Source organism: Malania oleifera, chromosome 4, assembly GCF_029873635.1.
Source record: "Malania oleifera isolate guangnan ecotype guangnan chromosome 4, ASM2987363v1, whole genome shotgun sequence".
Taxonomy (NCBI): domain Eukaryota; kingdom Viridiplantae; phylum Streptophyta; class Magnoliopsida; order Santalales; family Ximeniaceae; genus Malania; species Malania oleifera.
The window spans coordinates 26,371,259-26,443,347 of NC_080420.1; the positions used below are offsets into that span (position 1 = coordinate 26,371,259).

At 35.6% G+C, this 72,089-nt stretch overlaps 1 protein-coding gene and 1 non-coding gene across 2 annotated transcripts; one reads left to right on the forward strand and one right to left on the reverse strand.

The window, feature by feature from the left end:
- The first annotated feature begins 54 nt into the window (after window positions 1-54).
- On the forward strand, window positions 55-160 carry LOC131154667 (small nucleolar RNA R71). Its single transcript, XR_009136583.1, has one exon. It is a non-coding gene; the product is annotated as a small nucleolar RNA R71 (small nucleolar RNA).
- A 31,453-nt stretch (window positions 161-31,613) lies between these two features.
- Window positions 31,614-33,276, reverse strand: LOC131154136 (AP2/ERF and B3 domain-containing transcription factor RAV1-like). The gene has a single exon (XM_058106677.1). It carries the CDS (start codon window positions 33,005-33,007, stop codon window positions 31,898-31,900), a length of 1,110 nt encoding a protein of 369 aa, XP_057962660.1. The 5' UTR covers window positions 33,008-33,276; the 3' UTR covers window positions 31,614-31,897.
- Between the last annotated feature and the right edge of the window lie 38,813 nt (window positions 33,277-72,089).

A 72,089-nucleotide genomic window follows, 5' to 3' on the forward strand; every position in this document is an offset into this window, starting at 1 on the left:
CTATCTTTTTCAACTAATCCTTCATAAAAGGTTTGTACTAATTGCCACTTGGGGACCTGATGATGAGAACATTTACGAAGAAGGTACCTAAAACGCTCCCAGGTCTCAAAGAAAAGTTCCCTATCCATCTATGTGAAACTTGTGATTGCCCTTCGCAGCTGGTTAGTCTTTCCAATTGGGAAGTACTTTTTCAAGAATTCATACTACATGATGGCCCAGTTGTTCACTGAGTTCGGCTCTAAGAACGTTAGTCAATATTTGGCCATATGCTTCAGAGAGAATGGAAAAATCCTAAGGCGAAGGGCGTCGTCACTAAAATTAGGTATGCGGATGGCGAAGCAAATCTCCAAGAACTCATCCAGATACTAATAAGGATTTTCAATGGAGTTCCCATTAAAGGTAGGCAACATCAAGATGATTAAAATCTTAATCTTGAATTATGCTACCTGAATATCCGGGAACCAGATGCAAGACGGCGAGGTTTATGCATTAGGTATAAAGTAGTCCCTAAAACGATAAAGGGGTTTCTCTCTGGTAGGCTCGCCAAGGCTTGGGTCCTTAACTACCAATAAAAATATTTATAAAACCTAACTATCCCAAGTTCAGTAGAAAGTGGGTAAGTCGGGTATCAATCCACAGAGACTTAAAGCGTAGTTATCAAACCACTCCAAAATTAATTTATTATAGCCTTGTTATGAAAAAGAAGTAAAAGGTGGTATTTTTCATTAAGTGAAATCTAACCAACTACTGGAAAGCAATTAATTGAGAGCAAGTAAGTCTATATTAAATCTACTCCTACAAAGCATTGTTTAGACATGAGTATAGTTTAGGATGTTGTTTTGCTTACTCCAAGTTCAGTGAGTTTACCGTATTAAACTAATTAGAACTCGGCTAAACAATCCAAGGAGTCATTCGATGGCATAGAGTAGCAAGGGTGCACCAGCCGTCTGGAGCACGATCGGGAACCAGGGTATACTCTATCACAACGATCACGAGAATCTCTATGGGAGACTATAACCTAATACGTGTACTTGACTGAAGCAATAAAGGTGCTAATCTTGTCACTAAACATCATCACAATCTAAACCATAAATGAAAGCAGTAAAGGAAAGCTGTAAATGAAAGCATGTAAAAAGATCATCCCTTTGCATTCATCACGTTTTTCACTAATGCCAAGAAATACAAAATAAGGCCACGTAATATACACTGGAAGACACATGAACATTGCCGGTTGTCACAGGCTGTCAGGCACTTCATGCACAGCCTAGAAATCTACACTACTCCTAATCTAACTTGGCTCTCAATGACATCCTAGGTCTATCACTTACCTAAGAGAAGCCAAAGAGGAACTCAGAGCTTGTGCTCATAGCGAATACTTATAGGCTCTAGGGTTTACAAGGTTTTTTTTACAATTTAGAAAAGTTTGCAGCAAATCGCGTGTAGAAGATCATCGCTGTCGACCAAGTCGCCCCTCTGTCATTCTTGTGCACAACCTATTCGAGACTCACAGGAAGTTAGGGATTTGAATCTTCAATGTCTTTGACTTCATCGCGCCTTAAGGTTTTTCTGGTCGAATTGATGGTCGAGACTTGCAGGATCTCGATCTTCAGGAAATCTCAGGAACTCGACGTGGTCACCTTTTAAGGTCTCTTCGTCAAACATTTCATCAAGACTCTTGGTATTTCTGCTCTCAGTTCTATCTCAGTATCTCGACGTGGTCGGTCTAGAGAGTCACTTGGTTGAACCTTACAACATTTTGATCTCGATCTGAACCTTGGAGTCTGCAGTGGAAGACTAAGTCGCCCCTGTGTGTTGCTAGTCACACCACATAGTCGAGCGTCATCTTCTTGTTGTCTAATGATCTAAAGCTTCCAGAGCTTGGTTGAGGATCTGATTTTGAGCTTTAATTCTTCCAAATCCTCCTTGGCTTCTCGTAATACCTAACTCCATGGTTTTAACATGTTTTTCCTGAAAAGACAAACAAACCTTGCATAGCTCTAAAAAATGATAACTCTAGGCAAATACATAATAAAATGAGGATAAACAAAGATAAATGAGGGTCTAAAATAATGTATTTTAGGGACTCATCACAACCCCCAACTTACACTTTTCTAGCACTCGAGCAAAGCAAAATCTAAGAAAACTACCAAATCCTACCTACATCCTTTTTTAGGGGAAATATGGTTGCATATACTGTATGCAACAAGGCTTTAAACCCCTAGCTTGATCCTAGTGGACGAGTTCTAGTCTCGTGAGGGTTTCCAAAGCGATATCCATAAGCACCAATTTAGTAAACAATATATAAGAACACATGTAGCATAATCATACCATTTTACATACAGAGATATAACCTTATTTCATATACATTCCTTCATACATGACTTCATTATACACACACTCTGCAGCATTGCAATCATGAAAAGCTCAACACAACACAACCATCTCAAGACACAACTCTTAGAGAATCAACCCATGATTATAATTCACAGTTAATATTAGTATGTAAATCCAAGCATGAATAGACCACTTCACAAGGCATATGTAAGGTATATGATTTGTCTCACTCAAAATGCTCTAAGACACCTACAGAACAATCTTCTTGACTCAACCTCATTGGTTTATTCCCTTAAAATTCACTCAAGAGTATGGGTTCACTCTCATATGTGAGGAAGAGTGTCGTGATCAAACGTCCCACATATTTGAAGAACTAACACTAGAAGTGTGGAGTGCACTAGTCTTATAGGAAAGGAATCCAACCCTTACTGAGGTGTCAGGTCCTTCACCCTAGCATCTTCTCACTTACTCACCACATTCAATCAAGACCACCCTATATGAACTTATTCCCAGACTAAGCGTGAATTCACCAGATGCATTGGTTAGCAGAAGATCCTTCATACGTGCAGAATTGTAGTGTCGTGTCCTTAGCTTGACCTCTTTATCTTTGCTCGGAGCAGGTGTATATTTTTGTTGTTTTCATTTTTCTTTGCTCAGATTTTTCTTCCTTTTTCATTTTATTCCTTTGTATGGTCAACTAAGACAATCCTCACATTCTTATATTGTCTTCATGTTTCCAATGGGAGTGTAACTCGAACAAGAGTCCATGGAAAAAGTCGATCTATAAGGGTGGCTTAACCTTCATGTCTTAAGTAAGCTACAAAACTTAGATTTATTTCTCCCCACTTGATGTCACCTCTAAGCTAGCAAGTGCAAGGACAAAGACTAGTTGACAAAGGAAGTCCAGCAAAAGAAGAAAGGTTGAGTTATATAAACTCAGAGTTTGACGTCAAAAACTCGAGAAATGAATGAACGGCTCAACAGTACCTCACAAGGTGTCATAGTTGCTATGGTTGTTCTCTTAGTACTCTTAAAGAAACCTAAGTGCTACAAATCACGTGTAAGTGTGTTTTTAGCCCCATGAAGTACCATGTAAATATAATAGTTTACACCACAGTATTAACCCAAACAAACCACTAGTCAATTACCTAGAGTAATATCAAGTTATCGGTCATGTTATGCAAATTTCACACAATTAATTCACTACATTGTTAGTAAGCATAATGAAATCATGTAGCTGAGAAGCCTATGCATGTAACACTAGATTATATAGGTGTATGTAGAGGATATAAGATATATGTTAGCATGGTTCATGTGAGATTTTTCAAAAATTTTAAAATGTGTCATTTATGTGCATGAAATGTGCCATGCAGTGTGCCACCCCTACCCCCAACTTAGAACTTCAGTGTCCTAATTGAAGTATAGAAAGAAAAATAGAACCTGGGCATAGGATAGGACAGTGCACGGTGCTAGTAATAAAAAATAGTGTACCTACAAAATATAATATCTAGAAATAGCATGCCAGCAAGAATACACTGTAGCACAAAAGACATGTAGTAGCCAAAAACATCATGTAGCTTCATTCATATTCTAGACAAAACAATGTAGAAAGGAACATTACAAGTATTGAGACCACTACAGAAACATGGTGAACTAGGGCAAGAAAGAAAGAAAAAACTATACCGCGGAGGCACAATACAGAACCCAATAGTGAATGACACAGCTATGTTCATTTTAGACAAAATTAGAGTAAAAATACGAATCAAATGAAAACATTAGTGGTTTGGCTAATGTTGCATCACAAGTTGGTGTCGTTTTCCATAGATAATGAAGTCACCGGGAAAAAGTGAAGGTCGAGTCTATCGTGGCTATAGAGCCTGGAGTGGCCTCAGCTGATCAGGCATGGTACTTGGCGGGAGGGACTGATATGATGGAAAGGGATATAACAAAGGTTGTAGGTTAGGCTTGGGAGCTAGAAGCTCTGTGGTGGGATAATTGGTCACCTCCGATGGTGGAATATACAGCATGGTAGGCCGAAATTGTTGGAATCGCAATAGGTGAGGAAACTGGACCTCATGAAGACCGATGGAGGGCTGTTCCACGAATGACGACATTATAGAGTGTGGGGGGTGCATCTGCAAGTCCTCATTGGGTGCCCATGGCATCCCTATGGTTTGTGTCGATCCTCCTGGTCGTCGGGCCAAACTTCATCATGGTATCCGTCATAGACGTCTACAAGGTGCTTGTACCATGTACATAGCCTCCTCTTGTGCTCCTCAACTCTGACAGTCCCTCGATGAATAGCCCTATCATAGCAAGGCTTGAATTCATCGCCGCTTAGCAGTGGGTTGAGATGATGCGTGGGAAGATGCTGGAGATGAATCGGAAGGAGAAGACATTTCAAGGAAGTCCAATGTGGCCACGGCTTGCTTCGGTGGCACGAGCGAGAATTGGGTGACTATGATTGACCAAGCTGTAATGAGAAGGAGGGAGATGAAGAGTTGGGGTCAAGCAAGTGGCAATCTTGAAGGTACAGAATTTCTCAGAGTTGGTGGATAAAGCCACCGTAGCAGAGATGAGCTTGCAGAGAGGTGCAGAGATGTAATATTAGAGGAAGAGACACATGCCTCCCAATTTCCATGCGGATGCCAGACGGGGTTCATGGAGGAAAGATGGCAATACTGTGGGCTAGAGCTCAAATAGGGATGATCGAGGCTACCAGGATAATTCATCACGCCCTTACTGTGCTAGATGTAATAAAGGAATTAGGGAGAATGTCGGGGTAGGGGTATTGTGTGCTATCGGTGTAGCAAGTACGGCTATATAGCCCAAGATTGTTGTGGACTGCCGAACAATGCATCCACTCTTAATCAGAACCAGGGGAACAATCAAGCATCTTGCAGTGGCCAGGCGCGTGTTTATACTTACCCCGACAGCAAGTAACGTATTTATGTTTTGAGGCAAGCAATAGTTTTATTTGATACTGGGATAATGTAGTTATTTGTATATATAAAGTATGCTGAAAATTATGGTATAAGGTTAGTTGTGTAATACTAGAGTTATGTAAAATTATCGGTTAACAAATTTTGAGGACAATTTTTATAAGAGGGGAGATTGTAGGGACCCGAACCCAGGAAATAAAGGAAAATAAATAAATAAAAAGGAAGAGAAAAATAATGGAGATGGTTTGGTTCAGCACCAAATTGATGACAATTTGAGGTCATCTCAGAAAACCATTGACGGTTACAACAACCGAGAGCATTTTAAGTGCCAAACAATCGATGGTTTCATCAAGTTTAGGAAAACCGTCGATGGTTTCCTGTGAGCCAACTTCCCTATAAATAGAAGTGAACTTATTTTTTTAGGAAAAATACACTTCCTCTCTCTTTCTCTCTCTAAGCTAGGGCTCCGACTCTCTCTTTCTCTCTCACCCCTCACGTTACTCTCTCTCTCCCCCTCCCTGAGCTCACTTAAAGCCGCTCTCGCTCTATGATCATATCTCTCTCCTCTCTTGGGTTGTCGGGTCACTTCTCGTGGCAAGTTAAGGAAGCCAGGGTTTCGTATTCCTGAGCGTCTTAGGCATTGTAGACACCCTATTTTGCCCAGCCAAATAAAACAAGGGGTCCCCTCCTATTTTCTTATTATTATTATTATTATTATTATTATTATTATTATTATTATTATTATTATTATTATTTTTCATTAGTATTATTATTATTACTTTTATTTTTATTTTTACTTCTATTTATATTGTCTATTATTATTATTATTATTATTATTATTATTATTATTATTATTATTTATTATTTTCATTATTATTTATATTATTTTTAATTTTTATTATTATTATTAGTATTTTTATCTTTAGGATTACTATTATTACTATTATTTTCTTTATTATTATTATTATTATTATTATTATTATTATTATTTTTCATTAGTATTATTCTTATTACTTTTATTTTTATTTTTACTTCTATTTATATTGTCTATTATTATTATTATTATTATTATTATTTATTATTTTCATTATTATTGACATTATTTTTAATTTTTATTATTATTATTAGTATTTTTATCTTTAGGATTACTATTATTACTATTATTTTATTTATTATTATTATTATTATTATTATTATTATTATTATTATTATTATTATTATTTTTCATTAGTATTATTATTTCCTTATCACCATAATAGTAGTATATACTATTTCCAAAAAAAAGAAAAATACCATAAACCAAAAAAGGAAACGTTTTTAGGGTTTTTTTTTTCAAAATTATTTTTATAAGAAGGGGGGGCGCACACACAGCAGGGCATAGACGGAAAAAGAAACAAAAAAATTTTTTATTTTCATCTTCTTCTCTCCCTCACGGCGCTCACACAGCCGGGGGCCGGGAGCTTCTCCTTCTTCTTCGCCCAACACCCAGCCATTACCTCTCTCCGATCCCTATCCCAGCACAACCACAGAGGAGCACACGGGCACACCAGTCATAGCAGCAATCCTTGTTGTGCTGGCCATCTTCTTTCATGATCAATCCTTCCACCATCAACAAAGTCATCCTCCGGTCTGCATGCCGCCTGCACGTCACACGACTGATAGCCCAACCTGGTTTTGCCATCTCTGTTCGTCACCAACCTCCAGCAACCAACCCCGTAGACATCATCGTCGTCGTCTCTTACCACTGCAGCATCTCAACCTCTCGGCCTCCATAGTTCACGAACCAGCAGATCCGGCCTCACACCAGACAGTCCAGCGGCTCTCTCCGGCCACTCCCGCAGCGCCAACACCAGCCACCAAACCGGCACTGACACCAGTTGGGGCCACAGCAACTCCACGACCTCCGAGGATCTGCTTTCGCGCCGCCAGAATCCCCACGCATGGCCACCAGCTGTCCCTGCAATCCCCTCTGAATGCAACGCCAACAACTCCGCAGCACTGCACCACCGGGGTTCCCCTGCTTCTCAGCCACAAGCTCTTGCTCCCGGCACCGCCTCTATAAGTACCCAGTGCTGTCCCTATTCCTTGCACACACACACACACTCACATGCACAGAATACACACAATACTGCCCCGAAGGTGAGATTTTGCTTTTGGTATTTTATTTATTTACTTATTAATATGGTTATATTTTTTTTTGTTATTATCTATGTGTGTATATATATATATATATATATATATATATATATATATATATACTAACTTTAATTTTTTTTTTTTGCAGGATTTTTATTTATTTATTTTTCATCTTGTGTAATAATATTTATGCAGGTTTTATATATATTTGATGTCCATTTGTTTATTTGTTAATTAATGAATTTATTTATTTCTCTGTTTCTTTTCTTATTTTGACTTGTTTGAATACTTAAAGCTTAAGACTTCATTGTATAGGTGTTTATATTAATATGTTATTTATCGTAGTATGTAAATATTCGCATTTAGGCTTTCTATTATATATATGATAAATTTTTCAATATTGTATTCACGATCGTATTTAATCGCGGTGATGTTTGTTTAAATTTTTTTTGTGATAATTATTATAAATATTACCCGGTTCGCTCTCATTATTGTTGTCCTATCATGTATATAGTTTATCATTTTAGTTCCTTATTGTTATTATGTATTTATGATATATAGTTTTGTCATTGTTACATATTTGTGGTATATTATATATTATGGTGGGTATATTATCATAGAATTTTTTTTTTATTTTTTATTATTGTTATATATATCTAAGGGGTTCGTATATCATGTTGTTGTGTAGATATTATTTAGGTTTTTGGTGTATTTAGGATATTTATCATGTTTATTTTTCATACGATATTTAGGGATTTTGTTTATTATTTAGGATTGTAATATTTATGCACATCTAGGATTCTTGATTATTTACATTATTTTCATAATACGACCATTTAGGGTTTTGGGCTATTGTTTTATTTTAGGGTTTTGGCTATTTCACGTTATTAGGGTTTTGAGTAGTGTTTTATTTAATTTACTTTATATTGTTATTGTGTATATATTTATGTTCATTATTGTTTATTATTTATTTATTTCTTGTATATGATTGTATTATTATTTTGTCGTGTTCATAATATTGTTGTGGAATTTTTAATGCTATAATATTTATTTGAATAAGTGATATTTATCTTTAGCAACTTAGGATTTATAAGTAACATCGTGCATATAATTTAGTATTTTAGGTAATTTTTAATATAGCATCTTGAGTAATACTATATATTTATTATTATTATGATACTTTTAGTATGTTAATTATTATGGTAAGTTTAATATTTTAGGTAATATTTTTGGTGTTTTGGTATCATGCTATTATATGGTATGTTTAGTATGTATAGTATTATAGTAATTTATTACGTATTATATTATTTGTGGATATTTATTATTGTTATCATCGTGTTTATGTTTATTATGGTATGTTTAAGTATTTTTGTTTATAACACACATGTAGTATTTTAATATTATGATATGCTCATTATCTTAGTCTATATTATATGTTTATATTCTACTATTATTGGTATGTTAGATATTTTAGCTTCTATTATATATGTTGATTAGTACATATTATGGTATCCTAATACTCTAGTTTATTATTATTTTATTTATTTATTTATTTATTTATTATGTTAAAATTATTATATCTATTATCCAAAACCTCCCAAACTAGTATTTTCATACTTAGGAAAACCCATAAAATTTCTAAAATTTGGGAGCATATTTTATAAAGTATTTTTAATTTTTAATCCCTATGATTTTATTGTGGGGGTATGAGCCTTCGGGCATCACGTACCCTAAGCTCTGAGGGAATATATATGTATATATTATCTTTATTTATTTATTTTATTTATTTATTTATTTATTTTTCACGTGTAATTATAAAGTCATAAAAAGGAGTAATTTAAAGAATTATTAGATTAACTTAGGGATAATTTCAAATTAATTAGGTACCGTTCGTAAGAACGGGCGCGTAGGGGGTGCTCGTACCTTCCCCTCGCGTAACCGAACTCCCGACCCCAACTCTGGTAATGTAGACCGATTCTACCCCTAACGGGGTAGTAATCATGTGTTCTAACCGCACTAAAGGTTAGTGGCGACTCCGATATTCCATGATTTTTTCTGAAAATATTAAAATGATTTTAATTCCGCCGCCCGGGGCACACGCGCTCCCGGGACGTCGCGACAGGCATATTTTCAGGAACAGGTAAGGGGAATAAATTATTCCAGCTTTTTATTAAATTTGAACTAATTAAACTAGAGTTTATGATACTAGAAACGTTATACTAGTTGTATTTCAAAACCTAACTGATTGAAGTTGAGTATGGGTATTGTTGGAATTGGTGTGATCCCAAGAGGGGGGGGTGAATTGGGTTTTAAAAACTTTTTTTCTAATTTAAACAATTCGCAGATTCATTATAGTATCATATCCCATTCAACATGTATACGTGTATGTAAAACGAGTTTAACAATAAAAGCAAACATACACATGTGCAGTATCTTATTTAAATCAAATACGTGCATGAGAATAATTTTGACATTAAATAAACATTCATACACATGCTGAAATTAAAGTGCGGGAATTTAAATAAAATAGAAAGAGCGACACCAGATTTGTTATCGAGGTTCGGCCAAACCAGCCTACATCCTCGCCTTGGGCTTACCCCCAAGGATTCCACTATACCTGCTCACTTAACCGGACGGAGCAAAAGCCTTTTACATCCTCTCCTTACAGGGTGAGGAAAGCCCTAGCTCAATTACTAGGCTGAGCCAAACTAGTCTCACTTGCGAGGCTGAGACTCCCCAGTTCAATTCCGGGCTGAACCAAACCGGTCTCACTTGTGGGGTTGAGACTCCCCAGTTCAATTAATGGGCTGAATCGAACCATTACAATAAAATCATTTTGTACATAAAATATGCTTCTGAAATACAAGCAGAGATGTACAACATTAAAATCTAATATGCATTCTCATATGATTTTGAAATGAAGGTCATGTAGAGTATGAGTTTTCTCTCAAAATATTTTTCAAGTAAAACTTGAGAGTTTGGAAAATGATTTTCTTTTCTAAAATGATTGACCTTTATAATATAGAAGGAGAAGCCTCTCAAGCAAGTATATATTAAATTGATATATGCTCAAGGCTCCCTCTTGTATAACCCAAAGAAATTCTCCAACAAATGTATTTCAAGATAAGAGTCGGAGAATATTAGAGTTTTCTTCAAAATGATTGACCTTAGTAAAATTAATCCCAAGAAGGCATTCAAGCAAAATATATGAGCGAAAATATTAGCCCAAGCCTTCAAGACATTTTTCACAATAAATTTCTCCAAAAAATATTTTTCCAATTAAAAGAATATGGGAGAAATTTAATCTTTGAAAAACCTGAAAAATAGAAAGGCCTTCAAGCAATATACATATGAAGAATGTTATATGCTCAAGCCTCTTCAAATATAACCCCAAAAATATTTTCCCCAAAAATGGTTTTCAAAGGAAGAGAATGGGAGACATTTTAATCTTTGAAAATATATCACAAATGAAAGAAGAATGCCATCAAGCAATATATATGTATATGATATATGCTCAAGCCTCTTCATATAAAACCCCCAAGAATATTTTCTCCCAAAATGATTTTCAAATAAAAGAAGAGTAGGAGAAAAATAAGAATTTAAAGAAAAAATGAGGTATAGAAGTGTGGGAGAATCAAAGAATGATAAACTAATTTAACAAAGGGATTCTCCAACAATTTTCAAGTGTTTTGGGGTTGTATTTATAGGCAAAAATCCGTTGTGACCGTTATATAGTCGTTGGGACCTTAAAATATATTTTTATTTTGAAAAGTAGCCATTTTTCGATAGTTCAGACACTTTCCCGAGAAGGTCGGTCGACCAAGCTCAAGGTACGGTCGACCGAGGCTTGAAATCAATGAGTTTCGGTCGACCGTAGTGAAGGTTTAGTCGACCGGCCTCTACTTTTCTGCGCAAACACTGTTCAGTTTTTCGATTATAACATTTCCTATACAACTCCAAATTGGATGTTTTTGATACCAATCGAAAGGTAACAGAAAATCCCACAACTTTCATGTTAAATATATTTTAAGATAATGATGTTTGGTTTGAGAAAAATGTCTATCAATGAGACAGAAGAAACATGAAGGGAGTTTTTCTTTTACGGATACGTTTCAGTGTTTTGGCCATAACTTTTTATGTGTAACTCCAATTTGGACGTTCTTGGTATCAAACTCAAGCTATGGGAAACTTTCACAATTTTCATGTTGAACATAGTTTTATATGAGATCGAATTGAGTGAGAAAATTGCTAATTTCTAACATTCGGTCGACTGGCCGGTTGACCGACCCCTTTGAAAAATTTAGTTTTTGCCTTCTTTTAACTTTAAAATCATTTAAAAACCTTTGTATAAGTTAGGCATTTTATGAAAAGAGTTTTCCATGTTATTTGGAGGTCCTGTGGTCAATCTAAGGTCAGGTAGAGCTTCAATTTTAAATCATGTAAGATGCATGCACATTCAACCCTAATTACTATTATAACCCAGAAAATAAATAAGTCTTCGTGTCTTCTGCTCCTCAATGCTCCATGGAGTATGCCGATTGGTGTTCTTCTTAGTGATCTTTACGACTTTCATTTTGCATTCATTACTTGTGCTTACAGAAATATAAACCTGTTGACACTCAGTTACACAAGTGAGTACTGTGGTTTGTCATTATCAAAACAGGGATTGGACTCAAAAAGTCAACAATCTCCCCCTTTTTTATGATGACAAACACATAAGCAAAATTGGGATTACTTGATAAGGCTCCCCCTTACAATGTGCATGAATTCAAAATGATATTCAAAAAGGCTCAATCATAAACATGAAGACTTCAAAAATTTTCAAGTTTACAGTTAAGCTCAGTGGTTCAATGTGCAGTTTATGTTTGAAGCTATTTTAACAAAATATTCAAGTTTGTGCATTTGTCATTTCCCATTTTGAATAACAAAAGGCAGAGAGATAAAAGGGGTTTATAATTTTGCTCAAGAAACATCTCCCCTTTTTTTCATCAACAAAAGGGCTAAACTGAGTAGAAAATAATTTTATCATTTAAAATATACTCAGCAAAGAGAACTCCCCCTTTTTTGAAGAAAAGAAAAGCTCTCCCCTTATGTGATATAACAATTTGGCATAAAAATTTTATAACTGTTTTAAAGATATATGGCAATTAAGCACAGAACAATTTTTATAACTGGTCATTAAGAAATTAAAAAGCATATGAAAAACAAGATCAGACCAGGATTATCTACAAACCATGACAAATTAAACATATCATAAGACTCGTGAAAGATTTGAGTTCAACACGCATGAAATATGATAGGAAATGTAGGTTTGAGCATAAGAGTGGTCTAACGAGTTCAAATGCATTTTATATATGATCCATGAACCAGTTATATAGCACCCTTTTGAAAAAGATTTCATGACACAAAATTTCAAGACAATACAAGCACAGTCATGAAGACGTTTCAGCATACAAGCAAGACATAAAATATATTATATATAAGTTCAATTCTTGCTTTTATAAATGTGTGTATATATATATATATATATATATATATATAGATAAATATATGTATAAAAATATATATGTATAAAAATATATCCCCTTAAAATTTTTAATAAATGCAGGGGGCTTATGCTTGCTGAAAAGGAAGCTTTAATTAAAAGCTCAAGCAAGCATCATTTTCTTGGTTAAGCATTTAAGCACGACACAAAGTATGACCAGAAAAATGCAACCATATAGATCCAAGGATGTTAAATAAATTTAAGAATGGGGATCATATGGAAAAACCTAAACCACTATGGCAAACAAAATATTTTCATTTATTATATTCAAGGAAGACATTAAAATTAATCACAAGCCACAATGAATTTAAAAGCCAAATCTAAGCAAGAAATGTTGTGAGCACAACAAGATAAAAAAAATAATTTCTAGGTGCTCCCCCTATCAATTTGAATGCGTGCTTAGATTCTTTTAACTACTTATACTGATATAATTTGTGAAAGTTCAAGCAGTATAAGTATTAATTTCATATTTTACTGGATATGTGTTAGACGAATAAATTTCACCAGTAAAATGTCCCTAAACACACATGTGCTAAATATCAAGTACTAAGTCATGCATGGTATTCATGTGTATCCGGAACAATTCATATCAAAGATATTCAGTAAAGACAAGATATGATGTTCAAGGTGCCTAGAAAAAACTTTGGACTTAAAAAGTAGAAACAATGAGAAATAATGAGAGTCCATGGGTCAATTGATTCTTATCCTTTTTCAAGGATGGGGTTTAACCTCCCTGGTATAGTCTCAAGCATACAAAAGTGCATTAACGTTCAAGGATGAATTTCATTTAAGCACACTCAACACATGTTCATCATTCTAAATATTACTTACCATGCAGGAGATTAAAGGCATTAATTTCATTTTCCTTAAAAGTGAGGCTTAAACTCCCCCATATATATTTGCATGCGTACATACTTGCATTAAGTTCAGGATGATAGTCATTTAAGAACATTCCTAAAAAAATTCATCATTTCAAAAGATTTTCAGCATACAGCAAATATAGACATTTTGCACATACTAGCATGACATATTGCATTTCAATTTAAATACACAATAGTCAATCAAGGTTATACTCAAGGGTAATACAATAGGGGTTCAATAAGGATGACACAACTCAAAATTCACAATGAGTGTGTGTGAAATGAAAAACTCCCCCTAAGTCATGCAAATTCCTTAGTCAATGAACCATCATCAAAATTTGGAACGTTCAATTTAAAACGGGTGATGCTCTACCATTTGGTTCCGGAGTGAAAGTACATAATCCAAAGAATTTGACCAAATGGTGTCCATGAACTAAGTTCATCCTAAAACACAACCTAAATGTGTACATGTCTTCAAAATACATAGCAGTTTGGATTTCACATGTACTATCCCATGTAATTACTATGCATCCTAGGAAGGGAAACGTGATGCTTATGCTAATCAAAAATTGATTTCACTAGGTATACCAGATAGTATAAGCGGTCCTTTTAATGCAGCTATACTGGTTATCTGTTAAGAGATTTTGTCATATGTTTAGTATAGTCTTCCTTATAAGCCATAGATGCATCCGAAAATATATATATAGAGGCATGCAATAATGTTCATGACCCAAGAACATTTCATATCAAATCATCAGATTTTAAACACTAGATATAATGTTTAGGGTATTCTCAAGAGCCTCGATATTCAATAAATGAAGATGATGCACATGAATCATTTTTGTGCTTCCTATAGGGATGGAGCTGGGCTCTCCTAGTTATTCGATGATTATGCAATGATGAATTTTAATTTTCTATTTGGTTTCACTCATCCTTTCAAAAATGTTTTAACATTAATTTTATCATAATCATCTTTAGCACAAGGTTTTTGTTTGGGAAAAATCCTATCAAAATTTCGGCAGCATGCCGTCTGTAAATCGACATTTCCCAATTTTACCATGTACCTAAAACAAGATAGATTCACGCAATCAACAAATAATAGTCCAGTTTAAGCATATGATAACCTATTTCAACTACCAGCATGCAATTCTCATCAACTGCATCCGCCATGTAGGAGGCATTCTAGACTAAGCATGCAATCAGGTAGTTCAATCAATATATCAAAAAAGAATATAAACTATCCATACGAAAATATGATCATTAGGCAAGTGATGGATAGTGGCATTCAGTACAAATAAGTTATCCATCAAATATAATTGAACTTAAATCAAAAGAGGGATATATGCATTTATTTAAAACAAATTATCCATTCATGAGAAAATATAGTCATTTAAATAAGAATGGATATAGGCATTTAGCTCACATCAGATCAAATTTAAAATAATATCCATCAATCATAGAGTATATTCATTTAGCACAAATGGATATTTGTATTCAGCTCACATAAAGCATCCAATGTATATGATAAGCACAATAAAAAAAAATGTATATTGGATGAATTTTCAAAACATGCTGCTCCCCCTCAATTATGTAGCCAAAGAATTATATGTTCAATTAATTGTATTTGGCATAACAAACATTTCCAAATATGAGGACAAGCTTAAGCTCAATTATGAGTTTAGGATTATACATTACATAGCATAAGATCAATTTCCTAAAACTCAATACTATGTGATGGACACAGATATGCTATATTTGAGACATTCATACTAAAGCATATATAGCATCAGAATTTTTACAACAATTAAAACATTTTGTCCATTTGAATGAGATTTATTTAAAAATGCTTATGAGGTTTAATTCAAAAGCTGATAATGACATAAGCATGCACTAGCCACAATATTATCATATATTAACCAATCATAATTATATGTATATATTAAGCTTAGATTGGATAAAGTCATTAAAACTCATATGTTGGCTAGATTTTCTTAGGGTTCTCAGTAGAATAATAGAGCATACTAAAATATAATCTTTTAAGCATGCAACTCTATTTAATCATTTAAAGCACTTTGATTCCTTATATATATATCCTAAAATCTTATGAGTATTAATAAGATATTCTTCTCAAGTGCACCTCATAAGACATCATGCTATTATCATAAAAGATTTATCATGATTTATACAAAGATTTAACACAAGATATATCATACAAATCATGACAAGAAATTAATATAAATGTCATATGATTCACGACGACAAATAAATCAAACATAAGATATATCATGTGAATCATACTATGAAATATTCAATATAGTATAAGGAGAAAAGATATACCTTTAAGTTTTACTCCTTTTTAATCGTTTAAGCTTGGAGTGGTGTCATCTCTCTTTCAGTTCCTTATACCTCTTATGATTCCCAAAGGACCTTAGTACTCAAAAGAATGAACTTACAAAGGCATTAGTGACTAAGGCACATAAAAAAAATTATGCATGGCACACATATGATATGCATTAAAACACATGTCATGCAAATTTAATTCATTTTCAAAATTTGGGAAATTTGAAATTTGAAAACATTTTCAATGGGATATGATAAGCATAACAAACAGGAATACTTTCCAAATCCACTAATCATTTGATTTTACAAAAATATTTTTAGATTTAACACAGTAAAATCTATGCCATAAAATAGTGGAGGATTTGCAGAGTGCTGACCCTCAAAATTGGGACACACCGAAAAGTTGAGTTGTTGCAATCTTTATGCATAAGCAGTTAAGCCTTTTGCAACGAGGCTCTGATACCAATTGTTGGAATTGGCGTGATCCCAAGAGGGGGGGTGAATTGGGTTTTAAAAACTATTTGGCTAATTTAAACAATTCACCAATTCATTACAGTATCATATCCCATTCAACATGTATGCGTGTATGTAAAGCAAGTTTAACAATAAAAGCAAACATACACATGTGCAGTATCTTATTTAAATCAAATGTGTGCATGAGAATAATTTTGACATTAAATAAACATTCATACACATGCTGAAATTAAAGTGCAGGAATTTAAATAAAATAGAAAGAGCGACACCAGATTTGTTATCGAGGTTCGGCCAAACCAGCTTACATCCCCGCCTTGGGCTTACCCCCAAGGATTCCACTATACCTGCTCACTTAACCAGGCGGAGCAAAAGCCTTTTACATCCTCTCCTTACGGGGCGAGGAAAGCCCTAGCTTAATTACTAGGCTGAGCCAAACTAGTCTCACTTGTGGGGCTAAGACTCCCTAGTTCAATTCCGGGCTGAACCAAATCGGTCTCACTTGCGGGGCTGAGACTCCCCAATTCAATTAATGGGCTGAACCGAACCGTTACAATAAAATCATTTTGTACATAAAATATGCTTCTGAAATACAAGTAGAGATGTACAACATTAAAATCTAATATGCATTCTCATATGATTTTGAAATGAAGGTCATGTAGAGTATGAGTTTTCTCTCAAAATATTTTTCAAGTAAAACTTGAGAGTTTGGAAAATGATTTTCTTTTCTAAAATGATTGACCTTTATAAAATAGAAGGAGAAGCATCTCGAGCAAGTATATATTAAATTGATATATGCTCAAGGTTCCCTCTTGTATAACCCAAAGAAATTCTCCAACAAATGTATTTCAAGATAAGAGTAAGAGAATATTAGAGTTTTCTTCAAAATGATTGACCTTAGTAAAATTAATCCCAAGAAAGCATTCAAGCAAAATATATGAACGAAAATATTAGCCCAAGCCTTCAAGACATTTTTCACAATAAATTTCTCCAAAAAATATTTTTCCAATTAAAAGAATATGGGAGAAATTTAATCTTTGAAAAACATGAAAAATAGAAAGGCCTTCAAGCAATATACATATGAAGAATGTAATTTGCTCAAGCCTCTTCAAATATAACCCCAAAAATATTTTCCCCAAAAATGGTTTTCAAAGGAAGAGAATGGGAGACATTTTAATCTTTGAAAATATATCACAAATGAAAGAAGAAGGCCATCAAGCAATATATATGTATATGATATATGCTCAAGCCTCTTCACATAAAACCCCCAAGAATATTTTCTCCCAAAATGATTTTCAAATAAAAGAAGAGTAGGAGAAAAATAAGAATTTAAAGAACAAATGGGGTATAGAAGTGTGGGAGAATCAAAGAATGATAAACTAATTTAACAAAGGGATTCTCCAACAATTTTCAAGTGTTTTGGGGTTGTATTTATAGGCAAAAATCCCTTGTGACCGTTATATAGTCGTTAGGAAATTAAAATATATTTTTATTTTGAAAAGTAGCCATTTTTCGGCAGTTGGGACACTTTTCCGAGAAGGTCGGTCAACCAAGCTCAAGGTATGGTCGACCGAGGCTTGAAATCAACGAGTTTCGGTCCACCGTAGTGAAGGTTTAGTCGACCGGCCTCTACTTTTCTACACAGACACTGTTCAGTTTTTCGATCATAACGTTTCCTATACAACTCCAAATTAGATTTTTTTGATACCAATAGAAAGGTAACAGAAAATCCCACAACTTTCATGTTAAATATATTTTAAGATAATGATGTTTGGTTTGATAAAAATGTCTATCAATGAGACAGAAGAAACATGAAGGGAGTTTTTCTCTTACGGATATGTTTCAGTGTTTTGGCCATAACTTTTTATGTGTAACTCCAATTTGGACGTTCTTGGTATCAAACTCAAGCTATGGGAAAATTTCACAATTTTCATGTTGAACATGGTTTTATATGAGATCGAATTGAGTGAGAAAATTGCTAATTTCTAACATTTAGTCGATTGGCCGGTTGACAAACCCTTTTGAAAAATTTAGTTTTTGCCTTCTTTTAACTTTAAAATCATTTAAAAACCTTTGTATAAGTTAGGAATTTTATGAAAAGAGTTTTCCATGTTATTTGGAGGTCCAGTGGTCAATCTAAGGTCAGGTAGAGCTTCAATTTTAAATCATGTAAGATGCATGCACATTCAACCCTAATTACTATTACAACCTAGAATCTGCTCCTCAATGCTCCATGGAGTATGCCGATTGGTGTTCTTCTTAATGCTCTTTACGACTTTCATTTTGCATTCATCACTTGTGCTTACAGAAATATAAACCTGTTCACACTCAGTTACACAAGTGGGATACTGTGGTTTGTCATTATCAAAACAGGGATTGGACTCAAAAAGTCAACAGGTATGGAGATTATATTATATCAATTTAATTTGGAAATGGAACCTTTTAAAATTGTGTATATGGATATAGGAACATCATATGGTATTTTCTAAATGTAATATACGTATGAAATCAATGGATTTGCTGGTTATACACATATTTTGGGAAAACTAAAGTGAGTAGGGTTCATCATCTTTGATTTCCTGCAAACTACATATTTTGAGTAATATTAAAATGGTAGAGGTGATCATACCCTGGGTTTCATTAAAGTATACAGAGTGTGTTGGAAATGGTGTGATGCCAAGAGAAGGGTGAATTGGGTTTTTAAAACTTTTTAGCTAATTTAAACATTTGCCGATTCACCACAGATCATATCTCATTTGATATTACAGCATGTATGTAAAATGATTAAGCTATTAGTGTAAACATATACGTGCAGCATATCTCATTTAAATAAAAGTGTGTATGCAAATAATTAGAACTATGAATAAGCAAACATATACATATGGAAATTTAAAGTGCAGTAATAAATGAGATAAAGAGAGAGACACACGAAATTTGTTATCAAGGTTCGGCCAAACCAGCCTACGTCCCCGCCTTGGACATACCACCCCAAGAATTACACTATCCCTGCTCACTTAAACGGATCCCAGCTCAATTACAAGGTTAAGCCCAACTTATCTCCCTTACGGGGCGGAGATTCCCCATTTCAATTTTCAGACTGAACCCAACGGGTCTCATTTACAAGACTAGGACTTCCTAGTTCAATTAATGGGCTGAACCCAACTGATTTAATTTACGGGGATGAGACTCCCCAGTTCAATTTACGGGCTAAATCCAACCTGTACAATAAACGTATTTTTGTACAAGATAATGCTTTTGAAAATACAAGCGAAAATGTACACGTTTAAGTTCTACAATGCACTCTCTAATATGATATGAAATATGCTCAGTAGAGTAAGGGTGTTTTTCCAAATAGTTAATGCACAAATAAAATATATGAAAATATCAAAATGATTATTATGTTCTCCAACAACTATTTTTGCTAATAAAAATGTTTGGAGAATTTGGAGTTCAAGCTTAAGAAAAATATTTGTGCAATAAAGGATTTCTTCCAAAACTGTTTATCAAGGAAAAACAACTAGAAGAAATCTTAAGGCTACTCTCAAAAAGGATTTTCAAGATAAAACCTATGTGAGAGTAAATGCATGTTAAATATAAGAATAAATGCCCAAAAATTAATATACTCTCTTCAAGAATAATTTTGAAACGAAAGAGTGGAAGAGAGTTGGAGAGTTTTGCTTATAAAAAATTTGCCCCAAAAGATTGATTTTAGCAATAAAAATTGGTTTGGGGGAATTTTGATTAAGAAATGACTAGAGAGAAATTTGGAGTTAATCAAAGTTACTAATTTGGAGTTATAAGGGGCTATTTATAGATTTTCAGGAAATTTGACCATTGAGGGACACGCTCGGTATTTGGGAAAGTTTAGTTAAAAAATTAATGATATTTTAGCTCTTAAAAAACTTCCAACCCAAGAGGTTCAATCGACTAAAGAAAAGGTTCGGTCAACCACTTTTTTAAGTTCGGTCGACCATGACAATTTTTAACTATGGATTTGGTCGACCATCTCAGGGCGATTCTGAACCCTTCGTGGGTTCGGTCAATCATGGCTTAGGTTCGGTTGACTGCTCATATAGTTCGGTTGACCAATGCTAACTTGAACTACATGGTTTGGTTGACCAAGCAGTTGGCATGTCAGACACTTTATGGTTCGGTCAACCGAGATGGTGCGTTCAAAATAGAATGGTTGACCGAGCAAAGTCAAATGTTGATTTCTGACCTGTTCAGTCGACCAAGCCAATTTGTGCATAGTGGGTTCGGTCGACCAAGGCTTCATAACACATAACTCACACAGCAGGTTCATTTGACCGAGTCATTTAGTACATAAGGGTTCGGTCAACCGAGGCTCCTTAACTAAGCCAAAAATCCAATTGTTTTCCTTACAAGACTTGAAATCTTGTTTTGATGATAACAAATCAGAGGAACTTAACATATTTGGTTAAGTGATGATGTGACAAGACTCAAGAAAGAGAATACAAGGTCAAGTGCTCACAAGGATCATTCAAAGCTTTTACTTCGAAGAAAGATGATCAAATGAAGCTTAAGGCATGGATTCAAAGATGATCTAATAAAGCTTGAAGTTTATGAGAGCATGAATGAGAACTTGCCAAAGTGTACTGAAGCTTGAAAACAAGTTGGAGTCAAAGAAAAAATATCATGGAAGACTTCAAAGCTTAGAGTTGTAGGCTTTAAGAAATATGATGTAAGTACTTCATATTTTAAATATGTTATGAAATATGTTGAAAGCTCTTTAGGGATAATTATGGATGTTGACCTTATAGGTCACACCCTGGTTTTGATAATGACAAATACAATTGTATTTAATAAATACCGAGTTCATGTGCAGGTTTATACTAGCATATATTCAAGGGCATGTGGAAGCTTGAAGACAATTTCTTATTTCAAATTGTAATATCTCTAAGTGAAATTTGTCGGTAATAGTAATTAGGCTGTCTGTAATAGTAATTAGGGCTTTGGTTTGTAATAAGCACACACATCACATGCATGATTTATTTTGTAAGCTCAAACCAAACCATGAATGAAAGAGTACTGTAGAAAGACCTTAGGGTACACCTTCGGTCGACCGACACCGAACTTTTTCGGTGTTTCCAAAACTGGACCCCAAATGACCTTAGGATACACACATATACACATATGTTTATTAGGCACTTGAAATAAACCTTTTTGGGTCAATTCGGGACCGAAATGCACACTTGGTGCACTTTTGGTCGACCGACCAATTCAGTTCAAATTGGCCCGATCGACCGAAACCAGTCCGGGTCAACTATTTGACCCAGGCCCGGTCGACCGACCCCTTACAGGTCATTTGACCTCGGTCGACCGAACACCCTGGGAGTCAACATTTTGACCCCCCGATCGACCGACCAAAATTGTACTGTATCTACCTGGTCGACCGAAGGGTTTTGGGAGGATTCTCGATGGTCCGGTCGACCGAGCCACACAGTTCAAAAAGGCCTCGGTCGACCGAACCTCAGAGATTTGAAAAATCGCCTTGCCCGGTCGACCGACCACTCAGTTTAAAATCCCCCTAGTCGACCGAGCCACTTGACTCCTAGTCGACCGAACCACTTTTGGTCGACCGGACCTCTCGGGTTGTTCCCATTTTTTACCGAGGTTAAATTTTTTAAAACAGGGTTAAACTTTCTTAAGTGTCATTAAACTTTTCCAAAAATCCCTAATAAGTCCCCAACGGTCAAAATTTTCAGCATGTCTATATATACTTCTTCATTTGGTGGATTAAGCACGGATTAGCAAAAAGATTAACAAAATTTCTCTCAAACCAAAAATACTCATTTTTGCCTCTCATTACTCACACTTCTTTTGAAACCTACTCAAGCTTACACTCTTCATTCATCTAAATCATTTGTAAGTGTATTGAGTACTTTTACTTAAAGGTTAGCTCTCCTTATTGTTGCAATATTTGAATCGATTTTTGAGAGCATAACCTAAGTTTTCTTAGGAGGTTTTGCCAATAAGCCTGCCCTAAGAAAGACTTGTTGTGACATCCCAAGTATTGCATTCTCGTTGCAATATCTTAGGAAGTTCATTTTTGTTTGGAGATTGCAAAAATACTTTCAAACATTACCGAATATCTTGTAGTGCTCATATTGATATATTTGTGAAAAGATATTCGTGTGTGTGATATATCAATCTTTGTGGTATTATTTATACAAGTATATATATCATTTGCCGAAAACAAAGATTATCCTTTTTGCAATCCAAGCATATACGCATTCTATTGATTGATAATATTGAGGCTTGTTTGATATTCTGTGTGAACACTCTTGACTGAATATTACGAAGTCCACATATTATTATTGACACTCTCTCACGTACTTGCTACACAGACAGAAAACATTGTTGAGAGTTGACATATTTAGACCACACAGAGCTTACATTTTAAATCATCTGTGGTGTTTGTGTTTGTGCGCATTTGTGGTACAAATCTGCTTTACATGAAAGCACTCTTGTATTGTACCTTTGATTGTATATCTGAGAGATTCCAGGTGTGGCCTGAGGGGGCGGTAATCCAGCCCGGTAAGGATTGGTGTAAAGGTTGAGGTCAGCCCTGTGGTAATTTGACCTGGTTTGTATAGGTGCCGCTCCACCCGTTTAAGTGAGCAAGGTATTGTGATAATCCTTGTGCTGGTTAGCCAAGGCGGGGACGTAGGCAGTTGGCCGAACCTCGATAACATATCTCTGTGTCATCCTCTCTTTACTGCTTTCTAGTGCTTATATGATTGTTTAAACTGCCTTATTTAAATTCAGGTATATTTAACTTAATTGCATTAGATTGACCCTAGGCTTGTGAACATACTGTTGTTAGAAAGGAATACCTAGGAGGTAAAATTTAAAAATACCAATTCACCCCCCCCCCTCTTGGGATCACGGTAAAGCTAATAATGGACTTAGAGGCCTTATTTAAAACCCAGAAAAATGTTTTATAAGAAATTAAAGCAAGAGAGCAAAAATATTTTTAAAAACTAAAATGAAATATCTAAAACTGGTCTGCCCAGACAACTAAGGTGCACCCTCAAAAGATTGAAGGTGTACTTCAGAAGATTGAAGAATTAGTTCAGTCTGGTGAAGATTTTTCTGAAAGAATACAGAAGATGTAGTACACCCTCAGAAGACTGAACCGTCAGTTCAGTCGTCTGACCCTGTGTCCAATTCATATTTTTCAGTGTGTTAAGGAACATCAGAAGACTAAACTCGATACTTTAGTCGTTTGAACATTATTAACAGTTAAAAATTTTAAATGTTTTAAACTTCCTATAAAGGTTTCTTGTGGCCCAAAATTTATGAAAACTTGGGGGATACTCCAAGTAATCTTGGACACAAGAAATTACTTTTCTAAGCCTATAAATACATGGTTTTTCAAATCAAATTGCAACCAAGAATTGAAAAATCTAATTCAAAGCTGCAAGAACACTTGCTTTTTCAAAGCTCACTTTTGTTCATTCATTGCAAAATATGATTTGCTGAGAATGCTGAAGTGCTGATCCATCCTACTCTGATTTCTACTGCTGATCATCATCTGGAGAAGGATATTGGTGAAATCTTACAAGAGTTTCAATCTGATTTCAATTTGATATTTAATTATTGAAGTATCTAGTGTTTGCAATTGTACTAACCTGCTTTATTTGAGAGTATTCTTGTATGCAGAAATTATTTCTTGTTTCTTGTAGTTATTGGGCGATTCTAGGTTATTGGATCATTAGACCGAGTGTGGGGTATCGCTTGGAGAGGTGTTGCTCTAGCCTATTTTTAAGGAGTGACTGAGCATGGGGTACGCTTGGAGAGGCATTGCTTTAGCCTATTCAAAGAGTGTTTGAGTGTGGGGTATCGCTTGTAATGGTTTGTTCCGCTCGAAAAGGAATGATATAGTGGAATCCTTAGGTGGTATTGGCCTAAGGCGAGGACGTAGGTTGGGGATAAGCCAAACCTCGTAAAAAACGTGGTGTCACTCTCCTTCCTTACTCTCTTTACTTTCCAACATATATTAACTACATGGTTAAGTTTAATTTTTGATTATATATATTGCGTGGATTGGATATTAAATAAACCAAACATTAATTTGTTTTTGGGGTTTGTGGAAACCGAAAGGAAGTACCTTATTTTATCAATACAAATTGCGGAAACCGTAAAGGAGTACGTTGATTGGTTAACACCCAAGACTCATTAACTGAGAGTTTATTTAAAGTCCAAGTTCTTGGAAAGATTGTTGGATTTCATATTGAGAAATCAAATCAATCAATACAGGGCTTACATATATTGACAAGCCTTCAAACAAGCAAATATCTTGAGTTCTTGCAAAAGATGAGAATTGCCAAGAAGTTGCATGTTATATCTTGATTTGGTATTTTGTGGTTGGATGTTTGTTTAAGTTGTGTTTACTTGTGGTGTGTTAAGTATTGGTTTGTGCATTGATTAAGTGATTAATAAGCTTTGTTGTGTGTTTGTTAAAGTAACAAGTGATTAAGAATTCTTGAAAAGAATTAAAAGAAAATTTTAATAACCCAATTCACCTCCTCCCCCTCTTAGGACTACACCTTAACTTTCATCAACGTCTTGTTTTTGCCCCGATTTTGACCCTAACCAATTTAAACCTTTTGTATGATTTAGTTGTTAAGAAAAAGGTTTTCTGTGAAGTGTGTTGGTCCCTAGGGTCTATCTACGGTCGTTCTGAGCTTTCATCCATATCATGCAAATGCATGCATTATTACAGACCAAATAATGCAAATTAAATGCAATTACAACTAGAAATAAACATCTTCTTCTTATTTTTGCTCTTTTGACTTCATGGAATGCGTCTGATCATATAGGTTTTAAGTCATGCAAGCTTCCATCGCCATTTCCTTATGTGTGTGTTAAATTAATGGACCTGTTCACATGTTAGATACACACATAAGAAACATGTGCTTTGTCAGCATCAAAACAGAGATCAGACTTAGATTGTCAACAAAGTGTTATATGATATGTTCTCTGGTCAAATTATTAGGGTATGATACGACATTTAAATCGTGTGGCATAGGATCAATTCTTTATTATAAACTGGTTGTGATTACTGCAGTAAATAAACTTATATGTTTGGGTGATTTGTTTTGTGTGGTTATTCGGGTATTTCACAATATAACATTGACAAGCCCGAGGAGTTCGTTATATTGTCCTTGATATAAATCGTGATATAACATTGATAGTATATGAGGAGTTTGTTATATTGTCATTTTTATAAAAGGGGTAAAACGTTAGCAATGAATGAGGAGGTCGTTTTACTAATTTACCATGAATATGTCATTGTGAAAGTGTAATAGTTGTCTGTTGTGAAGTATGTTATGAGAACAATGGGTAGGGATGTTCAATACGTAGAGGAAACGATGGGGAGGGATGACCTAAGAATCACGTGAAGTGAAGTATTTGTACATTATCCTTTGTGGATGTGAGTCGTTGTGTATGTGAATTAAATGTATGGTGATGTGGTATTATGTACAATATGTGTATGCAGTTTTCTCTGGTATGGTTGATGATATAGGCGTGAGATACAGTTTATAAATGTAGTTTCTTTGGGTTAAAGTAATGGTTATATTTTACATACACTAAAACTCATGTTAGCCACACGCACTGGTAATAACTTATTCCACCTTACTGAGACGTGTCTCACCCCAATAAATTATTAACTTTTCAGGTCTTTCGGGAGATCGGGCTTAGAAAGCTTTGGAAGGGTTTAGTTTTTGTAGTTGTGAGTGGTTGTAAGATATGGAACTTTATGTTTTTATTCTAAATCCTTGGACTATAATAACACTATTTAGAGATGCTTATATTGGTGATAATAGAACTCTGATATTTTATTTGAGGATGTTTAGTTTTTTTCTGCTACTTGGATGATATTTATGGTATTAGAGATTTGCGAATGGAACACATAACTCCCCGGGCACCACTCTCGGGTTTTGAGCGTTACATAAGATGTGTGTTGGAGATCTAGGGTTTTCTCAAATAACTTTGTAAACACAATAGAATATGAAATCTTTGAATGAATATATGAATGTGAATGCTTCAAAGATTTATGTCCTAAAATAAATTTTTTCCCAAAAGATTTTTCAAATGATATATGGAAAACTAGGGTTCTAGCTCTCTCAATAAAATATTAAAAATAAAAATACAAGAGAATAAATACTTTGAATGCACAAATCAAATACTTGTTTTAATCAAACCTCACTCCAAAAGATGCTTTATAAGATGTGTGTGTGAAAGCCCTTTGAAAAACTGAGAGAATGCCCAAAAGATGTCTGAATGCGATAGAGTGCAAGCAAGAGGTTTAAAAGTTGTTCAACTAGGGTTTAGGATTTGATATTTATAAGTATTTTTGGGATCTAGGCATTTTCTGGCTGTTGGATCAAAAAGAAATATTTTTATTAAAAGAATTCTGCCTGTTGCACGTTGGAGTGTCAGATATCCTGACAGACTGGTCGACGAGTGTTCAACACTCATTCGTCGACGAGACTAAGGGATTCGTCGACGATTGGTCTGTCTGAGAAAAGTAGGGTCTTGGTATTTTCTCGTTAACGAGGATGTGCATTAGTCAACGAGTGGCCTTCATGGATTCGTCAATGAGGCCAGGGGATTCGTCGACTAGCCTTTCTTTTTTTTTTGTTTTTTCAGCCCTATTAATTCTCTAAAATGCATATCTAACCTAGAACTTATGCATATGAATATTTCATGTAAACACATGCACCCTAAGGTCAATATTTTGGTCATTTTTGAGCTTCTAGCTATATCATGTGATTATGCATATACAAATATATTCTAAAACAATACAACTAAAATAAAACTACATCTTTACTCATTTGCTCTTGAATTCTCTTATGGAATGGGCCAAGGTATGTGAGCTTTATGTTCCATACAACTTCTATTTTTCCTTTGCCATGTGTGCGTGCTTAAAGTATAAACTTGTTCAAGTACTAAATGCACAGATGAGATATTTATGTTTTGTCATTATCAAAACAAGATCAGACTTAAAAAGTCAACAGTACCAATCAACTTTCATATCTTATGATATATTATTGCAATGTGCTTTGTTTTGGCATAATAGACTTGATTCTTTACTAATAAAATAGCACTTTAACTATCACAACACAAATGAATAGTATATTGTTCGTTGTCAATTTTAGTTATTAATCCCATCAACCACATAGCCTCCTCTGTAGCCTCTGTTACTACCATACTCTGCCTCAGGGGTAAATAATGCAACAGCTGATTGCAACATGGATTTTTAGCAAATAGGTTCACCTACCATAGTGAATACATAACCTATGATAGACCTTTTGTCATCCAAATCTCATGTATAATCTACATCAACGAATCCTTAAACTAAAACTATATCTTATCTTGTACCAAAATCAATGCCAAATTTTGCAGTGCCTTTCAAGTGCCTGAGCACTCATTTTAAAGCACTCCAATGTTCCTTCTCTTGCCTGAATTGGCCATAAACTTACTCATCATACTAGTTGTATGTGCAAGGTATGGATAAGTACAAACCATAACATATGTCAAGTAATCCATTGGATTGGTGTATGGTACCTTTGACATCTCCTCTATATCCTCCTCTAATTGTGAACATTGTGTTGAATGTAACTTGAAATGATTTGCTAATGGAATAGACACTAGCTTAGAATTCCTCATACTAAATATCTCCAACACCTTCTCTAAGTAAGCCTTATGAGAGACTCAAAGCTTCCGATCTTTTCTGTCTCTCTGTATTTCCGTCCTAAGGATTTTATTTATAGCACCAATATCCTTCATCTCAAATTCCTTACTCATAAAGATTATGAACCATTATCATGGATACTCTTTGCAACAATCAACATATCATTAACATATAATAGTAGAAAAATAAATGAACCATTAGATAAACTTCTAAAATAAACACAACATTTTCACGTAGAGCGGGTATATCCAATACTCATAATGTATGAATCAAAGTGCTTTGTACCATTGCCTTACTGATTGCTTTAGGCCATATAATGATTTCCTCAATTTGCAAACATAATTCTCCTTCATAGGTTCCATGAAACCTTCTGGCTACTCCATTTAAATTTGTTCTTATAATTTACCATGAAGAAATGTTGTTTTAACATCCATTTGCTCTAACTCCAAATCAAACTGAGCTACCATGGCTAATAAAACCTGAATAGAGGTATATTGGACAATAAGTTAAAATACCTTATTATAGTTTATCCCTTCCTTCTAAGAGTATCCTTTTACCTCTAGTCTAGCCTTGAATCTTTTACCATCTCTTTTGGAAATATCATCTTTCTTCTTGAACACCCATTTGCATCCCACTGCTTTCCTTCACTTATGAAGTTTCACCAACTCCTAAGTTTGATTTTTATGCAAAGACTCCACCTCTTCCATCATAGCTTCCACACACCTACTTCTCTGTACACCAGAAACTGCATCCTAGAAAGAATGTGGATCTCCACTGCCACTAACTAGAGCATAGGAGACCGTATCATCAAAACCACATATTTGCAATGCACGGGTACTGCATCTAGGTTTGTCTGTAGCTAAAATGTGGTCATTTTATTACCATTGATTATAATGATCAATTGAGGACACCTCTGGTCTCTGGTCCTGAACATTACCATGCTTCACTTGCACCTCTAGCTCTTTCTTGTCAACTCTACTGTCTTGTCCATGTTCTTTGTATCTTATAATTGATGTCTTATCAAACACCACATCTCTACTTAAGTATGCCTTACCCCTGCGATTTATGTGCCTCAAATTGCATTCCACATGCCTTCAAACCAATCCTACCTCCCATGTCTTCACCCTATTCGAATCCATCTTCTAGACCTAGATGGTCCTTATTGGCCTTAGTTGCACACTTGGTCCAACCTCCAATTGTTAGCACGTTAGGAGAATTAGGATCATTTATACCCGATAAATGGATTTGAATTATATCAATGAGGATCAAGTGAGGATTACCCTCCTCTAAAACATGTTTTCCTTTATCCACGACTAAGATTGCCTCCTTTCCAAGCTCCATATTATCAAACATGATAAATAGGATCGATATCCACATTTTCACTTCCACATTAATTTAGATTCTTATCCTTCCTTCCCACCTCTTTCCAAGCTTTGACATCACCTTTCTTCCCTTCAATCAGCAGCCCGTTCTTATTTACTGATTTCGTCTTGACACAATCACCTAACCTGCAAACAACCTCTCTATGGCATTGACGAAAACACTTTTTACAATAAAACCCCGATTCCCATACACCACTTCCTACCAAACATGATGTTTTTGACCTACGACCAATGGGAAGCCATGAACTGGCTCCTTTTGCAAATTCACTTCCACAAAAATTCTCATCCCCGTAGCACGAGTTCTATACAGTGTGGCATTATCCGCTCCAATAAACTTTCCAACACTCATTTTCCTCTAATTTTTGTTTATGTTTGGTTTTGATTCCATATAGGCATGTTTAGATTAGTTTATTTGGATTATTGTATTGATATTTTTTTTATTGGTTTTAATGCATAGGATGGTTTTTATAGTTTATTTGTAAATCTCATGTGTTTTGCTTGTTATCATGGTATTCCTCTGCCATAAGCGAGGGCTATCAATAAAATTGGGGTTCCGTTAAAAAAAATGTGAGGTATAATTGGTACAAAAGCACGTGGAATGCAATCTGAAACACGTAAGGCATGTGAGTAAGGCTAATATAAGCTGTTGGAGAATTGGGCTTTCTTTCATAAGGGAGATGGGTTCTCTCAAGAAAGAGTGGTTGGAACTCACAGAAGGGGAGGTCGTTGAGAATTTCACTCGTGAGTTTATCCCACATTTTAAAAATAGAGTAGAAGATGGGTGCTTATATACATGGTTGGACCCAAGATCTAATAAGCTTAAACTTTTGGGTCAAGTTGGTGTTCACCCTTGTGTATCAAACCCACCAATAGACTCTTTGGCTGCTAGTAAGTGGTATCAGAGTTGACGATTCGTAATTCTAGGGAAACGAAATCGTAAATTCGAAGTGTGAACCTAATTCTCTAGACGTGCTAATAATTAGAGGACCAAGCGTGTGTTCGAGGCTAATAAGCTAGGATCATATAGACATGATTGATGGATCTGAATAAAATCAAGACGTGGGAAGTAGGATTAGTTTGGAAGCATATAAAATGCAATTCGAGACACCTAAGATGCAGGGGTAAGACTCACTTAAGCAATTATTGGAGAGTTGAGCTTGCTTCCACAGGGAGATGGATTTTGTTTAAAGGGGAGTTGAAATTTAGAAGTGAGAGGGAGATTGTTGAAATTTTCACTTTTGATTTGTCCCACATTGAAAAAATATGGTAAAGCACGAATGCTTATATACATGGTTGAACCAAAAACTCAATAAGCTTAAACTTTTAGGTTAAGTGAGTGGTCACCAATGTGTATTAAACCCAGCTATAGACCCCTCGGTGCTAACATTCTCTATCTTAACAAAGAACCTTGATAAACCTCTATTATGATTGAAAATTCTTTAAACTATCCTCCTTCAATTCTAACATTGATCATTACTTTATCATAATATATATGACATCAATATATATATATATATATATATATAACTCAAAAAATTAAATTATCAAAGAAAAATGTTAAAAGCGTGTAAAATTGAATTTTGGTCAGTAATTTATTATATTTTTTGCTTTCCTTTAATAAATAAATATACAAGGTAAATTTTCACATTTTTCTTTTTTATAGAGAGAATGAGTTTTAGTGGACATAAACTAATTATAATTGTCATATATGTTAATTAATTGGCTTAGACAAACATTGCATCTCATCACTTATTTCCTCAAGTCGATCTTATTCGCTCTCCAATCTCTCTTTCTCTGGAGATATTTCGGCTACGTCGGAAAAGCAACAAAGCTCAACATGAGACGTAACATAGTTTCCACTTTCTACTCAAAAAAATATTGACACATAAAATTGAAATTTCTTTCTTATAAAATATATATATGATTTCATGATTCAAATTGTTTCCCATCTGTTGCACCTAATTACAACTTCCTTCATCAACTTGTAATTTCCTAGTAATTTACAATTGCTTTTTTCCGCAACTTGCTACACCACCACCGGCGCCACTGCCACCGCCACCGAGCTGGCCACTGCCACCATTGACCATCCCCTACCAACATTCTACACAAAATGCCAAAATTATTAAAAAAAAAAAAAAAAAAAAATCCAAAAAGGGGAAACGTTACAAAGCTCCAATTGCCCTCTGCTTCTTGCAACTCTCCAAGGACAAAAGCTCCACCTCCCTCATTCTCTTTCCGTTCACACCCACAGGTATATTAAATATGTTGACCCCAAACAGCCTCACCATCTGGATCGGCTGGACCGGCTCGATCCGATCCAACAACTCCCCAAATCCCGTCCCCCCGTTTCTCCCCTTCCAGTCAATGTAAAGCTGCTTATCCGGCCCCGCCGACCTCTGGAAGCTCACTATATCCCCCGCCTTCAGATTCTTCTCCTTCACGAACCGGCTCCACCCCTTGGTCAATACGTAGCTCTGGCTGCTATTCCAATACGAGTATCTAAACCTCCACACCTTCCCACCCACGTCCTCAAAGTTCAACAACAACCCTTTCGCCGCCGCCGGCGACGGCGACGGCGAGCTCCCTACCTGCTGCAGCGGAAAGTGCTTCTCCGCATGCTGCTTCGGTATTACCAGACGGTTCAGCTTCCCCACGTCGCTGGGTGTCACCGCCTTCTCGAACAGCTGTTCTCGGGCCCTCCCCGCCCGGTCCGACCCGACCGTACCAGCCCAACCGTCCGGTCTGAACCTCTTCCCGTTCTCGTCGAGCCCCAAGTTCCGTTTGCTCTGCTCCAGCTCGTCATTGTACGTGTGCTTACGGAGCATGTCCACGATCTCCGGCTTGGAGTGGGAATTCAGGAAGGCGGCCTCGAAGGCGCCTCCGTCGCCGCTGCCGTCGTCGGAGTCCGAAAGGGGCTTGAAGTTGGTGACCGCGTCGCGGCCTCGGAAGCGCTGGGCGGCGATGTCGTAGGCCCTGGCGGCCTCTTCCTCCTCGTTGAAGGTGCCCAGCCACACACGCTGGTGCTTCTCATAAATCTGGGCGCCCCATCGGCCGTTGGGCTGCGGCACCACTCCCTTGAATTTGGAGGAAGGGAGCTTGCGGGACTCGGCCTCCACGCCGCCCTCCGCATCCAACACCACGCTGGCTCCGCTTCCCATGCGGCCGAGGCTGCCCGGCGAGGGCGACTTCGTCTGCGGGGAAGGGGACACCGCGGCGAGGGAAATCGACGTGGAGTCTGTGGTTGTGCTCTCGTCTATGCAGCTGCCATCCATTTTCTTGATGAGCGAGTAATTGAAGAAGAAGGAAAAAGTTATGGGAATGAATTTGTTTTCAAGTGGAGAGAGGATGAGTTTGGGTTGGGGGAGGTGATGGAAGGTGTTTATATATACAGGTGGGGGTGGGGATGGGATGCGCAAGTGTTTTAAAAATAATGAATAAAATATGTATGGGGGGGAAGCAAATTGGACTGGTGAAATGTGGGGAGGGAGGGGTGTTGTGGGTCAACAGAGAAAGGGTGGGAGGAAGATTCATGGAGAGAGAGAGAGAGAGAGAGAGAGAGAGAGGGAGGGAGTATGTGTATGTTGTGGGCTGTGGTATGTGGGGAGGGGTCCACGTTAGCAAGTTGATGGGGTTCACATGAGTGTGGACCGTGCTTTGGTAAAGTTCATCCCCCCTGAGTCCTCGCTGTGCTTCCTCCTCACCCTCCCAGCATGGATGTCCTCTCCTCTCTCTCTAACGTTTATCTAGAATATAATTGGTCCAATAAAAGCAGCGACAAAAAATGGAATAGATTTTGATGAAGTACCCAGTACCCAGTTTTCAGATAAGGTGTAAGAAAAACCCATTAATAAATAATTATATATATATATATATATATATATATAGAGAGAGAGAGAGAGAGAGAGTAGTGTAGTTCCAGTTGGATGGGCCGTGGGGACAGTGGGACTGGGCCTTTATTGGGGAGGAATGGATAGACCGTCTGAAGAGCCCATCCAACAAGAAATTCCCATAAGGGGCTTACCTGTCACCAGCCCATTCGTCCTCTCCAACCCTTGCTTTTGTCTTATTGGCTAGGTTCAAGTTAAGCTCCCCCCCCACGCCCTCCCCTCTCCCCGAAATGACCTTTTTTAAAATAAATAAATAAATCCAAACAATTCCCTAAATTTTCCAACCAACATTGACGGTTTCCTCCAAGTGGGCATTTCTCCTTTTTAGTTTTCCATATTCTTCTCATACGCTTCCTATCTTCCCATGCATCACTTGCCACGTTCTGACTTCCACCCACGCCGTCCGATTCCTCATCGACGGTCCACAACGGTCTAGACCGGGGGGAGGAGCATTGATTGCTATGAAGGCGCAGGCTCCTCGTCAGCTTCCGGCCCTTGGCGTTTTGCCAGTATGTGCATGGTGTCCAGCGGGCATGGCATGAGGGACGAAGCATACGAAGTGAACAATATAATAATTGGGAAGGGGGGTGGGGACCTGTACGGACGAGTCCTAGGTCTTCGATGGGCCCACCGGCAACTTGATAAAAACCGGACGCTCCACCCGGTGGGTTATTTATCTCCCAAAGATTTGGCTGTGGGTTTTAGTTTTGCTTTGTGGGCCTCAACTCAGATATTCTAGTTTTCCCTAAAATTTATAATTAATTGTAACTAGGTAAAATAAAATAGCATCCAATTGATTTTGTGGTTTACAATTAAGTCGTGATATTTTCTTTGAATGTTTGGCTTTTAGACTACTGTTGCGGCTGATTTTTTGTGAATGAAAAATTATTAAAAGAGTAAATATTAGCGAAGGTGAATATGATGGTAAATCATTTTTTTTATTTTAACCACTTTTAACCGTTGACTTGTATGGTTGCTATAATTTGTAATTCAATACTTTTTTTTTTCTTTAAAAAAATTATTAGCTACCCGAAGGGTCATACCATATCCAACATTATTTCGTTATTTGTATAGAAAATTATTTATCTAGTTAAAATACACACACAGACACACACATATATAAACCATATTAAATTTGGTGTACAAAAATATTAGGTACCCCAAGGTTCATACCAAATATTAGGTTCATACGATATCTAACATTATTTCATTATATTAGGGTATCTAATCATTTCTTGAGATTCTTGTATTTTTCGATGTTTGAGATAAGTGTTTAGTTTGTTTTTTTTTTTTTTTTTAAAGTAATTAAGAAAGGATTTATTGGTAAAGTTGATATTTATTCATATTTAAGCATGATGTGCAGAGGGATTAATTAGTTCTGAATTGTTTCCTTTTAATTCTATTTAAAAATAATATATATAATGAAATTTTAAATAAATTTTGTGATTTATAAGTTATGTTTTTCATAATCTGATTTTTAGAAGTAAGGATAGTAGATATATAATAATGTTACCGTCAAATGATACCAAAAAGTCATATTTTTTCTTACTTTCACTTGTATAAGTGAAAAATTGTAAAAAGATGGATGATATGAAGGGGAGCATGAGTCAATATAATCTAAATGGACCCTACTTTTTTTTTTTTTTGGAGCACTTTTAATCATTCACTGGTGAGGTCGTTAATTAGTTTAAAAGCTTATATTTGATTTTTAGTAAGAATTTGTATTTATTTGATGTTTGAGATAGTGGGTTTGATTAAATATGTATATAAGAAAGGATCTATTGTTAAGTTTAGAATTTGTTCATACTTATGAGTGATAATCTATGGAGGGATCGATTGGTCATGGACTGTTTACGTATAATGTTGTTTAATAATAAAATTAATTATACAATTTATTGATAATGATGAGGATTTACTATGAATTCTGGAGAAGTCAACAAAACATAGAAATAATTATGATGATTAATCATAATGACGTTGTAGTTTAAGTTAATATGTAATAAAAATCATAACGTTGTAGTTTAAGTTAATATGTAATAAAAATCATAACTCCAAGTCTTTAAAAGAAAATATGGGATACAAAATTTGTTAGCTTGTTGTGGTTTGTTTTGATGTTCTTCTATAACTTGTTAAGTTAGGTTCAATCACAACTGTAAAGTAGCAATGTAATGAGTTTACAATGACCAAAAAATTTCAATATCGAGAAACGATGGAAGTTGATTCATGTTAGCACCGGTGGAGTTCATGAGTGAGCTTGATACATATGAGTGAGCACTAACTTTATCCAAAAGTTTAGGTCTATTAATTTTTGGGTCCAACCATGTATATAAGCGTCAATCATCTACTCAATTATTCCAATGTGAGACAAACTCACAAGTAATTTTCAACAATTCAAGATTGTAACTAAAAGGTGAATTAATAATGTCAAACACTTTAGATGGGTGGCGTAAATCAAAGAACTAGAAATTCCTATTTAGTGTGATCGAGTTTGACTCTCCCCTTTTCTCCTCAACTTCTCATTTTTAAAAGTAAAAATTAATTATAACACGTCTAATAAATTGTTTCCACAACTTTTATTAAGACAACTTTAAGCTTTTTGGAGAGCTTAAAAAAGTTATGGATTTGAATTTTTTAAAATATGAAAGCTAAGTTTTCACCAACAAATTAAATTATTCTATTTCATTATTTTTTTTTAATTTTTTTTACAAATATTATAAAACTAGTATTCATTATGTAATGACATCACAAATTCATATTTTATATATATATATATATATATATATATATATATATATATACTGATAATTCTTTTACTCTAATACCCCTGTAATAATTACTGGAAAACACCTATGCAGCGGAAAACATAAAACTATACAACCATTATTACAATACCAGGATTTAGTATCATCCCAAAAACATATATACATACACATCTCCCCAACAATATATCTACCAACAAAAACCCTAAATGCTACTCCAAAAATACGTCCACTCCTGAAAACACTTACCCTACCGACAGGACAGTGTAAATGGCTTCTCTGTTTTCGAGTCTGATATGCTCATCTAGCTGAATCACTTGAAAAATGTTAAATTACTAGGATGAGACAACTCTCAGTAAGAAGAAATATGCTATTACCAGTGTGTGACATATGAGTTTACATGAACTATAAACTATCAAATAACTGAACTAAGATAACATGTAAAATATAATACTATGTAACTCACACCTATGTGGTTTAAAATACAGTTGTTTCTGAACTTACTATTTTTATTTTTATTTTTTAAAAAGGGTGGCACCTCTATTTATTTATTAATATAGTCTCACTTTTGGCGGAGGAATATCGTGGTTACAAGCTAAAACAAACCAATCAAACTAGGACAACAAAACTAAAACTAACTAACAAAGGAAATAAAAACTTTAAAGCAACCAAAATCAAAATGAAATACACCAAACGAAACTCTAGAATTGAACTAACGATGAATGGAAATGAGACCCCACCTATCCATCTGAAGAATACCTTTCAGATAACGTGGTAGAAGGTGTTATTCTTCGTAGATTACATTATTTCCCATTTCTCATTTTTTAGCAAGAAAACCAGCTGCAATGTTGCCTTCCCTATATTGATGCATCACCATGACATTCACTCCTTCTAACTCTGCCACAAGCTCCTCCCAAAATTCCCACAGATACCACAAAGTACATATACCTTTTTGAAGCCAATCAACTACAATTCCTGAGTCACTTTCAATAATCACATTAACATAATGCAAAGGTTTGCACAAACGAATTCCTTCTCTGATTGCTTTTAATTCTGCACTATTATTCATACCATTGCCAAAATAACTTTAGAAAGTCGTTTTTACCATGCCATGACAATCTCGAATAATTCCTCCACCTCCTGAAGTACCCGGATTACCCCTACAACTCTCATCACAATTAAGTTTTATCCACCCTACTGAAGGTTTAACCCACGAAATAATTTTTCCAGACACTCCCTGATGCTTAATTTGAAACTCATTCAAATTCTTAATATCCGACTTCTTCAATTTTTGAAAAGAATTGGTGCTATCAGCAATAAAACTAACCCAGAATCGAACACTTCTCCACATCTGATTTGCACTTTGATAAACTTCTTCCATTCTCGCTTTACATCTTCGATTCCAGAGGCAACACGTAATCAAACATGGAATCAGACCGATTAAAATACATTTAATAGATGATTTTTGAGCATAGTGAAACCAATTTTCTATTTTTTTTTCCAAGAAAGAGATCGTTGGAAAGGAATCCCCAACGCCACACTAGCCTGACGCCAAACCTCTTAAGCCATCTCACCTAAAGAAAAAATATGATCAATGTTTTCCAAACTTTTCTGAATGCAGCAATCACAAGCCAAAGCCATCGATATTTCTTTGGCCTGAATTCTATCATCTACAGCTAAGCATCTAAACCATGCTCTCTATAAACACATTGAGATTCTTCTGGGCAATAAAGAATGTCAAAACCAATCATTCCACAAAAAATTATCACTTCTGCTCCTCACTGCCTCCCAAGTTGTTTTTGTAGAAAACTTACCATCCGGCGCAGGCTTCTGAACAAAAATATCCTACCCACTTTTACCCACTGGCACCTAGTGCAAAATTTCCCTTGTTTTATTAGCACCAACCAATTCCCGTACTAAATTAGAGTTCCAATTATTACTTAGCCAGCAATCCTTAATACACAGTTTCTTGTTCAAAATATCCTTAGTACTCACAGATAATGGGCCTAATGATAGCCACCTGTCGAACCAAAAAGAAGAGCTCCCACCTCTTACCAAAAATTTTAACATTATCCATAACTTTTGGAATGGTGGCCATAATTGATTTCCCAAACCAAGAGTCATTTGGTCTCCCATTCCTTATTAATAAATGATCATTTCTTCAATATTTAGCCCTAAAAAAACCTGCCCATAGATTGTTAGAAATGAGCAATCTGAAGGAAAATTTCATGAGAATAGATTTCTAAACTTCCTTAAGATCTCTCAGGCCCAAACCCCTTCCAAGGTAGGTTTACAAATTTTCCCCCAAGAGCGCCAAGGAATCTTCTTTTTATCTTTCACCTCTCCCCATAAAAAATTAGAAAGAATAGAGTTAATGCTGAGAATATGTGACATGCGAAACCTTAATAACAAACATAAAATGAATAGGCATGCTAGAGAACACATGTCTTAATAAAATCAATCTTCCACCTTGCGAGAGCAACTTAGATTTCCACCCTACAATTTTCTTTCTAATCTTCTCCATAAGAGGCTCTAATGTCTTGGAAGACAATTTTCTAGACACTAAAGGCGCACCTAAATATGTAACTGGGAATTTACCTTACATAAAACCCGTGATTCTCAATAAACCACACTTCCGAGCGAGAGTGATGTTTTTTGAAAGGAATAATTCTAACTTAGTCTTACTGATTTTTTGACCCGACCACTTCTCATACCTTTCAAAAGCGTAAACTAAATTTCTAATAGACCTCTTCCCACCATTCGCAAAAATAAGAATATCATCCGCATATAACAAATGTGAAACTAATAGGACCCCAATCAAATGATTAAATTGACCAATCCGACCAATCTCATAGTTTTTCCTAAGCAACCTTATCAAAACCTCCTCCATTATGATGAATAAATAAGGAGAGAGTGGATCCCCTTGCCGCAAGCCTCTCGTAGATTGAAAAAATCCTTTAAAGGTTCCGTTTATCAAAACAGAAAACCATAGGGACTCCACACAATTTTTTTATGAGCTTGCAAAACCTCTCAAAGGGACCAAAATCCTTAAGACCCTCCAGAAGAAAATTCCAATTCACTCTGTCATAGGCCTTAGCCATATCGAGTTTTATCATCACATTGTCGCTAGATATTTTTTTGTGCAAAGACTAAACCATTTCTCGAGTCAGTGTAATATTTTCAAAAATACTTCACCTAGGAATAAAAGCACCTTGTTCATGTGAAATCAACTTATTAACTACCTCGGTTAGTCTAAAAACAATAATCTTGGAAATAATTTTACAAGCCACGTAGCATAAACTAATAGGCTAAAATTTATCAAAGCTAAAAGGATAATCCACCTTCAGAATTAAAACACTAAATGAAGAGGAAAAAAACTTGGAAAGAGTAGTGCCCTGAAAAAAAATCCATTTCTGCATTCAAGAGATCTTTTTTTACAATGTTCCAGCAAGATTTATAGAATTCAGAGCCAAATCCATCTAGTCCCAGACTGCTTTCTTTGGGAATAGAGAATACCGCTCTTTTAACTTCTTCTTCTGTCGGTTCGGCGCAGAGGAAATTATTATCAACATCTAAAATTTGCCTTTGAATTAACTTGGAAAGATCTCATGGTTCAACTAGTAAAGACTCTAAAAGAAAATTCTAGAAAAAAATAGTTGCCTCATTATGAATTGCTTTCACACCCTCCAATATCCTCCCATCGTTCAGAACCATACGGTCTATACGACTCTTATTCCGCTTTTGATTGATAACTGAATGAAAGAATTTAGAGTTTGATCCCCCTCAATCAACCATTTTTTTTCCACAATTTGTCCTAGGCGAGATGCTTCCCTCTTCTCCCACACCTGAATCTCTAACTTAGTAGTCAAGTAATCAACTTCGACGTCCTCAGAAAAACTGCTTGTAGTTGATCTTCTAGATATTCCATCCTTTCCTCAAGAGCTTTTAAATTTTCTTCCACTCTCCCAAAGACATTCTTATTCCATGCACGTAATGCAACTTTAGTTCTCTTAAGGTGAATAGCAAGTTTCAAAAGACCTAAGGCCGAGTCATTCTTGATCCAGACATCTTTAACGTATGACAAAAACATATCATGCGAGCTCCACATATTCAAGAACCGAAAGAGGGTAGGGCCATACCGAGTGAAAGACGTATTTGTATACACCAACATAGGGCTATGATCTGATGATTTTCGACTCAGATATTTGAATTGAGCCGAACCATATAGGTTGGAAAAATCATTATTAATAAGAACACTATCAAGCTTAGCCCAACTACGAGCCACCCCTTCATGGCCATTGCACCATGACATTCGTGAGCCTGTGTTTGATAAATCAAAGAGACCACAATGATGTAAGCAATCATTAAACTCCATCATAGGTAACGGTGGTCTTGGACTTCCACCAATTTTTTCAGTATCCGTTCGAATCACATTAAATCACCCAGGACCAACCAAGGAAAATCTGATTGGCACTCCTCTAGTTGTTGCCATAACTCTTTTCTTTCAACATAAGAACATTTGACATAGACAAAACTCACCAAAATTCTTTGTCCATCCTTAAAAAACCACCCGAAAATCTTCTGAGTCGTGATTGAAATCACCTCAAAGGCATTTATATCTGTCACACCCCAAACCCTAAAATGGGACCCAGAGGTGAAAATGTAACCTAACTTGTCCTTGTATCATACAAATGATCCACAGATACAATACAAAGGATGAGGGTCTGACCCTGTGGGGTTTCTAAGCACCTTAAACATATCCCACAATCATATACACAGCGGAAAAGGTCATTCTATATATATATATATATATACAGTACCATACCAGAGTCTATATAAGAGTAGAACACAACTCTATCAAAAATGTACAAACGAGTGCCCAAACACATCTCAAAATGGCAACCCACCAAAATAGAGTCCTAGCACTTACCCAAGCCCTAACTGTAATATGCCGATCACTACGCTCCCTACACCAGGACGCTAGTTCCGGTTACTCGAAGGACCTATAAAAATGTATATACAACAAGGGTGAGATACCTCTCAGTAAGGAAGAACATAGGTTATATCGGTGTATGGCATTTGAGTGTTATCATGATGCAACATACACGCAGTTAAATGTAGTCTAGTACTAATTTACACAGTGCATACATGCACACATACACATACACATGATCAGTAATCTTGGTGTCGTCACACCCTTCGGCCCGAAGTAGGCCCTCGACATACGGCGTTGGCCGTAGCCAACCCGCGAACATGGCGCCACCGGCACATGGCTAGTCCCCGACTCCCATGGCATTGTACTTTTGCTAACTAGTGGATCCACACCCTTTGGCCTGATCTACTAGTATAGGCTCACGCCCTCAGATATAGAACCGGACACTCTTGCCTACGTGGCAGGCGATAAACACACACCCTTAAATATAGAGCCAGACACTCTCAGTACCTGGAACAATTCGGAACCCCGTTCCTACTAGCATTTCAACAATCACACACACATGCATGCTCATATAACCAAACAAACCACACCCATTTGGTAATCTAAATCATGGTTTTCCAAAAAAATACAGTCTAAATAAGTCAAAGCATGGTTATCCCAATAACACAATATAAATCAACATATATGTTCGGTTTTCAACAAAACCAAGGATGCAGTCCGTCGCCCTTTTTTTCCCAAAACTGTAATAATGAAAAATCTATAGTTTTCCCTATTAGATCTCCCCTAAATGAGTAGCCAAAACACACAGGACCGTGACCTATAGTTCCACCGAGTTTGATTTCAAAAATAACCAATATAAACACAATTCCCCTTACCTTTTCTCCGAATAGCAAATCTCGAACTCCAAGGCCCTTAAACGGCGAACCGAGTTCCAAAACCTACAAATCACAGTATAAAATATACTCACAAGATAGTTTCCTACAAAACTACTGGATCAAAATTAAAAACCGAGCCTTACCTCGATTTTAAGCCAAACACACGAAAATCTCCGAAATAGGATTCTGATTCGTAGAACTTGTAGAGAATCCTTCCACGATCCTCGTGGTAACTTCAGATTCCCGATTCCAGCAACGATTGGTGAAGAAATATAGAGAGATAGAGAGTAGGGAGAGTTCTAGAGAGAGAGAGGGAGAGATAGAATTTGAGTTTTTTAATGGTGAAGTAAAGAAAATTCTATTTATAGCCCCGTTGACCCGGGCCAACTCGTCAACGAGATGGTGTCCTTGTTGACGAAGCTCTATAGTCCTCTCATCGACGAGACGGGGAATTCATCGACAAATCCTGATATTCTTGGTTTCCCAAAACTCCTTAGCTTCTCCTCGTCGACAAGCCTCTAAATTTTGTCGATGAGAAGGAGAAAGACTTCATCGACGAAATCTGGTTTCGTTGATGAGGCTTGCTGTTTTACCAAAATGCCCATCTCTTTAAATATTTAAAAACCATTATCAAGAGTCGAGTTCTTACAATATCCTTCCAAAATAGCCACAATTTACCACCCTTATTTTCATTAGATATAAAATGGTGATAATTCAAAAAATTACCCAGCATTACCATTCGCTCCTCAGCCGTGAACGGTTCTGAAATAGTAAACAACCCAACATTAAACTTTTTAATTAGCTTCTTTAACTTGCCTTTAGACTTGCCCAACCCCTAAATATTCCAAAAAATAATTGTATCCATCATAAATTTAATTTAAGCCGTCGGATGAGAACCCTCTAAGATTTCCTCACCGAATTTTTTATGGAAATCCATCCCTGCCTTGTATCATACTCATACATTTTTTCTTTGCCCTTTAAAAATGATATTTCACCTTCCTCCCTCTCAGACGAATAACCCTGAGCCAATTCCTTCTGTTGCAAACCTTGGTCCCCACCTTTAGCCAGTTTAGAATTATCCACGTGATCCACTTCCTTTTGAGATATAGGTTCATCATTTGAAACTTGAGGATCATCATCACATCTAACTTCTTCACACTCCCTTTCATTCCTATTTATTGAATCTTCATTCCCATTATTTTCTAATCCTCTCTGCGGTATATCAGAGTTTTTCCTTGCATGATCTCCTTTTTCTTGAACCACAAGAATTTTTGCTATTTCAAGACCCTTATCATTGATCTGTTTCGTCATATGCACATTACTGGGTCCTACTTCTTGCACCACCTTCTTGGCCCCTTTATCCACGTCGGCATTGGTTTCTATTACACTGCCATTAGTCTTTGGTTTCCATATCTTTTTTTCTTTATATTTTTCATCCTCCCTTCGCTTCTCTCCCACCCTGCAAATAATCGAGGTATGTCCTTGCCTGCAACATTTGTAGTAGAAAAAACCCATCTTTTCATATTTGGTCGCTTGCCAAATAAATTGTTTTGAAGATAAAACAAGAGGAAATTCCTTTATCGGCTCCATTGTTAGGTCAACTTCCACGCAAATAAGTGCCCCCAATGCTCTCGTTCGATTGATTGTTGCATTATCAACTTCAAGATAATGACTAAATTGAGTCGCTATTATTTGGATAAAATTCGTTCAGTAAAGATGCATTGGTAACCCCGGTAAGAAAATCCATTGAGGAGCCAATGGGGATTCTTTTTTGGTATCAAAATCTTTCGTCCACTTGAACATCTGAAAAGAATCGCCTTCCATAGTTCTACCTTCCTTTGCCCAACCATGCAGAAAGTCACGTTCATTTTTCATGTGAATTAACATGTGATAATCATCCATAACATTGATCATTGGAATTCCCATCAAACTCCACATTTTAACAATCGATAGTCAAATTTTATCAATAGATGGCCAATTCCTAAAAAATTTCATTACTAATGCAAAACAAAATTCTTCCTTAGCCTTAACCATCTCTACTTCTGAGAAAAAAAATCCCAATTCCCCATTGATATTAACGGGCAATCTAATAGGAATTTTGAATGCAGGCATCTCCACTTTTTTACTTACAACTTGCGCATACGACTACACCCCAGGACTAGCATAGACGACATTCCCCGCCGATGGTACGGCCATTGGCGGAGGACGACACTGTATTGCAATATATTGAGATTAAAGCCAAACTTTTCTAAATAGAAATGAGACTAACCTGCATTGTTTGGTGACTCCTTGAGCAGCTTGCAGTTTCCGTGATATGTCCTCAACGGCGATGGCTCGCAATTTTGGCATAGATCGTTGTTCTATGCTACCCCTCGTGTGTCTCCACAGACACAAAAAACCTTGAGTCTTTGCATTCTCTTCACAAGGAAAAGCGGTGACGGTGATGTGAGAACACAGCGGCGGCGCTGGGAGGCACAACGGCTAGCCGAGCTAGAGAGCAAAGGTCGTCAAAAGTGTGGATTAGGTGCCGGAAAATCAATTGGAGTTGGTGAGGAAAAGGGCGGGTCAGAGAGTAGGCCGAGGTAGTCGGGGAGGGAGGGAGGGCGAGCTTAGTTGGGGTCAACTTCGGCAACGGAGGCAGGGGTTGTTGGGGCAGGGTGGAAAAAGGTGAGGTCAGAGAAAAGGATGAGGTCATCGTGTAAGGAGGGAATCGGCGATGCGAGCTCTTCGTGGGAAGGGGCACATATCCTGGCTACGGCGACTGTGGTGATTCCCCAGAGTGTCACAGCTTGTTATTGCTGCTGTGCAGGGGCGGGGACTACTGGAGTATCTCATTGGTGGAGAGGGAACCGACGTTGTTAACGACGATGATACGATGGGCATGACGATGGCGAGGTGGCGACGATAGTAACAAGGTGGCAATGGGTATGATGGTGCTGGGCGACGACAGTGACGAGGTGGCAATGGGTGCGACGTTGTGTTATTAGGGTTTTATGCTAAAAGTTTTTACTTGCACTATTTAATAATTTTGATTTTGACATTGTTTAGCTTAGGCATATTGCATGCATTATGGGATATTTTAAGAAAAGACCTGTGTAATTTTGTCTCCCTACTATTCCCTTATTCTGGACAAGAACTTTTGTCCTCTGCTTTTTCGGAAAACATATAAATTTATAGGTAAGTTTGCTGATTTCTATAAATCTATATATATATGTATATATATATATATATATATATATATATATAATTGTGAAACTTTCCTAAAAAACTGTACGTCATGATTTAATCCCTCAGGACAGGGTTGTGTGGCTCGTAAACAAGACTTAACACTGGGTGGCCTACCAAGATAAGTCAACTGAAACTCTATCAATCATTAGATCGGCCACTCTGCAATCCCTCCAAAGGCACGGTAACTGACATCTCCCTCATCAAACCGGTCTCCACAACCCAGACCTCTGGGGAGCCTACAATCCCTCTAAGGCATGGTTGACAAAAATCCACACACTATATAAGATTTGTGGTTGCACTCTGATTTGAAATAACTACGGTACCATGCTCTGCTAACTGAATCTGAATTGAACTGATACATCAGGGATCTAATACTATATAATAATATTCTATATATATATATATATATATATATATATATATCTTACTACCATGATTCTGATATAACTAAAATAACCATAACATTGTAATATTTGATCTGAATATGCTGTATAATCTGAATAATCTGTAATATCTAAATGTACTATATAATCTTAATGTTATGGTTCTGAAGCCTGTATATCATGTTATTCTGAAAATGCTATAAAATAAATGTTTCTGTATGTATACTATAAATCATGATAATCTGAAAGTTGTATAATTGTTGTACTGGTCTGATATTAACTCATGCCACACTACTAAAATAATTAAATATCCCATATCTTGATAACTATATTTTCTAATACTAAATATAATTTATGGTCTCAATATTAATCCTAAAAATCATATAATTTAATATATGTAACCATCTAAAATACATATACCAGAATACACATGCTTCACTGATAAAAATTCTTAATTTAATTGGCATAGCATATTTTCCTTACGTGACAACCTAAGCTCGTCTACTAATTCTAACTCACGCCCATGGCATTCAAAATTCCAAAATCCTGAAATTATACACACACATACACACACGCACACACACACACACACACACACACACACACAGATATGTATATATATATATATATTTATTGAAAACAAAGATGTAGTCCCAAGAGGGGGGGTGAATTGGATTTTAAAAATTTTTCTTAATTTCTTTTAAGACTTCTTAACCTCTTTTATTTCTTTTAACCGATTCTTGACTTGTTTGTTTAATTTTTCAATCACACAAGAACTTAGTTTCTTTCATACAATCAATAACAAAACTATTTAAACAAACAAGTTACCATTCAACTAAACCGATTATCCAATCAAACACAATATTCAAACCAATATATATAAGATACAAGATTTCAGCTCTTGTTTATTTGTAGCCCTGAAAATATGAAATTTTGATTCAAGCCCCGTACAGAATGTAATTTGTTTCTCAATTTAACATTGAACAAAACATTCACACTCTTCCCAAAATTTAGAATTCAAATAAACTCAGTTAATTTATCTTTGGGATGTTAACCAAGTAACGTACTCCCATATAGTTTCCGCAAAGTGTGGTTTAACCAACATATTCCCTTTCAGTTTCTGCAACCTAAATCAAAATCAAAATTATCACTAAAATCAGTTCCTTTTTCGAGCAGAACAACACTGTTTACACTCCTTCAGTAGGCTAGAGCCTGCCTCTCCAAACGATGTACCCTCGTTCGGTCACTCCTTCAAATAGGCTAGAGCGCGCCTCTCTAAGCGATACCCCATGCTTATACAATGATCCAAACAATCATTGGAATCATCAATCTACAAGAAACACAAGATATAATCTGCGTACAAGTATACTCTCACAAAGAGCAAGTTAGTACAATTTCAGCACAATGTACTTAAATGTACAAATATCAATATGAAATAAAATGAAGCTTAAATGTAGAATTCACCAATATCCTTCCTAGATGAGGATTAGCAATAGGAATTCAGAGGAGGAAGGATCAGCACTTCAGAATATCTCAGCAAAAGAGTTTTGCAATGAGTGAATAAGAGAGCTTTTTAAGAACAAGAATGTTTTCAACTTATCAATTAGATTTTTCAATTCTTGGTGAGTTTTGATTTGGAAAACCATGTATGTAAAGGAATTCAAGAGTGTTTTTGTGTTTCCCAAGTTTACTTGGATTATTTCCCAAGTTTTTAGAAAATTTGGGGCACAAGCAACTGATATTTAAAAATTAAAATTTTTAAAAAATTTGCCCATTAACAGTGTTCAGACGACTGAACCTTCAGGGTCAGTCTTCTGAAGTTCCTTAGACTTTGAAAATTTTGAACTAGATACATGGTCATACGACTGTGGTCAAGGATCTGACGACTGAGGTGTCGAGTTCAAACGACTGAAGTCAAAGTTCAGTCATCTGAGGGGCTTCTGCCAATTTCTGTCTTTCACCAATAATTTTTCAGACGACTGAACTTATTCTTCAGACATCTGAAGTAATTCTTCAGAAGACCAAACTTAAAGTTTAATCTTTTGAAGTTGCCACTTCAGACTTCTAAGCAGAAATTTCAGTCTTCTAAGGTACTTGTTTTCTGATTTTTCAATTCCAATTCAAAATATGTTTTTGCTCTCTTTCTTTATTCCTTTAAAAAACTTTTTCTAGGGTTTTTAAAGAGGTGTTGACCTTATAGGTCACACCCGGTTTTGATAATGACAAATAGTCCTGTATTTAATAAATATCTTGTTCATGTGCAGGTCTATATTAGCAAATCATTAATGGCATGTGAAAGCTCAAAGCTTAAAGACAAATTCTTGTTCTCAATTGTAATATTTTTTTGTAGTAAAATTTGTCTGTAATAGTAATTAGGGTATTTGGTTTGTAATAAGCACACACATCACATGCATGGTTTATTTTGTAAGCTCAAACCAAATATGAACTGAAAGTGACCGTAGAAAGATCTTAGGGTTCAGTCGACCGACACCGAACTTTTTCGGTGTCTTGAAATTAGACCCCAAGTGACCCTAGGAGACACACATTTACACATATATTTGTTAGGCACCTATATAGGGTTTGTATGCTTCAAAACGAGACCGAAATGCACACTTGGTGCACTTTCGATCGACCAGCCAAGTCAGTTCATTTTGACCTGGTGGACCGAAACCTCCCTGGGTCAACTGATTGACCAAGGTTCTGGTTGACCGAACCAGGTAGTTCAAAAAGCCCTGGTCTACCAAAACCCCCTAGGGTCAAAAGTTTGACCATCTGGTCGACCGAGATAGAAATTAACTCCAATGACCAGGTCAACCAAGGGTCCTCGAGAGAAATCCCAATAGTCTGGTCGACCGAACCAGCCAGTTCAAAATGGCCTGGTCGACCGAACCTCAAAAAATTGAGAAATCGCCCTTTCCTGGTCGACCGAGCCCTCAGTTCAAAAGTCCCCTAGTCGACCGAACCATATGAGACTTGGACGACCGAGCTTGTTCTGGTCAACTGGACCTCTCGGGTTACACCTAATTTTTTTACTGCAGTTAAAATTTCTAAACAGGGTTAAAATGTTTTAAACATCATTAAAATTTTCTAACAATCCCTAATAGGTCCCCAATGGTCAAAAATTTTGGTATGTCTATATATACTTTTTCATTTGGGAGAATTAAGCATCGATTAACAAAAAAAAAATCATATTTCTCTCTCAAGCTAAATACTTCCTACTGCTTATACTATTTCCAAATCCACTCAAACTTACCTTCCTCATTTCTTTGAATCATTTGTAAGTGTATTGAGTGTGTTTATTTAGAGGTTTGCTCTCTCATTTTGGTGAATGTTTGAATCAATTTTCACGAGAGCATAACCTAAGCATTCTTAGGAGGCTTTTCTAATAAGCCTACCTTAAGAAGGCTTGTGGTAAACTTCCGAGTATTGCATTCTCATTGCAATACCTTTGGAAGTTTGTATTTGTTTTTGGTTTGAAAAAACATTTTCAAACTTACTCAAATATCTTATGGAACCTTTATTGAACTATTTGTGAAAAGATATTTGTGTTTGTTACATTAATCTTTGTGGCAATATTTATTCAAGTATATATATCATTTGCTGAATACAAAGATTATTTATTTTGCAATCCAAGCATATACATATTCATAGGATTGAGATATTCTACTGATTGATATTCTTGAGGCTTGCTTGGTATTCTGTGTGAACACATTTGATTGAAACATTTGGAAATACATAGATTGTTATTGATACTCTCACGTACTCACTATACTGATAGAAAATATCTTTGAGAGTTGAACTATCTAGACTACACTGAGCTTACATTTTAAATCATCTGTAGTGTTTGTGATTGTGCGCATTTGGGGTACAAATCTGCTTTACGTGAAAGAACTTCCATATTGTACCATTTGATTGTATATCTGAGTGATTCCAGGCGTGGCCTGAGGGGGCGGTAATCTAGCCCGGTAAGGATTGGTGTAAAGGTTGAGGTCAGGCCTGTGTTAATTTGACCTGGTTTGTATAGGTGTCGCTCTACCCGTTTAAGTGAGCAAGTTATTGTGATAATCCTTATACTGGTTAGCCAAGGTAGGGACGTAGGCGGTTGGCTGAACCACGATAACATATCTGTGTGTCACCCTTTTCTTTACTGCTTTCTGGTGCTTGTGTAATTGATTAAACTGCTTTATTTAACCTCTGATATTACTTGCACTAGATTGATCATAGGGTTGTGAACATACTGTTGTTAGGAGGAACACATAGGGGATAGATTTTAAAAATACCAATTCACCCCCCCTCTTGGGATCACGGTAAAGCTAACAATAGGTCACTAAGTCCATATAATCCCTAAAAGAGCTTCAAAATATTTCAAATGATATTTAAACATTAAAGTACTTACATAAAGCCTTCTAAGACTTTTCACATTCTAGGTACGTGAGTCTTCATGCTTTGTCTTTCTTTGAGCTCTCTCACTTTGCTTTTCTTTGGCTCTTTTGACTTCTAACTTTTCTTTGGCTTTTAACAGATCATCTATGTCCTCATTTTCTTCAAGCTTTAAAATATCATCTTTAAATCTACGCTTTGACTCTTTTAAGCTTCATTTGATCCTTGTGAGCACTTTGACCTTACTTTCTCATGTATGAGCCCTAAAATAACATTACTCACACAAATATGTTAAGTTCCACTTGTTTGTTAGCATCAAAACAAGATTTTAAACCTTGTAAGGCCAATATATATATTTCCCTGTCAATCAACTGAATTTCCAGAATAATTTCCACACCCACATTTCCTAAATTATAAACTATTTATCATCTTACCTGGGTTCCTGGAAACACCCTCTAAGTTCCTTAACCTGCCTGTAGTATATGCACCAAACCCTAAATTCAAAATACCCTAGTTTAATCACCCCAAATACCAATATATCAACATCTAATACAAAATCTGGGTTCAGAGAAGCCTACTAACCAATTAAACCTTAAATAACCTACTTACCCTAATTTTGGGATGGTGCCCAACCATCTTAAATCAAGATTCTGCTTCGGCTAAACTGTAGAGAATCTCCCCAGGATCATTGTAGTAGCTTCTGATCGTCGAACCAGGGAGAAACAGGGTCATAATTTTAGAGATAAATGAGAGAAACTGAAAATCTAGAAAGAGAGAGAGAGAGAAAGAGAGAGAGAGAGAAAGAGAGAGAGAGAGAGAGAGAGAGAGAGAGTCAGCTGAATTTTTGCCAAAATATCTTATTTTGCATATATATATATATATATATATATATATATATATATATATAGATGACCACCACTTGACTTCATTGACGAGACACGTGCACTCCTCGATAAACTGAAGAAGGAAGTTCGTCGACGATGATAATGAGTTCGTCGATGAACTAAAGGGTTTGCATATCCCCCTCTCGGTATCTTTCGTCGATAAGGCACTGAAGCTCGTCCACGAACTGTATATGGGAGTTCGTCGATGAAACCAAGGGGTTCGTTGACAAAAATTGCTTTTATTCCTTTTTAATTTTTCTTTTATTTTTTCAGGTCTTTACATTCTCCCCTCCTTATAAAATTTTGTCCTCGAAATTTACTATTTGTACTCTGCACCATCATTTGAGGAAAATTTACTACTTATTTTATTAATCACCCTCACTTATAGCGGAGGAATACCGTGGTTCCATTTAGGGTTTTAGGAGTTTACAAGAATATACATAACAGAAAATTCTCCCAAAACTAAAAACACTATCTACCCTATAATCTAATATACAATTCATACCGTAATTACTGTGCACTGAAATAAGCAATACTGATTTTATCTGGATCGTTACGCCTAACTACTACTGATCCCCACCAAACATATGTGGGTACTTCTGTCGTATCTCTTCCTCTAGCTCCCACGAGGCCTCCTCTACTGCGTGATTCCTCCATAGGACTTTCACTAATGGTATTTTCTTGGTGTGTAACCCCTGATCTTTTCTATCCAAGATCTGTACTAGCGTCTCCTCATATGCTAGTGCATCTCTGAGCTCTATTTCCTCGTAACTGATCACGTGGGAGGAATCTGGAATGTATTTCCTTAGCATGGAAACATGAAATACGTAATGTATTCTAGATAAAGTTGGTGGTAAAGCTAGCCTATAAGCTATTGGACCCACTCTTTCTAGTATCTCAAATGGGCCAATAAACCTAGGGCTTAGCTTACCCTTCTTCCCAAATCTCATAGCTCCTTTTAGTGGTGCTACTTTCAAAAATACCAAATCTCCCACAACAAACTCCTACTTCTGGCGGTGAGTATCTGCGTAACTTTTTTGTTGACTCTGAGCTACACTGTTCCTGTCTTTAATTAATCAGACTTTATCGTATGCTTGCTGCATTAATTCTGGTCCCAAAACTCACCTCTTACCCATTTCATCCAAGTATAGTGGAGAACGGCACTTCCTACCATCCAATGCCTCGTAAGGTGTCATGTCGATGCTGGCCTGATAGCTATTATTATTATACGCAAACTCAACCAGTGGCATATACTGGGTCCAACTACCCCCAAAATCTATCACAAACATTCATAGCATATCCTTAAGTGTCTGAATCATCCTCTTTGTCTGCCCATCAGTCTGAGGATGAAAAGCTGTGTTAAATGATAACCGAGACCCCAAAGCCTCGTGTAAGCTCCTCCAAAACTGTGATGTGAAACGCGGGTCTCGGTATGAAACTATGGATATTGGCACTCCATGAGGTCGAACTATCTTCTGAATGTATATCTTTACCAGTCTATTCATAAGGTAGCTGACTTTAATAGGTAGGAAGTGGGCAGTCTTCGTCAGTCGGTCTACAATCACCCAAATGACGTTCTGACCATGTAGAGTCGGTGGTAATCTTGTAACGAAGTCCATGGTTATATGGTCTTACTTCCACTCGAGGATGTGGAGTGCCTGCAATTGTCCTGCTGGCCTCTGGTGCTCAGCCTTTATCTGCTGGCATGTCAAACACTACTCCACAAACTCGGCTATCTCTCTCTTTATACCACTCCACCAAAAAGATTCTCAAAGGTCCCGATACATCTTAGTGCTGCTAGGATGAACTGTGTAAAGGGATCTATGAGAATTCTTTAAAATAGCCCTCCTAATCTCAGCATCTACAGGAACGCACAATCTGGTACGGAAAGATGTCTTTGAGACGTCTACTACTTTAACTCTCACCTGGTGATATCCTGACCAAAGGTCAATCTTAGAATAGACTTGGGTCCCCTAGAGCTGATCAAATAAATCGTCAATTATGGGAAAAGGATATTTATTCTTGACTGTCATTTTGTTTATGTTTCTATAATCTATGCACATTCTCATAGTCCCATCTTTCTTCTTTACGAATAGGACCGATGCTCCCCAAGGCGACACACTAGGCCTGATAAACCCTTTATCCATCAACTCCTGCAACCGGTCTTTCAATTCTTTCAGTTCAACTGGAGCCATTCTAAACGACGCTTTAGATACCAGTGCCGACCCTGGTAGAAGATTCACAGTAAATTCAATCTCTAGGTCTGGTGGTAAGCTAAGTAATTCCTTTGAAAACATATTTGAAAATTCTCTGACTGCTGGAATATCAGCTTATTTTAGTTCTTCCCTCGACAACTCCTTTATGTAAGCAATATACCCTTGGCAACCACCCTGCAGCAGTCTCTTCGCCTGAATGGTCGATACTAATTGCGGGGAGGCGTGCACATGCGAACCCATAAATTCTTGCTCACCTAGGGGTGTGAAAATCACTTTTTTCGATGACAATCTATGCTGGCATGATTAGCTACCAGCCAGCCCATACCCAATATCACATCGAACCCCTACATATCTAATACCACAATATCGGCTGGTAGTACTTTCTCTTGAATGCCCACTGGAAAATTTTTAAAAACCCTCCTACACCTCATTACTGATCCAGTCGGCATGACTACTAACAATTCAACATCTAATAACTGTGCCTCAACCCTAGCTAATTTAGCATATCTCAATAACACGAAAGAATAGGTGGCACCTGTGTCAAACAAAACAATAACTTTATATGGTAAAATAATAAGGATACCTGTCAGGACGTCTCTAGCAACCTCAGCGTCTCCCAGTGTCAATGCATAGACCCTCATCGGTGTTGTATTCCTTTATTGGCCTCCACGGGATGCCTGATAACCACCCCGGAACGGTCTGTAAACTGTTGTGTGGGCCATCGGTCCCTGACATGACCAAGCCCTATGACCGGGTCTCCCACACCGATAGCAGACATTCTCTCCCATCCTATATTCACCTGGATGTCTCCAACCACATCTAGAGCGGATGGGATAAGTCTGCTTACCCTGAAAACCACGATGTCCCGTCATCTACCTTTGGTCTCCATTGAACCGGTCTCCTTTCCATGGGCCTCGGCTAGGACCTGTATGGAAACCCAGAGGCATGGGCCTCTTCCTCTAGCTTGGTACTACCACATCTTTCTGTTCGCTCTCCTCTGCTACTGTAGCTCTGTCTACTAATTCATAGAAGTCCTGCATCTTTAGAACCGCCACCTGCTTATATATATATATATATATATATATATCATGTCTCAAGCCCCTCTCAAACATCCTGGCCTTCTTAGCTTCATCTGGCACTATATATGGATAAAATCGTGATAGATTGATGAATTTTGCCGCATATTTCTAAATTTTCAATGGCCCCTAAGTCAAACTCAGAAACTCCTGCACTTTAGACTCTTTGATAGTGGTAGGAAAATATCTATTAATGAATATTTTTCTGAACCAGCTCCATGTCATAGGCTCTGGTATGGGTCTCTGTTCCTCCAATAATTTCATGGCTGCCCACCACCTCTTGGCCTTACTTGACAACTTGTATGTGACATAGAGGACCCTTTGCTCATCGGTGCAGTGAAGCACCGTTAGTACTTTCTCCATCTCCTGCATCCAGTTTTCAGCAACTGAAAACACGAGAGGGTTCATCTTCGTTAACTTTTCTATGGTACACCCCTGGGCTGTAGACGGGCTTCCCTACCCCCGGAAGCTTTGTTCAATCTCAGCCATGACTTGCTGAGTTATGCTGTGCAAAATAGTGTCAAAGTCCCCACCACCCATGTTAGAAGGCCCTGCTCCATCATTGCCGCTAGGGTGAGCACTACTACCTACATGGTCCATCCTAAAATAATTACAAATTATTCTAAGAATCCGAAACACACAATATTGTCCTTACTTTCATTTAACTAAAATGCCCTCATACTACCTATTACGAATTTAAGGTCTAGTCCTACTAGATGAAAATAAAAACCGACGATAGTTTAATATGATTTTCCTAAAATCGTCACCCCAAAAAAAAAAAACCAAAACCACCTCGAAGTTCTTGCTTCTAGACTGCAAGACAAAACTCTAAATTCTCGCCCTAGTTTTCCAACATTAACTCACTGATATCCTATTCTATCCTTCTCAAAATTTCATTCCTATATTTGGGTATTGTTTTCCACTGTAGACTAGAGTCTATTGAACCTAACAACCTAGGCTCTAATACCAAAATGTAACGACCTCACAAATTCATACCATTTTTTAAATATATATATATATATATATATACACTAATAATTCTTTTACTCTGATACCCCTGTAACAATTACTAGAAAACACCTATGCAACGAAAAACATAAAACTGTACAACCATTATTACAATACTAGAATTTAGTATCATCCCCAAAACATATATACATAACTACACTTCTCCCCAGCAATATCTACCAACAAAAACCCTAAATGCTACTCCAAAAAAATTCCCCCCCCCCCTTAAAACACTTACCCTATAGTCAGGGTAATGTAAATGACCTCTCTATCTCCGAGCCTGATCTGCTCGCCTAGTTGAATAACCTTAAAAATGTTAAATTACTAGGATGAGACAACTCTCAGTAAAAGGAAATATGCTATTACCAGTGTGTGGCATTTGAGTTTACATGAAATATAAACTATCAAATAATTGAACAGGTAAAATATAATACTGTGTAATTCACACCTATGTGGTTTATAATACAGTTGTTTCTAAACTTACTACTTAATCATACTTTTATAATCTATAGGTAAGTCTGCAGATTTCTATAAATTTATATGTATATATATATATATATATATATATATATATATATATATATATATATAACTATGAAACTTCCTTGAAAAAATGTATGTCATGATTTAACCCCTCATGATAGGGTTGTGTGGCCTATAGGCAGGACTTAACACTGGTTGGCCTACCAAGATAAGTCAACTGAAACTCTATCAATCATCAAACTAGTCACTTTTCAATCCCTCCAAAGGCACGGTAACTGACATCTCCCTCGTCAAACTGGCCTCCTCAACCCAAACCTCTAGGGAGCCTGCAAAGGCACGATTGACGAAAATCCACACACTATCTGAGATATGTGGTTGCACTCTGATCTGAAATAGTTATGGTACCATGCTCTGCTGATTGAATCAGAATTGAACTGATTCATCAGGGATTTAATACTGTATTTCAGTTATATAAGAGTCATGGTAAAACAGTATATATTTACTATTTTACCATGACTCTTATATAACTGAAATAACCATAACATTGTAATATCTGATATGAATATGTTGTATAATTTGAATAATTTATAATATCTGAATGTACTGTATAATCTGAATGTTATGGTTCTGAAGCCTGTGTATCATAGTATTCTAAAAATGTTGTAAAATATATGTTTCTGTATGTATACTATAAATTATGATAATCTAAAAGTTGTATAATTACTGTACTGGTATGATATTAACTCATGCCACACTACTAAAATAATTAAATATCCCATATCTTGAAATTTGTATTTTCTAAATATAATTTTGGTCTGAATAATAATCCTAAAAATCATATAATTTAATATATGTAACCATCTAAAATACATATACCATAATACATATGCTTCACTGATAAAAATTCTTAATTTAATTGGCATAGCATATTTCCCTTACCTGGCAACCTAATCTCGTCTACTAATTCTAACTCACGTGCATGGTGTTCATAATTCCAAAATCCTGAAATTATACACACAAACACACACACACACACACACACAGATATATATCCCTGTCAATCAACTATATTTTCAGAATAATTTCCATACCCACATTTCCTAAATTATAAAATATTTCTCTGTTTTGGTTAAATTGAAGAGAATCTCCCCAGGATCATCGTGGTAGCTTTTGATGGTCGAACCAGGGAGAAACGGGGCTGAAATTTTAGAGAGAAGTGAGAGAAATCGAAAATCTAGTGAGACAGAGAAAGAGAGTTAGCTGAATTTTTGCGCAAAATCCGATTTTTCGTATATATATTGATTGCTGCCATGCGGCTTCGTTGATGAGACACGTGGACTCATCGGGAAACCGAAAAAGGAAGTTCGTCGACAAACCAAAGGGTCTGCATGTCCCCCTGTCGGCATCTCTTCATCAACGAGGCACTAATGTAATGACCCGAAAAGTTAAACTAATTAAATAATTAGGAAGTAGAATAAATGAAATGGATTAATGGATAATAGGGGAAAAAGGAAAGAAATTAGAGCAAGGAATAGTAGGCCTCGTCAATGAATGCTCTGTCTTCGTTGACAAGTGTCCTTCTAAAGATCGTTGACGAATTCCGTTCATCGTCCACGAAGGAATCTCGAGAGAGTAAATTTGAAACTCTGAATTTTGTCGAAGAATGTATCTTCTCGTCGACGAAGTCTCTTCAGTGGTTTGTCGACGAACCCACGTGTCTCGTCAATGAAGCACTACCTATAAATAGAATTTCCTTTATTTTCAACGAGAAAATTCGGGATTCTTCTTTCTCTCTTTCTCTCTAAAAAATGGACCTCTAGCCTTCTCTCTTCGATTTCGGGCTGGATTTGACCGAGTTTGATGATTGGGAACCACCATGAGGTTCATACAATCATTCTCTATAAGGTTGTAGGAGCTGATCGTTGGTTTGAGAGGTTTGGGAAACATCCCAAAATTAGGGTAAGTGAGTTATTTTGAGAATTTCTTAACGAATATTGTTATTTGAAATCTAAGAAGTATTAAATAAGTATTTTTCTTAAGATTTGAGTCAGTTGTGATTTATTTTAATTAAACTAGGGTTTTTGATTTAGAGTCCAAGTGAACGCCATGGGTATCAGTTCGGGGATCCTACCAGCATAGTTCAAAAGTCAGGTAAGGAGAAATTGTATATTAAATCAGATTTTATGATATAAAAGGTAATAAATTATGTTATATTTATGTTTATGTTTTGGTGTGGATTATTAAAATGCCAACCATGTAAACTATGTTTTTTGAGCCTAGGACAATTTATGTAGCTATGTATATGTGAAAATGAACTGATGAAAGTGAAGGGTATTTTTTTGGGAAATTATGTAAGAAATGGAAATTATATTTTCAGTATTTAAATTCTAAATGTGGGTTGGCTTATTTTACAAGACTGTGTATGAATTTTACTACTAAATTGTGTGGCATGAGTAAATGTAAGTTCTATGCAAATATATATATTAAATGAATGAGATGCAGGCTAAATAAGTAATGCATAAGAATGAAATATGATATGAACCATGCTGCTTGTGTATGTTAATGCAACCATGTAAATGTACAACAATTGAAAGCTGTGTTAGCAGATTCTAGCGCATTTCTATGTGGACTAACTAATGAAAGCTAAAAGGAGCTGTGTTAGCAGATTCTAGCACATTTCTATGTGGACTAACTGATGACGGCTAAAGAATAGCTGTTGTACGAATGAATGAAATGAAAATGGAATGAAATGACAATGGAATGAAATGTGAAATGTGAACGATGTAAATGGGAAAGAGTCACTTAAAGTGAAATGCAATGCAATGTTTAAGCCAAGAACATGAACAAATGTGAATAATTGAATAATGACAAAAAGAATAACGTATTATGATATTAGAAGTATCTATGCTGATAGAACATGTTACGATTAGGCGGGGCGTACTCTTCACTTGAGGGCTTGTTGAGAAAGGCGAGTGCACTAGTAACTTCAGATGTGGCAGTAGCTTCATCAGTGGGAACCTACTTGTATAGGCGGGTAGATTTCCCTATCCTTAGGGCCTTCGCTGGTAAACCTTTGTTTAAACTATGTGAGTACGAGATCAATCTAATACTTGAGGGCTTACTGAGTAAGGTGAGTGCCCTGGTATACTTCATCAGTGACCCTAGGGTTGCCTAAGTATCAGAGCAAAGGGGTGCTACTTGTATGGGCAGGTAGTCACCGCTATCCTTGGATTATCTCATGGATTAAATTTTTGCATGTGATTGATTAGGCTGAGTGAATGGTTTCAGTGTTATGATAGCATTTTGCAAATGTTATTAAAATGATGTCTATAAATCCCATGTTAGCCACACACTGTTTTTAATATATATTTTTTCCCTTACTGAGTTGTGTCTCACCCGAATATGATTATTTCTTTTTCAGGACATCCTCGAGGTCGGGCTTAGAGAGCTCAAGGGTTTTTAGAATTTTGAGGATTATAAAGAGAAAGTGTATATTTTTGATAATATTTTTGGGATGTAAATATTTTATGATTTATGTTTTTATGTTTTAAGTCTTCTGAGAAAGGAGTGATTGTGAATACTGAAATGTTTTGGAGATATTTGTATATATGGAAATGCAGGTGATGAATGGGTAATATGGATTGTATATAGGAAATAGTAGACTCTGGTATTATATTTATGGAGATTATGTTTATGATTTCCTTTGCATATGTATTGATTTATGGATTATCAAGATTTTATTAGGTATAACGCACCAAACCCGGGTTTAAGGGTTCAGGGCGTTATATTATGGTGTTAGAGCAATAGATTTTGGGATTTTAAGAACTTAGGAAATGATTTATACTAGAGATGAAAAATAGGAGATGGGTAGGTTTGGTGTTAAGAAGTAGGTAAGGTGTAGGGAAGTATAGGATTTTTTCTTATAGCTTGGAGGCAAAAATCCCTTGGCAGACTTCTGTGATTTTCTAATTCAGTCGACGGTTTCAGAAAACCATGGTAAATCCATCGACGATGATGTTTCTTAGCTGTGAGATTGGTCCTTATATGGAGAATTTGGATTTTTATTGGATTTAATTTAATGATTATGTTGTTTGGAGTTATGATATGGAATTCTTATTTCTTCTCTATCTTATTTTCAGGATGGATTCTGGAGATGAGAATGTAGTGGCTGAAGGAAGAGAGGATTCAGTGACTTCTAGTGAAGAAGAAATAGATACCTCTAAGGTGCTATAGGGTATCGCCCGTCAGGTTAAGGCAAAGGTGAAAAAGGATCCAAAAGAACATAACTATCCACCTACAAAACAGGGCGGCAACATTAAGGAATTTATGAGGATGAACCCTCCAACCTTTGTCGGAGGACCTGATCCAGTGGCTATAGATAATTGGGTACAGGAAATAGAGGAGATCGTGACTGTACTTGACTGCACGAATGAATAGAAGGCTCGCTATGCTGCATTCAAGATGATTGGAGAGGCGAAGCGCTGGTGGCTTTTTGCGAATCAGAGGGTGGTAAAGATGGCTCTTACCTGGGAGAGATTCAAGGAGCTGCTTTTTGACAGGTATTTTCTTTTATTTGTTAGAGAGGAAAAGATTGAGGAGTTTACTAATCTGACCCAAGGGGATATGAAGGTTGCGGAGTATGCGGCCAAATTTGTGGAATTGATGCATTTTGCTCCATTACTGATTCCAAATGAGGTAAGGAAGGCTAGGAAATTTGAGAAAGGTCTGAGGCATATAATCTACGAGCTGGTGGTCGAGTTTCAGGTCTAGAATTTTTCAGAACTAGTTAATAAGGCCTCGGTGTTAGAGAAGGGTATCCAGAGCAACGCTGAGTCTTTAGAGCAAAAGAAGTGACCTGCACAATCTAGTTTTCAGTCTAAGGCCAGTCAGGGATCATCGAAGAAAGGAAAAGAGACAGTGAACTCTATATGCCCGAAGTGTAATAAAAGACATAGGGGCGAATGTTGGTTTGGCACTATGAATTGTTACAGGTGCGGTAAGTTAGGACATATTAAGAAAAATTATTGGGAACCATTACCTATGGTATCTATTTAGAACCAGGACCGGGGAAAACAATAGGTACCACTTGGAAGAGGTGCTTCACCTCGACTGTATACACCTTAGGCTGAGGAGGATGCCATAAGAGAAGTAGGTATGAGATCATATTTAAGATAATGATGATTTAATGTGATGAAGAATGATAGAATGATTTATATGATAATATGAATGTTGACTTCTTATAGTGGTAGTTAACATATGAATTTAAGTAATGTGAAAGGATGATTAATTAGTAAAATTTTGAGGAAACTTCTTAAGGAGGGGAGAATGTAATGACCCGAAAATTTAAACTAATTAAATAATTAGAAAGTACAATAAATGAAATGGATTAATGGATAATAAGGGAAAAAGGAAAGAAATTAGAGGAAGGAATAGCAGGCCTCGTCGAGGAATGCTCTCTCTTCGATTTTGGGTTGGATTTGACCTGGTTTGATGATCCGGAATCACCACGAGGTTTATAGGATCATTCTCTACAAGACTGTAGGAGCTGATCGTTGGTTTGAAAGGTTTGGGAAACATCCCAAAATTAGGGTAAGTGAGCTATTTTGGGAATTTCTTAACGAATATTGTTATTTGGAGTCTAGGAAGTATTAAATAAGTATTTTTCTTAAGATTTGAGTCAATTGGGATTTATTTTAATTAAACTAGGGTTTTGATTTAGGGTCCAAGTGAATGCCGTGGGTATCAATTCGGGGATCCTGCTAGTATAGTTCAGAAGTCAGGTAAGGGGAAATTGAATATGAAATAAGATTTTATGAAATTAAAGATAATAAATTATGTTATATTTATGTTTATGTTTTGGCGTGGATTATTAAAATGTCAACCATGTAAACTATGTTTTCTGAGCCTAGGACCATTTATATAGCTATGTATATGTGAAAATGAACTGATGAAAATGAAGGGTATTTTTTTGGGAAATTATGTAAGAAAAGGAAATTATATTTTCAGTATTTAAATGTTAAATGTGGGTTGACTTATTTTACAAGGAATATGTATGAATTTTACTACTAAATTGTGTGGCATGAGTAAATGTAAGTTTTGTGCAAATATATGTTAAATATATGAGATGCATGCTAAGTAAGTAATGCATAAGAATGAAATATAATATGAACCATGCTGCTTGTGTATGTTAATGCAACCATGTAAATGTACGACAGCTAAAAGCCATGTTAGCAGATTCTAACGCATTTCTATGTGTATAAACTAATGACAGATAAAAGGAGCTGTGTTAGCAGATTTTAGCGCATTTCTCTGTGGACTAACTGATGACGGCTAAAGAGCGGCTGTAGTATGAATGAATGAAATGATAATGGAATGAAATGTGAAATGTGAACAATATAAATAGGAAAAAATCACTTAAAGAGAAATGCAATGCAATGTTTAAGCTGAGAACATGAACAAATGTGAATTGTTGAATAATGACAGAAGGAATAATGTATTATGATATTAGAAGTATCTATGCTCGTGGAACATGTTAGGATTGGGTGGGGCGTACTCTTCGCCTGAGGGCTTGTTGAGAAAGGCGAGTACACTAGTAACTTCAGATGTGGTAGTAGTTGCATAACATACTAGGGTAGAGGAAACCTACTTGTATAGGCTGGTAGATTTCCCTATCCTTGGGGCCTTCGCTGGTAAACCTTTGTTTGAACTATGTGAGTACAAGATCAATTTAATACTTGAGGGCCTACTAAGTAAGGTGAGTGCCCTGGTATGCTTCAGCAGCGACCCTAGGGTTGCCTAAGTATCAGAGCAAAGGGGTGTTACTTGTATAGGCGGGTAATCACCCCTGTCCTTGGGTAATCTCGTGGATTAAATTTTTACATGTGATTGATTAGGCTGAGTGAATGGTTTCAGTGTTATGATAACGTTTTGCAAATGTTATTAAAATGATATCTATAAATCTCAGGTTAGCCACACGCTGTTTTTAATATATTGTTTCTTCCCTTACTAAGATGTGTCTCACCTGAATATGATTATTTCTTTTTGAGGACATCCTTGAGGTCGGGCTTAGAGAGCTCAAGGGCTTTTAGAACTTTGAGGATTATAAAGAGAAAGTGTATATTTTTTATAATATTTTTGGGGATGTAAATATTTTATGATTTATGTTTTTATGTTTTAAGTCTATTGAGAAAGGAGTGATTGTGAATACTGAAATGTTTTGGAGATATGTGTACATATGGAAATGCAGGTGATGAATGGATAATATGGATTGTAGATAGGAAATAGTAGACTCTGGTATTATATTTATGAAGATTATGTTTATGTTTTTTGCTGTGTATGTATTGATTTATGGATTATCAGGATTTTATCAGGTATAACGCACCAGACCCGGGTTTAAGGGTTCAGGGCGTTACAACTAAAGCTCGTCCAAGAACCGTATATGGGAGTTCGTCGACGAAACCAAGGGGTTCGTTGTCGAACCCTACTTTTATTCGTTTTTAATTTTCCTTTTATTTTTCTGGGTTTCTACACATTATATTTCCCAAAAATAAATATCCATCTAATCATTGTGAATATTTTTAGGCATCTTACAACTTCTTTACTAAACACTAATAAACTCCTTCTCATGAGTTTCTTTTTAAAAAGTACTTTTAAAAAGTCATAAAGGCCAAATTGAGTCTTAAATATTAGGTATTATACATTAGCAAGAGTACTAATTAAGTTGTCATATTTTTCATGGCTAGACTAGCTTTAAGTATGATTTTACCGTTGGTTAATATGAAAAGTTGTCTTTTTGTTATGGTTGCTTTTTATGAGTGAAAAATTATTAAAAGGGTAAATGTTATATATTGAAGGTGAATATGGAAGAAGTTTATAATGGATCCCTACCTTGTTTTTATTTTAAACACAACTGTTGACCAATGAGATTGTTAACTAGTGTAATTAAAAGGTTACCTTTTTTATTTTGCTTTTTCCTTTTAATAGGGATTCTTGTATTACTTGATGTTTGAGATATGGAGTTTGATTTAAAGAAGAAAAAAAGAAAATAGAAGGATTAATTGAAATTTATTTGTATTTAATTAATAGTGACATGCAAAGATATTGATTGATTTTGAATTAATTTCGTGTAATTCTATTTAAAAATAAAATTTTATATATATATATATATATATATATAATATTTTAGTTAAATTTTGTATTTTATAAGTTGTGTTTTTCACGATTAGGCTTTTAGAAATAAGAATGGTAGATGTACTAATATTATTAATCTATCTTTTTTTGGTTATGCCACTCGTGACAAGTGGAAAATTGTAAAAGAATGCATGATATGAATTAAGGGGCACTTGAAAATCTATAATCTAAATGGGTTTTATTTTGTTTATGTTTTTAGCACTTTTAACCACTTGTGAGTTCATTCATAAGTGTTAAAGTTCATGTTTGATTTTGATAAGGATCTGTATTTTTCGATGTTCGATACATTAAATTTGATTAAATATGTATATAAAATGGGATCAATCGGTAAATTTAGAATTTATTCATACTTGGAGAGTGATATACTATTAACAGATTGATTAGTTATGGATTGTTTACATGTAATCCTTTTTAATAATAAAATTTTTTAAACGAATGATTGATAAGGATGAAACATTTAATATAAATCCAAGAGAAGTCAACGAGAAGCAATAATGACGAAGATGATGGTTGACCATAATAACATTGTTATTGTTTTGTTGTGGTTCATTTTGATGTTCTTGTATGGCCTACTTTGTTGTGTTAGATGCAAACACATGTGTGGACACCCTATTTTTAACCAGGTCGTCCCAAGAAGACCCGACGTGATAAGAATTGACTGAGTCCTAAATGGAGCCCTTTTTCAAAGTCCCCACTTTAAAAAAAAATTGAGTCCTTTTGATTTCAGTTAGTCGGGCCCCTTAAAAATTTCAAAAAAATAGATTTTAAACTAAATTTTGCAATTTTTAATTTGAGTCCTTAATTTTTCCAAACTAGAGTCTTACAAATTTTCAAAATCAAAGTTGTTAGATTTTTTTTTTAGGCTCCTTCAAAATTTTGAGTTGAGCTTTTCAAAGTTTTTAAATCTAGCCTTTAAAATTGGGTCTTTTAATTTTGAAACCGAGTATTTTCTTAGGCCTTAAGGTTAGTTTTTAAACCAAGTTATGTGTTGATTTTTTGAGTCCAATCCCTATTTTGATGCTACCAAAGTACTAGTATTTTTTGTGTGTTTTTAGTATGTGAATAGTTTTTTATTTCAGCACGAACATAAGATACCAAAAAATGGATGCCAACAAGAACATAAAGTTCACACTCTCTTGACATTTTCCATGAAGAGTTAAAGAGTAAACAAGAAAGAAGAAGACATCTGTGTTTTACTTGTATTGCATTTATTTTTATTTGGTCTATAATAATGCATACATCTTGCATGATATGTTTTAATTACTTAAATGACCTTAGATTGACCATAGAGAACCAAAAGACCTTAAGGATTCGGTCAACCGACGCCGAATTTTTAGGATTATTTCTCAAAGGCCTTAGACTAACCTTAGGACCCCAAATATTGCATAAAAATGTCCCCATAGATTTGAAAATAAACAACATATAATTATGGACATCATTTTAAAGAAAAGTAGCAAAAATGCCAAAATTGACATGTTCATTTGACCGAACTTCCACTGGGTCAACAGGTTGACCTCTCGGACAACCGACCAGATATATATAGGCAGACCTAGTTGACCAAACCTTCTTCGATCAACAAGTTAACCTCCTAGTCGACCGACCAAAATTATATGGGCAACACCCTGGTCGACCGAACCCCCACGTGGGAGATTCCAACCGCCCGATCGACCAAACCTCCTAGTTCAAAATGACATGGTCAACTGAAACGCTCGAATTTGGAAAATCGCCTTTGAACCATGCAAGTCTGGTCGACGGAACCTATAGTTCAAAAATTTCCTAGTCGACCGAACTTGGCTCCACGGTCGACCAAACCACAAAAGCGGTAAACCGGTACTCTCAGGTTGGCGAGATTTATCGAGGTTAAAACGCAGTTAAAATTTTATTAACCTCACTTAAACTTTGGCAAAAATTCCTAATATGTCCCTAATGGTCAGATTTTCCAAAAATTCTATAAATACCCCTTCATAACTTCAGACTAACAACTTTGATTAACCCAAATTTTCTCTCTAATCCATCGTTAATCAAAGTTCCCCCAAAATGCTTTTTATTATTTAAATCACTCTTTTGGGGTCAAATATTTCATACAAGTCTCTCCAACTCTCTTTCGTGCATTTATTTCAAATTCATTTTATTGAGGAGGGTAATTTATTTAGGGCATTTTTATTGCTTTTACTCTCGCATAACTTTTATCTTTAAAAAAATATTTTTGAGAGTATTGCTTAGGTTTTTCTCCCATTTATTTCTTTGGTAAATATTTTTGGGAGAAAAATTATTTATTGCACAAATTCTTTTGAGCTTAAATTCTTAGATTCTCTAAATATTATTTATTTGCAAAAATGTTTATAGGAGAACAATAATACTCATATTCTCATACATATATTTGTGCATTGATTATTTAGAAACACACCCTTACTCCCTAAGCATTATTTCATATCATTGGAGTGTGTATTTTATGAGCTTAATGTGTACATCCATGCATGTATTTAGAAGCTTTTTCATGTGTACAAAAATGTTTTTATTATACTGGTTAGATTCAACTTGTTAATTGAACCAGGGAGTCTCAGCCTCGTAAATGAGATCGGTTCATTTCAGCCTGGATTTGAATTGGGGAGTCTCAGCCATGTAGGTGAGACCGGTTCGGTTTAGTTCCAAAATTGAACTAGGGTTTTCCTCGTTTCATAAGGAGAGGATGTAAAAGGCTTCTAGTTCGCCCGGTTAAGTGAGCAAGTTTAGTGAAATCCTTGGGGGGGGGGGTATGCCCAAGACGGGGACATAGGCCGTATTGCCCGAACCTCATTAACAAATTTGTGTGTCATTCTCTCTCTATCTTATTTAAATTCTAGCACTTAAATTTCAATATGTGTATGCTTGTATATGTTTGGTTATAACCATCTTGCATGCACACAGAACAAATTTAAATGAGATATGCAGCACACGTGTATGTATGCACACACTAATAACTTAATTGTTGTACGTACCCATTTTCAATATTGAATGATATATGAACTGTGGTGAATTGGCGTAATTGTTTAAATTAGAGAAAAATATTTTAAAACCCAATCCAGCCCATCTCTTGGGATCACACTAATTCGAACAATTGGTATCAGAGCTTGGGTTCAATAAGCTTAACTGCTATTTGCATAAAGATTACAGCAACTCACATTTCGGTGTATCCCTGCTTTGAGGGTCAAGTCTTTGCAAATCCTCCCCTAATTTTACTATGTAGATTTTATGGTTTAAAATTTGAAAATGATTTTGTAAAATCAATTGATTGGAGGATTTGGAAAGTATTTGTGAATTTTATCATATCCCATTAAAAAATGATTTTAAAAATGTATAATTTTCCAAACTTTGAAAATGAATTAAATTTGCATGACATGTGTTTTAATGCATATCATCTGTGTGCCATGCAAACTTTTTTTATGCCTTAGTCACTAATGCTTTTGCAAGTTTATATCTTTCTATGTGCTAAGGATTTTGGGAATCATAAGGATTTTGAAAAATTGAGAGAGAAAAAGTCACCACTCTGAGCTCAAACGTTTAAGGAGTAAACTGGAAAGGTATATATTTATCCTCCTACTTTATTATACATTTCATCCCATGATTCATGATGCCTATATTATGTAAAATATTATTTGAATCATGTAAATTTATTTGTGATTGCATACCATCTTATGAGGTGCACTTAAGAAGAAAATTTTATTAATACTCATAATATTTTTGAAATTGTTGTAAATAGGGTTCAAATGCCTTAAATGCTTAAATAGTGTATAATGCTTAAAATTCTAAACCTTAATATACACTATTGTTATACTAAAAACCCTATGAAAATCTAGCCAATATGTGAGCTTTAATGACCTCATCCAATCTAAACTTAATATATATGTACATATAATTATGATTGGCTAATATATGATAATATTGGCTAGTGCATGCTTATATCATTATCAGCTTTTGAATTAAACCTCACAAGCATGTTTAAATAAATCTCATTCAAATGGACAAAATGTTTTAATTGTTATAAGATTTTTTATGCTATATATGCCTAAATTTAAAAATCTTAAATGTAGCATGATTTGTCTATCACACAAATTTAGGGGTTTAGGAAATTTATATTCTCTACATTTTATAACCCTAAACTCATCACTGAGCTTAAAATATTAATCATTTTCAAATGCATCTGTAGCATATCCCTTGTTAGATTTTATATATTAGAGTTGAGCACAAAATGATGAAAATTGAGATCATAAGATAAAATGCTTATGTTGTTTAATTGAGGGGGAGTTCTTTAAAATTCATCCAATGAATGTTTTTAATTTGTACTTTTATTTTTTGAATGATTTGTTGTTGAGCTGAATGTAGATATCCATTTGTGCTAAATGAATATACTTTCTTATGAATGGATATATATATATATATATATATATATATATATATTTAATTTGATCTGCTTTGAGCTAAATGTCACTATTCTTCACTTGTTATATCTTCATATGAATAACTTATATTTTATTTGATATACTGATTGAACTACTGATTGCATGCTTGTATTGAATGCCTCCTGCATGGCAGATGCAGTGATGAGAATTGCACGCTGGTAGTGGATATAGGTTCTCGCATGCTTAACCCTTTTTTTTTTAATTGTCTGCATGAGTCTATCAGGTTTCTGGTACATAAAAATTGGGAAAATGTTCAATTTACAGACGAAATGCTACTAGAATTTCGTTAGAATTTTTCCCATAAATGAAACCATGTATTAGGATAGATAATTTATTGCGTGCTAAAATATTTTTGAAAAGATGAGTGAATCATAAAAGAATTTTATTTTTCATCCTTGGTTATAGGTGCATGCTGAACCGTCTATTGGTGCATGTTGAATGTTTAAAATGTTATGTGCTAAACTAAAGAATATGCACAGTCTTAGTGTTTATTTCCTAGGACGATAGAAAACTAAATAGGTTAGTACATGTAAAATCCTAAATGCTATATATATAAATTGAAAAACATGCACACATTTTTTTTTTTTTTTTTGTGTTTTAGGATTAACTAGTTCATGGACGTCATTTGGTCCTAACCTTGGGATATGAATGTCATGAAGGACCCAAATGCTTAATCATCACGTTGTAATATTCAAAGTCCATGCGACTAGAAATTTTGCATGACTCGGGGAAGAGCATTCATTCTGCACACACTCATTGAGCATTTTGAGTTGTGTCATTATTTTTAATCCCCTATTGCATTACCTTTTAGTATAGTCTCGATTGGCTATTGTGCTTTTAAAATGAAATGCAATATGTTATGCTTATGTGTTGAATGCCTATATTTGCTGCATGCTGAAATCCTTTGAAAGAATGAACATATAAGGAATGCTCTTAAATGACTATCATCCTCGAACTTATTGCAAGTATGTATGCATGCAAATATACATGGGGAGTTTAAACCCCACTTTTAAGAAAAATGAACCTAATGTCTATCATCTATTGCATGTTGAGTAATATTAGAAGGATGAACATGTGATGAATATGCTTAAATGAAATACATCCTTGAGCGTAAATGCACTTATGTGTGCGTGAGACTATACCAAGGAGTTTAAGCCCTATCCTTGAAAAAGGATTTGAATCACCTAAACCATGGACTCATATTTTTCTTTGCTTCTACTTTTTAAGTCTGAAATTTTTTTTGTACCATGAACATCGTATCTTGTCTCTACTGAATCGTTCTTTGATATGGATTGTTCACAGTATGGATGAACACCATGAAAGACTTATTGCTTGATATTTAGTGCATCTGTGTTAAAGGACATTTTACTGGTGAGATTCATTTATCCAATAAAATCTAAAAAAAGAGTACTTATATTGTTTAAACTCTTAAACTTTGAAGATTTGTTTCAGTATAAGTTGCTAACAAATTCTAAGCTCATATTCAAAATTGATAGGGGGAGCATCTTTTCTTTAAATCTCTATATTGTTATGCTCACTAAATTTTTGCTTAGATTTGTGTTAGCTCTTTGTGGCATGTGCTCTACTAAATGCTTTTGTTGAATATCATAAATGAAAATATTTTTGACTTGCCACAGTGTCTTTGGTCTTGCCATATGATCTAGATCCAATTTGTCTAAGTCATTGTGGGATCTATATGGTTGGTTTTTCTGGTTATACTATGGACCGCACTTAAATGACAAACTAGAAAAATATTACTTGCTTGATCTTTAAATTAGTTTCTTTTTCAGCAAGCATCGCCCTCGATTATTATCGAAAATCATAAGGGGAGATATATTTATATATATATTGACTTATTGCTTGATATTTAGTGCATCTGTGTTAAAGGACATTTTACTGGTGAGATTCATTTATCCAATAAAATTTAAAAAAAGAGTACTTATATTGTTTAAACTCTTAAACTTTGAAGATTTGTTTCAATATAACTTGCTAACAAATTCTAAGCTCATATTCAAAATTGATAGGGGGAGCATCTTTTCTTTAAATCTCTATCTTGTTTTGCTCACTAAATTTTTCGCTTAGATTTGTGTTAGCTCTTTGTGGCATGTGCTCTACTGAATGCTTTTGTTGAATATCATAAATGAAAATATTTTTGACTTTCCACAGTGTCTTTGGTCTTGCCATATGATCTAGATCCAATTTGTCTAAGTCATTGTGGGATCTATATGGTTGGTTTTTCTGGTTATACTATGGACCGCACTTAAATGACAAACTAGAAAAATATTGCTTGGTTGATCTTTGAATTAGTTTCTTTTTCAGCAAGCATCGCCCCCGATTATTATTGAAAATCATAAGGGGAGATATATTTTTATATATATTTATTTACTTATATATATATATATATATATATATTCTTTCAGCAAGAAATGCTTTTTAAATGAAACATATTTTTACATCTTATTTGTGTGCTTAAATGTTTTCATGATTGTGCTTGTATTGTTTTAAAATTTTATGTCATGAAATTATATTACTTATATATATTTTTTAAGAGTGTTAAATAACTGGTTCATGCATCATTCATGAAATGCATGTGAACTTGTTAGATCATGTTTATGCTCAAACCTACTTTTTATATGCTGCATGTTCTTAAATAACAATCTTTTGCGGGGTCTTAAGTTGTACTTAGATTGAAATTGTTAGCTTTGGTGCAAACCCAAGAGGGGGGGGGGGTGAATTGGGTATTTAAAATTTATCGCCTAGGTTAAACCAAATAAACAGTATTACTAAACCTAGGGTCTGTCCATGCAAATGAAAACCTAATCATTCATAATATAACATACACGTGCAGTAAATAAATTGCGAAAATGTAAAGAACACGCACGATATGTTATCAGGGTTCGACCAACTGTGCCTACATCCCCGCCTCTAGCTCGCAAGCCCGAGGATTCCACTAATAGCTCACTTAAGGGTGGAACGACACCGATTACAACCAGGTCAAATTAACACAGGGTTGACCTCAACCTTAACCAGGTCAATTAGCAGGGCTGACCTCAACCTACACGCTTTAAAAAGATGACGGACCTAGCTTTCCTAACCGAATTTAAGCCAATCCGGGACTATTCTAGGGCTAGTCTCCCTCTTCAAGCCCATGCCTAGAAATACAACAAATGTGTATAAAATTTGTACACAGAAATATGCTTCTAGAAAAGCATATGTGTGCACCAATATAGCTCAATCAATAATGCAGGCACGAATGATATGTAGATATGCTCAGTGCTCTAATGTGTGCTAAACACTCAATCAGGTATGATAATCAATCAAGATCTAGAGTATGTGTCTAAGCAAGATTTGAAACACAATATTCGAATATCACAAAATTAGATCATGGTTTCAAATATGCTAAGCAAGATAGATCAAACAAACTTAATACGATATTTCAATGTCTAAAGCACAATGGAGTTGTTTGAAAGACTAGCTTTTCGCAAAAGGAATTTTGCACACAAAATCTAGGTTAGGGTATCTTGAAACAACAATGTAAGAACCATAACCCTCAAAGTATTCCCACACAAGATTTATCAAATGAAATATGTGGAAGAACTTTAGGCTATAC

Bases quoted from the DNA above. Each gene is read 5' to 3' on its own strand.
- LOC131154136 (XM_058106677.1), bottom strand. From the start codon at position 33,007: ATGGATGGCAGCTGCATAGACGAGAGCACAACCACAGACTCCACGTCG.